The following is a 72089-nucleotide window of genomic DNA, read 5'->3' on the forward strand; positions in this document are numbered from 1 at the left end:
ATGTACACATGTACCCAAAGGGACACTGCCCAGTCCAATGTTCAAAGGGCCCACATGGCCACAGGGCACAGTCTAAGGCCCAACTCAAATCCTGACATCATCCGGATAGAACTCTGCAGGGGCATTAGTTTGCAAGTGGGCAGGCACCTCGGGGGGCACCTCAGTTGGATTCAGGAACAAGCCCACTGGTTCTGGAGGGGGCTTCATGCCTATTGCTCTGTCCTGGGGAGTGCAAGGCCACAGTCTCTCAGGTCGGTGACTTTCCCACTGGTTCTCGAGGGGGCAACATGCCCATTGCCCTGTCCTGGGGAGTGCAAGGCCACAGTCTCTCGGGTGGGTGACTTTTCCACGGGTTCTGGAGGGGGCCCCTCGCACAGCAGCCCCTGGAGGATGGCCTACATGGCGTCCGCTGGTGGAGATGACTGCACGTTGGTGGCAGATGGAGGTGTCTCCTGGGCAGCCTCTGCAGTTGGTGATTGCTGCAGTGTAGTTGCAGATGGAGGTGCCTTCTGGGCAGCCTCTGCAGTTGGTGATTGCTGCAGTGTGGTGGAAGATGGAGGTGCCCCCTGGGCAGCCTCTGAAAGTGGTGATGGCTGCACTTCCTCAGCTGGTGGTGGGGGCCCGTGACTGCTGATGGTGGTGGAGGTGTCACCCTGACAGCCTCCGCTGGAGTAGAGGTCTTCGTCCCCTCGATGACATGGTGCGTGGATTCCTTACCCTTCCTGGCAAGAGTGGATGGCTTTTTCCCTGTCTTGGATGGAGGTGCAGGCTCCTTCCACTTCTTGCCTGGAGGTGCAGGCTCCTTCCTCTTCTTGCCTGGAGGTGCAGGCTTCTTCTTTTTCTAGCCTGGAGGTGCAGGCTTCTTCCCCTTCTTGCCAGGAGGTCTGGTATCCTGCACTTATGGGCAGGACTAGTGGGTGGGAGGTGGAGGGAAGAGGTCAAGTTGGGCAAGGAAAAGGTTTTTAGGTACGGTGGGGCAGGAGGAGAGAGGAGTGATGGGAGTGGAGGTAGAGGGAGTGGTTGTAGGAGGTGTATGTCTGTTGGATTTGGGTGCAGGTGCATGGGCTGGATGTTGGGTGTATGAATGCTTGAGTTTGTGTCCTTTAGGAGGGGGGTACAGACAGGGTGGGAGAGGACACAGAGGACGCATGAATGGATGTTGTGGAGGTGTCTGCTAGTAAGGTGTTTGTGCTGCTTGGTGTGGTGATGCTGGTGGTGGATGTTGATGTAGTGTATGCAGGTGTGAGTGTGGACATGACTGGGAGGGAGGTGGAAGAGAAGGGGAGACAGTGGAAGCAGTGGATGTTGTCATGTCTGCAACTGTATGGTGTTTGCATGGGTGCTTGTGTGATTAAGTGGTGCTTGTGTTTGCCTGAGCCACTCTTGGGTGTTGTCTTGTGTGCATGCTCATCTGTATGTGTGCCTGGGATGGGTTGGGGTTGATGAGAATGGGACTGGGAAGTGGTAGTTGGAGGGGGGACGGTACAAACAGGGACAATGGCTGCCATCAGAGGGGAGGCCAGAGCCTGAATCGATCTCTGTTGGGCCGTCAATCCACCGTGAATGCCCTCCAGGAATGCATTGCATTGCTGCATCTGGGATGCCAGCCCCTGGATGGCATTCACAATGGTTGATTGCCCTACAGAGTTGGATCTCAGGAGATCAAGAGCATCCTCACTCAGAGCAGCAGGGCTCACTGGGACAGGGTCTGAGGTGCCTGGGGCGAAGGAGATGCCCACCCTCCTGAGTGAGCGGGCACGAGCAACTCGCTGAGGGGCTGCTGGGAGGGCGGTGCTGGTACGAGGGTGGCGGCTGCACCTGCAGCTGGGGTGGTCACAGAGGTGTCCGCCACCACCAGGAAGCTTCCATCGGAGGAGGTATCTGAGTCTGTGTTGTTACCGCCTGTCTCCACTATGGTGCTCCCCTCGCCCTCTGTCCCACTGGTTCCCTCGGCGTCGGTTGACTCTGCCTCCGGGGTCCTGTGGGATGCAGCTCCCTCTGTCGCTGGTGCCCATGCTCCTCCCCCAGATTATGCTAATGCACACAAGGACAGGATGACAACACAAAAAAGGAGGTAGAGAGACAAAGGATACACTGGGTCAATGACTGCACCAACACCACAATTGGCATACACAGCACCGTCACACACAAGGAACAGGCTTAAGCACTATGCATTGAACTACCAGTGATATGGTTAGTTGCTAAGGCAAGATGAGGGCCACACACCGCCAACTGCAGCACTCCTGGGACCCATGATGCCCTGTCTGAAATGGTCTGCCAACAAGCTAAGTTACCTGTATTTGCCATACACCCATTACCCTAGAGATGACCCACGCTGCAATGTCTGGCCTGGCATTAGGGGCCCCCACTACACACATCCACCACCCGGATCCCACCCCACCTGCCAAAATTTGGAATGATACCCACTGTACTCACCCCCTTGTGGCTGCTGTGATTCCCTCAAGCGCCCATCCAGCTCAGGGTAGGCCATCGCTAGCATGTGGGCCATCAGTGGGGTCAGGGTCCGACAGCCACCCCTTCCTCATTGGGAGGCCATCCCCAGCTGAGCCTCCGCTGTTTTCCGTGCCCAGAGTCTCAAGAGCTCTTACTGTTTCCGACAGTGGGTGCTACACCTGCCATAGTCCCTGAGGGTCCATATGTCCTTTTCAATAGCACGCCATATTCCCTTCTTTTGATGGGTGCTGTCCTGCAGAGGCAATACAGACAGGAGAACACCATTAAACAAACAGTCTAGCCTGTCACACAAATGGCCCACCATACCCGTTTCCATCACCATTGGCAGACACATCGCCCAACGCACACCATGTACACCGCCACAAGACATCCCCCCACACGATGCTTGCACACACATCTCCATGCATCCTTCCCACATGCATCGTGCCAAAGTGTACTCAACTGTGGGTCTGGAGGCCCATAAAGCAGTCCGTACTGGGGTAGAACCCCATCCACCAGCTGCTCCAACTCCTCTGAAGTGAAGCAGGGGCCCTTTCCCCGGTCACACGAGCCATGGTAGGTTCCAGACACAGGTCACAGCAGAACACGCAATACAGGTGTTCTCCTGTTGAAGGTCAGGAAACAAGGGAGGAATCAGATGGAAAATGGCAGTCACATCCGCGGCGGTATACACCGTCACCGCCAGTGCAGATCCCCATTGGCCATGTACTCCATAGAGCCCCATATTATCCAATGAGGAATTGCACTGCAGTACAAGACCGCCTTCTGCCACGACGCCCAACCTAGGCGGAATTACCTCACCTCCACCTGTCCCTGCATACAGGACAGGCGGTTGCCATTTCAGGGGTGAAACAATCATATTGACATTAACTGCGTCACAGATTAGATTGGCACATACCTCCCCATTAACACTGTCCCATTACATAAGTGTGCCATTTAGACTGCAGTTGGGGTTCCAATTGTGACAGCCTACTCACTCTTGTGTCCCTTAGATACCTACCACTGTGGATAAATAGGAGGTGGAGACATACCCCTGTGTACAGACCCCTGGTGGACTTAGCTACACTGGAGAACAGGCACATTATCCTCACCTATAGACTGGACAGGGCCACAATCACAGAGCTGTGTGCCCAATTGGAGCCAGACCTGATCTCATCTATCCATCATCCAACTGGGATTCCCCCCTCTTGTGCAAGTCCTATCAGTGCTCCATTTCTTGGCAACTGGTTCCTTCCAAGTGACAGTGTGCTTGGCAGCAGGAATGTCACAGCCAGTGTTCTCAATCGTGCTGGCAAGAGTGTTGTCTGCCCTGGTAAAACACATGTGCAGCTACATTTCTTTACCCCAGGTGGAAGAATCGGCCACTGTGAAGGCCGGATTCTATGCAATGGGACATATCCCCAATATTATTGGGGTGATTGACGGTACACGGTTATATCTCGAAACCACGAGTGCTTTAAGCACCCATGGCTCAACAACGTGGTCGGAACAACAAACTCGTTGGTATCACTAATGCCTTTACCACGAATGCCTTTACAACGATTTTTCGTTGTAAAGGCATTCCTGGTAAAGGCATTAGTGATCAGCATGCACGGTTCCAGCGTGCCTCCCCACGAGCCCCCCACCCCAAAAATTACTGCAACTCCCCCACCCCCACAACCACCCCAACCCCCACCCCCAAAATTACCCCAACCCCCTCCCCTAAAACCTAAAGCACCCCAACCCCCAACCTACCCCTAAAACCTAAACCTTGAACCCCCCTCCCCCCAAACCCTTATCACCCCAAGCCCCCCACCCCCAAAAACTAAAATACCACCCCGCCCGTAAAACCTAAAGCACCCCAACCCCCCAAGCCACCCCTAAAACGTAAACCCTGACTCCCCCTCATCCCCTAAACTCTAATCACCCCAAGCCCCCCACCCCGCCCCACCCCCCTAAAAAACAGCCCCAGTCCCAGCCCAACTTACCTCCTCCTTCACCGCAGCGACTCTCTTCTTCTGTGCCTTAACCAGGCATGTACGTGGTTCTCACATGCGTGGTTTAGGCATGAAAACCAGGAAGTTGTGGAAAACGAAACCGTTGTTTCACTTTCGTTTTCCACGACTTCGTTGTTCCGGGTGTTTCCCACGGTACACATATTGTGTTTGTCCCCCCCCGCCAGAATGAACAGGTGTTCAGGAATCGTAAAAGTTTCCACTCACTGAATGTGCAGATGGTATGCCTGGTGGACCAGTGCATCTCCCACGTCAATGCTAAGTATCCTGGGTCGGTGCATGATGCCTTTGTTCCGAGGAATAGCAGCATCCCAAATGTGATGGCCCAACTACAGAGGCACAGGGTGTGGCTAATAGGTGAGCCATGGTCCCCACCCACTGAATGTTAGTGTATACCTTCTGGTGTTACCCCCATAGGTTTGTTTGAGGCTGAGGGCTCCCTCAATACTTGCAGGTGACTCTGGCTATCCAAACCTATTGTGGCTGATAACCCCTGTGAGGAGTGCCAGGACAGGGGCTGAGGAACGTAATAATGAGGCACATGGGCGAACCAGACGGATTATCGAGAGGACCTTCGGCCTCCTGAAGGCCAGATTCAGGTGCCTCCATCTGACAGGTGGATCCATGTGCTACTCACCCGAGAAGGTCTGCCAGATAGTAGTGGCATTCTGCATGTTGCACAACCTGGCCCTCAGATGCCATGTACCTTTTATGCTGGAGGAGAAGACTCTAGATGCCCCTGTGGCAGCAGTAGACCCTGAGGACAGTGAGGATGAAGAGGCTGAGGATGAGGATGAGGACAACAGAACATCAGTTATCCGTCAGTACTTCCAATGACACACAGGTGAGACAATGCAACTTCACATTTCTATGACTATTGGTGTATTCTGTATGGCTGTAGCATGATGGCATTAACTTCCTTTTTATCTCAACTTAGTGTCACCTATGGTTTGTCATCTTACAGATGTTGGTAATATAACAACTGTGTACTGATGTGCTGACTACACACAGGTACAGGTCATTATTTCTGTGCTCTCACAGTGTACAGTGGATGTGACTGTTTCCATAAATACACATTTTAAATACATAAAATACTAGTAGTCAAGATGTGTTCAAGGGTGTTTATTTTAGTACTAAGAAATTGAGGGTAAAGTGCAATGGAATGGGATGATGTTGGAGGAAAGTCCAGGGTATTGTTCCAGCCTGTTTGTATGACATTCATGCATTGGTCATAACAGTTCTTCCACGCAGACATATAGGAAGCACCCACTGTAATGGAAACATTATCGAAAAGGCTCCTGCTGTATTTCCTGTTAATGAAGAGAACTTCTTTTATGTTGGGAGACTTTGAATGGCTGTACGTAGATCAGTGGTTGCACCTGGCCGGAAAAGACCATTAGCGGCAGAACATCTAGTAGTGTGACCTCTTGTTAAATTTAGTTAGAAGCATGAATAATTAAAAATTGAAAGAGAGGACAGGAAGGAAGCCATAAACATGCCCATCATTAGAGTATACTTGAAAGAGCAGTCTCCTTTACCAGGCAAGACTGGGCTGCTATGCAGTTGAACCTTCTATAAATGGACGCTAACGAGACTGATAACATCTTTCGATGATTCTAAATCTGACCACAACACCTCATTGATTAAACAATCACCACTTTCCATGCACAATCAAATCTTCCTTGAGATAGAAGCATCAAACTGCATGAAAAACTAACAGGTGATCCACAGGTAGATGCGGGAGCCACAGTCATCAGTGGGGAGTTCGAGTGGGAGCTCCGCCCCCCCTCTGCGTCGTCTCGACCTCGTGCGGTGTCCCTTGGTGATTGTTCGTTTTGGCCGGTGGTTGGGTTTGCTTCCATTCAGTGACCATTCAGTTTGTTCACCCACCTGTCTGAGCGGCAGTTCTTCTGTTAGCCATGTCCATGCCGCGGTTGGTTGTTCGAAGAAGTGGGTTTTGTTTCCATGGACTACCCTTAGCTTCGCAGGGAACAGTAATCGGTATTAGATGTTCATTGCTCTTAGTTTTTGCTTGACTTCTAGGAAAGAGCGCCTCATTTGTTGTACGTCCCGTGTGTAGTCATGGAAGAGGAGGACTTTATCTCCATTGCAGGGGAGGTCTCCCCTGGCGCGGGCTTCTTGCAGAATCATGTCTCTGTCCTTGAAATTGAAGAGGCAGAGGATGACTGGTCTCGGCGTGGATCCCGGCAGAGGTCTCATCTGAAGGGATCTGTGAGCTTGTTCAATGGCAAACCACGGGGTGAGGCGGCCCTTCGGAATCCAGGAGCGAAACCATTCCTCCAGGAATGTGGTAAGGGACGTTGTGGCTGTGTCTTCCGGGAGCCCAACTATTCTAAGGTTATTGCGTCTTGACCTGTTTTCGGCGTCTTCGGCTCTTCGGTACAACTCTGACGTTCGAGATGTGAGTATGGACACTTGTGTTCTGAGGGCCTTTACTTCGTCCTCCACCGTGGATATTCTGGCCTCCGCCTCTGTGATTCGGGCTGTGGCATTGCGTAGGTCTTGGCGCACCAGTGTCACCTCCTCCCTGACCTCCCCGACTCTGGCCTCCACCGCGGCCTGGGACATGTGGATGGCTTGAAGAATTGTTTCTAAGTCTCTGGAGGTTGGCGCTTGGTTTTCTCTTCGCCCGGGGTGTGGGCCTCTGGTCGGGGCCCGCTGCGTTTGTGGCATATTGTTCTATCCTTGTCTGGGCTGCCGATTGTCTTGACGCTTTATCTTTGCCCATGGTTTTATTACGTTTTTAGGGCCGGGATCAGAAATAGCCCTTGTTTAGGTTCTTGTTGTCACGCGTGGCCCCGGTCTCAGACGCCCAATGTCTCTCTCTGTATGGCAGATTATGGCGGGTTTCCATCCCGATCTCCCGCTGCCTCTGGCAGTTCGTTGTCTGGGCTCAGGATGGGTCCGCTCTCGCCAGGCCTCACGCCAGCACCGTCCTAAGGGCCTCTGGCCCCCCACCTTCAGCCCCTCGCGCAGTGTGTCCAAGCGATCTTTGTTGTGGGGATTGGTGGTTGGATCCGTGCAACCTCCCCATCGTGGCCCCTGTTCATAAAGTGCGGGCCAAGGGTACGGGAGCCAGAGGGGCGGCCCCCGGTGTCAGCCGTTTCTCCCCCCTCTCACCGGGGGGGGGAAGATGATGAAGGGGCGATGGTGGCAAAATCGGTGGGGGGCAGAGGAGGGGGGCCTCTTCATCAGGGTGCCTGTGTTCTTCCCTCTGCCCCTTTCCAATCACGGTGGGGGGGCCCCCAGCCCCAATACCTCTGCCTGTGGTTATTCCGGTGGTAGATCACTCCCCTCCGATCCTCTGGCCTCTCTTCCCTGCGGCCGCGATCCGGGCCGATCTCTGTACTGCCGCGCGCCTCAGCCCTGGGTCCAGCCTCTCCCGACGTGGATTCTGGGCCACTTCCCCGTCCGTTGGGAAGGGGGGAAGCAGGGGAGAAGGTAGGAGGCAGAGGGCCGGAGATCGCCTCCGTCCCTCTCCCCGGTTCTGTTTCAGTGGGCTCCGCCCTCGTCCGGGGCCTCCGCGCCCCGGGCGCTCTCGGTCCTTCCTCGCAGCCGGCCGTAGGCCGCGAATTCCCCAGGTACGTCCGAGACCTCGAATCGGGCCCGGGCCCAGTTTTCACCTCTCGTCCCGGGGCAGAAGGTCTTAACGTCCTCTCGACGGGAGGAAGCCACTCACGGGGAGGAGGATTCCGGGTGGATTCAAGGCGGATGACGGAGGGGTCCGGAGCACTATGAAATTGCGTCCGCCATCTTGACGCCTTGGCCACGCCCGAACAATAGCTTTCTTGCCTCTATTTTCAATGTCTTCTATCTCTTCCTTCTTTTTCTTTTCTTTTTGTTTATTCATCCTCTCTTCCTCACTCGTCAAGGCAGGATATAATCTAGTTCCCTCAATCAGTCCTCCAAGTCTTTTTTTTGTCATTTAACTTTATTTCGGTGAGTAAAAACAAACCATTAAAGTACAATACACAACAAAGAAAGAAAGGACTTCTAAAAACACGAAGGTAATAAGAACATAGGTAAAAGTACAGTTAAAAAAGGGGCAAGACAGGTTGTTAAGAAACAAACAAGAAATAAGCAGTCAGATAAACATCACTTAATATAGTAAAAGGCAATACTCAAAAATGAAAATAGTTCCATGGATCAACACTAGTTAAAAATATAATACACCAATATCTGTATACTGTGGAGCAATCACACATCCAATTTGATAAATATAAATAGATAAGTCTAAAAATTTAAAAATTAGTTCCCCACTCTTGCTCCTTGAAATTGCTGAACTCGGATATCATAATAATATAAGAATTTTCCCCTTTCCCTGATTTTCATTTAAAAATTCTCATAAAATAAGGGAACAGTTCCATAGGTCTATAAATAATCCATAAGGAATCAAGCCAAAATCCATGTCCTGTACAGAGAAAAGCTACAATCATACATCCAAATTGGAAAACTATACATAAATAGGACTAAACAGTAACTACACCATTTTATCCCTTAAACTTGCTAATCTCAACCTCCAGATAGACTCGAGAAAACTTGCCACTGGTAGAGCTATCTTGACGGACGAGTCGCTTTTTAAAATTCTCTCAGCATGGAGACAGGATCTAGCTCCTAATTGTTTAAGAAGCGGGATAAGCCAAAGTGCTCTTTGTTTGTGATATGCTTGACAGTGGAAAAAAACGTGTGAAACAGTTTCTGCATCTTTACAACCCATCGGGCAACCTTTAGATCTATTAGTTGAACTGGACCATTTGTATGTAAGGCGAGACAGGGGGAGGGACCCAATCCTAAACCTAATAAAGAGGGCACGAGCAAATGGAGATAACTTTGCATCCAAAAAGGGCTCAAATTTGTAATGGCATTTGACAAGTAAAAAATTGTCGGACATGGACAATGGGATCGAACCAGCAAATTGCCCAACCTGAACATTATGCCAATAAGCATCCTTTAACAGCTGTGCAGCATTTTTAGGAATAGAAATAGGATCATGCCAATAGGAACCTAACCCCAGACGGGAAAAAGATTGTTCAACGAATACACACCATTTAGGTTTGATACTAAAATCACGGCCCACCACATTTAAGAGGCCACACCGAAAAGGGGTTAGGGCATCAGTTGTCCACAGCCGAATCCAAAACAGCAGGGGCCTTAGAGCAGCAATCTGTGAAATTGAGAAAAGATTTAGGTCCAAGTGAATGGGCAAGGATGGGGTACTCGATGGAACTTTTAGCATCATTTTTAAAAACTGGTTTTCCGCGCTAGCCAGATTCGCCAAATTACAATGGCCCCAAAGTTCGGCTCCATATAGGGCGGCCCCCCTAGCTTGAACTTTGTATATTTCCAGTGCAGGAGATATTGCAAATTTCGGGGAACTAGAGGCAAATCTGACAATTCCACCTGCCCTCTGCTTCAGGCATAATAAGGATTTATGGCGCTGGGCATGCCAAAGATGTGAATCTTCCACTTTGATACCAAGATAATCAAAGGTGCCCACCCTTTCCAAAGGGACATCATCTAAATATACAGGCCTCTTTATTTTTTTTCTACTATCTCCAAAAACCATGTATTTTGTTTTTGCTGAATTAATTGATAACCCATGATCAGTGCAAAACTCCAGAAATCTGGAGAGCAGCCTAGAAAGGCCCATGGCAGTACGTGATAGCAAGAGGGTATCATCTGCAAACAGAAGACAGGGGATCTTCTGCCCGCCCAGGCTAGGGGCGTCACTTTGACAGTCTAAGAGATATGGCAAACAGGCATTAATAAACAAAAGAAATAAGGTGGGCGCCAAAACACAGCCTTGCCTCACGCCCCGTGTAGTTGGGAAAGCAGGGGTTAAATCGCCAATGGTACCCCAGCGGACTTTAGCACAATTATCAGAATAAAGATCCTTAATAATATTAATCATGGAACCCGGAACACCGGTAGTACTAAGGACCTCCCAAAGCTTGGCACGCGGGACCAGGTCAAACGCAGACTTCAAGTCAACAAAGGCCACAAATAAGTGGCCTTTGTCTGCGTCTACCGTCTTCCACTTGATGGTGGTAAATCGGAAGATCTGATCGATAATGCTGATCTTGTCCCTAAATCCTGCCTGGAGATGGCTTAAGACCTGGTTTTTCATTATCCATTGTTTTAATCTAGTTAGCAACTGGTACGAGAAGATTTTCTGCAAGTTGTCTAATAGACTAATAGGCCTATAATTCCCAGGGGAGCTCTTGTCTCCTTTTTTATGAACAGGGACAATAATCGCCATCTTCCACGAGAGTGGATAGGATCGAGATGTCATGGCGATGTTTGATACCCTGTTTATATAAGGGGTCCACACAGATAGGTCTGATTTGTACAGATCAGAGGGAATACCATCTTGGCCAGGGGCCCTACCAGATCTTTGAGCGCAAATTGCCATCTCTGTTTCTTTTAGGGTGAAGGGCGGCATTTCGGGCTGGCACAGTGCATAATCTATGGGAGTATCATAGGGCTCTGTTTGAGAGCCATACAGTTCACGAAAGTAAGAAAGCCAAATTCCTGGGTCGATATGACATTCAGTAGTGGGTGACAGGCCTGGATCGCTACGGGCAACCAAAGTCCAAAAGAGCTTGGCGTCGCGAGAGCTAGCAGCCTCCGCCAAACACTCCCATAAATGCTCCTCATATTTGAGTTTTGATAGAGTGAGAGTAGACCCATAGTTCTTTCTCGCATGTGTAATGTCGTCCCGATTCTTTGCCTTTAAGGCTTCAGATAAAAGATGCTTGGCCACCCGACACTCTTTGTCAAACCATTTGCACCTAGGAACAGAAGATTTTGTTTGGGATTTGGCAGGTTTAGTGAAAAGCTCCTTAAGTTCCGCAAAAAAACCCACATGGGCGGACAAAATTTCTGAAGGAGATAATGCAATGGAGACCTCAAAAAGTTGGTGACGGGACATCATAATGTCAAGCTTATGGTTCAGTAAGTCGGATTTCAAAAAAGAGGGCCACTTTATCGCAAGCTCATTAGTGGAAAGTTTTGACAGAACACTTCGGCCAGGCAAACCAGTGGGTAGGTCAAACAGGGCTACGTTATATGCAATTTGCAGGGGGGCGTGGTCACTTGTACGAGGAAGACCCACCTCTACATTAGTTATAAAGTGCCAAACTCGTAAGTCCAAGATGACATAATCCAAGCAGCTACTATAATTACCTCTAAAAAAAGTGGGCCTAGCAGGGTTATAATTTGGAAATCGGCCATTTCCAAAACGGAGGCCGTAAGTAAGTGCAAGGTCTATTATCTGAGACACCCTAGGGGAAGGAGAAAGTGGCGTAGGATGAAGTTGGAGGGGGGGAATGTTCCACACTACGTCCTCATCCTGGGTGGACTCAGCAAAAGCTGAGCCAAACTCAATTTGGGCGTTAAGATCACCAGCAATGATGACTCGGTATTTAGAATGGAATTCTGACAAAACATTATGCAAGCGATAAATGGTATCAGACTGCTGGTTAATGGCGCCTGGACGGTTATAGATGTTAATACACAGCACAGGGGTACTAGACCTAGGCTGTATTACTATGGCTAAAATATCACAAGAATCAACAGGAATTTCCTTGACCCTGACCCTCTCAGACATCTTGACCCAGATACATAGACCCCCAACCGCCCTTCCCCTGGGGGATTGAATTGCCTTTTTTATAAAAGAACGATAACCTTGCCTATACATACCACCCATTGCCCAAGTTTCCTGGAACATACAGATAGAGTAAGATTCCACAAAAGCCCCCACTCCGGATCAGGCAGTTTGCTCTTAATACCCGCCACATTCCAGGACAGCAAATACCCTTCAGAAGTTGGAGTATTACAAGTGAGCGTACCAAAATCAGAATCCATAATTAGTTTAGAATTAACTATAGGAGTACAGAAAGAAGCACTTGGGTTAGGACCACCTGGGCTGATTAAAGGTCTTTGAGACAGTACAAGTGGAACACAAGTTATGCAGTGATTAGGGAAGAGTAGTCAATCAATATCGGATGTTTCCCCTATATTGGCGGGGTCTTGAGTACCACTATGTTTAGGATTATGAGCCAAAGCAGCCCCATCAACCGGGAAAGGCAACAAGCCAGACTTAGGGGCAGGAACTGGAACACTGCTGGGGCTTCCCTTGGGCCTAAGAGGATGTACAGGCAAGATCTCGTGGCCAATACCAGGCAGGCGTTCGCGGAAATGTATATCAAAATCAGTTTTTAGCGTATTGCGAGCTTCCATCTGCAAAAGTCCCCTAACTAATTCGGGGTTATTGAGGTTAATTTTGATGGTATCACGGCCACCGGGACAACCACGTACTCGAGTAGCAAAAACAATATCAGAATGAATGATAGAAGCACAGCCCCTGGTATGACGAATCCAATATACCACCTTGTTGACAAGGGAGGAGGTATCTTCTCTGATATGGGATGTAAGAGGAGGAACATTGCACAAATAAATACAATTAGAGTTAGCCACGTGAATAGAAGGGGCCACAACTTGACCAAAGTCAAAAGAGGAGGGAACTGAACGTACTGCCAAGGTGGCCGGGTGGATCCTATGGCCTGGCTTATTAGTGGGGCCCTTGTTGTGGACCTCACTTGTTGAAGAAATAACAGGCAGTGCAACCGGGCCCAAAGGACAAGAAGATTGTACCGGCACAGGAATCGAAGTACGTTGAGGAGGTGAATCAAATTTTTTTAGGAGATTGAGGACCTCAAACAATATACCCTTTAGCTCCCTGACTTCACGTTTTAAGGTAGAGACTATTGTTAGTACGTCTTCTCCTAAAGAATCACAGGGATTGGCACCCACCGAGTCAGCCTGGTCTAAAATAGAAAAGCGATTAGCGCAAGGGATGCCACTGAGAATGAGATCATAAGAAGTGGGTTCTAAGTTGTCCAATAGACCTAGGGGAGTCAAAGGTTTAGGCAAACCCAACTGACTAGGTGATACAGAGACTTGCACAGGGGAATTCAAGGGCTGGGGATCAGTAGAAAGGTTTGGGCCTACTGTTAGGAACGGGAGTAAAGTCCCAGATTTCAGTCTCTTGCAGGCCTTGCTCTCCTTTTCCTTAAGAATAGATTCCACCTCCTCAATTAAATTGTCAATTTCTCTTGAGACGCAGTTTGAGTGGAATTGCGCTACTCGATTAAGTTTTAGATTTTTGGATTTAGCACCTGCAGCATCAGGACTGGTGCGCGCCTTACGCTTCCCCATGCTTGGCAAAGGAAGTAAGATAGGTAGGGCAGAAAGAAAAGGAAAAAAAACGCACTCACTACACTCTTATGAGATGCGTAAACAAAGAATTAGGAAGGGAAAACCAAGGGGGGTGGCCCAGCCCAGCCTCTTCCGGGCACTGACGGGCAAAGGACGGGCCCGCCCTTGGCCCGGGCTTTGCCCGGGCGTGTCCCGCGCGCATCCCGCGAAGCGGGCGCGTTTAGTTCAAAATAAAGGGCTCACTGCCCCGCCCCCAGGCTCCAGGGAATCCTCGGCTGCCTTCCTCTGCTCGCGAGTCCCGCAAAGCGGGTGCGTTTAGTTCAAAATAAAGGGCTCACTGCCCCGCCCCCAGGCTCCAGGGAATCCTCTGCTGCCTTCCTCTGCTCGCGCGTCCCGCAAAGCGGGTGCGTTTAGTTCAAAATAAAGGGCTCACTGCCCCGCCCCCAGGCTCCAGGGAATCCTCGGCTGCGTTCCTCTGCTCGCGCGTCCCGCAAAGCGGGCGCGTTTAGTTCAAAATAAAGGGCTCACTGCCCCGCCCCCAGGCTCCAGGGAATCCTCGGCTGCCTTCCTCTGCTCGCGCGTCCCCAAGTCTTTTGTTGTTCATCCCATATAGCATCTGCTCAAGTGTGTATTGCTTTTTTTTTTACTTTTCCCTCATATCACCATATAATGACCTGGTGTACCTTCAGGAGGTGCCTCTTCTCCCACTCTAACAGGTACAGTCACATCTCCCTTTATAAAACTTCGCTATGTCTTAAAAAAAATCATTTTTTCAATCAAAGTTGCAGTTTTCACAATGGCTTTTGTTCACAACCATGAAATGATTCTTCACCCATAATTCTCTGTTTGGCATTCACAACCAATACCAGCACATCTCTCTAAAATGTAGTCCACCATTACCAGTGCAGCTTTACACCAACTAGCCAATACCAGCATAGCACTCTGTGACTTCAACCTCACTCCTTACAGCGGCTCGCCCTCCGACACAATTTTTCTGGAGTAACTTTTTCCAACCTACTCTCACACACACTCGAATGAAACCTCGACCGTCTGGGTCTCACTCAGATTGATACAGTTCCTCCCTGTGCACTGGGATTCACTATACCAACCTTCCCTCACAATCACTCAAAGAAAAGTCCCTATCCGATAGTACTGCTGATGACATCTGACGACTAGTACGACAACACAGCTGACAAGAACAACACAGTGTATTCTGCACTTTTTTCATATTTCCTTGGATTGTAGGCCACGACGGACCTGATAACCACTTCAACTTCTCTTCATTAAGTGCCACATTCACACAACAACTTAAAATGTCTGCGTAAAACACAATCACCACAAAACAGTGTAAGATAAGCATAATCAATTGCAACACACAACCCTATTATTATTCACAGTTCCACAGTTACAACTTGTTCTCCGAAACGCTGGAACTCGACCAATCCTCTGAACAAATAATGGGCTTGGAAATTTGGGCTGGGTTTGAGCAATTCCTTAATGAGACACACTAACTCTCTCACTTCCTTGACAGAAACCAACTGATTCCAGATTGATGTAACGTTGGGTCGTCTTCATAAATTCTTATGCAATGGGTCTTTTTTTGTAGAAAGGAAAGATGTAAGGAGTTAGCTCTCAGCCAAATCAACATTAATTTACAAAGTACCCAATTCAGTCACATAATAAAAACCCAAATCGGAAATAAAGTTAAGGATTTTATTACAAGTTAACAGGCAAGTAAATATAAACACACCTCAAAGACATGCTCTAGAGATACAGAATAACAACAGGATAACCAAACCTATTGAAGAAGTTTAGGCAGGTCAACATAAGGCACACCAGAAGTTTAGTTACAACAATACAGAATATTAGCAATTAAATGTGATGCTTTCCCTCCTATACATGGGTACAATCTAAGGTCTTGTACCTAAATTAACTTATAACTTGATGGGGAAAAATCTCTAAAAGTCAGGATGCCATGCCACAAAGAACACAATATATGCACAAGCCTATAGGAAAGAAGGTGTCAGCAATTCAGAAGCTCAGTAACAAGTCTTCTAAGGAAAGTTAAATGTTAGTCTATGCTACACTTAACAAAGCATAGGGACAAGGAATGAGTCAGAGGTCTGTACTTCTCAAAGTCCAAAGGGATAGTGTCAGAAATGAATCTGTGTGAACATTAGTTAATACCACAGAAATCATTTAGATAACACCCATAATCGTGCCATAAGGAGCTCCACTGTCATCTCCAGTCTCACGTTGTAAGCTGTAACATTCATGGATTCTCCCAGACAGATCCTGAGAATGATTTTGTCCTTGGTTTTATTAGACATTGCTGGTAACATATTTGAAAAGGAGACTGTCAGCTCACAGTCGGTTTCTCCATATTCCTTAATTAAGATCTTTTTCCCAAGCTCTCTATTAGTAAAACAATACTACATTTATTTCCAAGCTAGCATTTCATTTGAACGCACCTGCAAAGAAAAGACACACAAGCAGAAATGGAAAATGGTTTCTCACACTGAGAGAAACACAGGCCTACTTATGTCAATTTAGAGAATAATTCACTAATGCACATTTAATTTGTGCTAATTGGGTCCACATTTAACTTCAAATAAAGTAAATGTCAGTTACATGATCTCAAATAGATTTCATGTTACAGTTAGAACAAATCCAATACGTCTTTGAAGGCAAACAAATGTAACAGAACTACATGCCTGCATTGATCTGTAAAACATTAGTACGCACTTCTATAGAAATTCCTCTTGTTTCTAAAGTAAATACACTTCATTAAGTCAAGGATGATTTATAACTCATTTTAACTGACTACATTTCTCATAATAACGTTAAGGCACACAATGTATATGATTCCCTAACTCTACAGTGAATGCACTTCATTACCAAATTTGAGTGCAACACTTTACATTAGTAACGTTAGAACACACATTATATGAAATGCTATGTAGAAATATAGATTGAAGTTGTGATGTCAGGGGTGGAACCAAATCTTTTGCTGTATCAATGGCAACTATCAGGCACTGTTGTCATGTAATCTAATATTGTATCATAATCTACTCGACCTATAGCACCTATTAAACCCATGTAAATTAGACAGTACATTCTTATCTTCTGTTCACCATACATTCTCATGAATCAATTTCTTACGGATTTAGATTATTCTACTCCCAGACACTTCCTATTGTGACATACTAGAGGGTGGCATCACAGACCCCTCAGTAATGCAATTAGGATTGGACTTCAAACCTGCCACCGCCCCCTTATGGCACATGAAAGATAATAAATGCTAGGCCCTCCACCTTTAAAAGAATACTCTAAGAAGACATATTTGAAATATTAGAGAATACAGAGAACTAAGCAAAGGTACTTTCAGACAGCAGACAAAGGCCCTCATTCCAACATTGACGGGCGGCGGAGGCCGCCCGTCAATGTTGCGCGTCAGGAATACCGCTCCGCGGTCCAGAGACCGCGGAGGGTATTCCAAGTTTTCCCCTGGGCTGGCGGGCGGCCGCCGAAAGGCCGCCTGCCAGCCCAGGGGAAAACGACCTTCCCACCATGAAGCCGGCTCGTAATCGAGCCGGCGGAGTGGGAAGGTGCGACGGGTGCTACTGCACCCGTCGCGTATTTCACTGTCTGCTATGCAGACAGTGAAATACAAGCGGGGCCCTCTTACGGGGGCCCCTGCAGTGCCCATACCATTGGCATGGGCACTGCAGGGGCCCCCAGGGGCCCCGCGACACCCCCTACCGCCATCCTGTTCCTGGCGGGCGAACCGCCAGGAACAGGATGGCGGTAGGGGGTGTCAGAATCCCCAAGGCGGCGCAGCATGCTGCGCCGCCTTGGAGGATTCATTTGGGCAGCGGGAAACTGGCGGGAGCCCGCCAGTTGTCCCGGTCCGACCGCGGCGTTACCGCCGCGGTCGGAATGGCCAAGGGAGCACCGCCGGCCTGTCGGCAGTGCTCCCGCCCCTGTTGGCCCTGGCGGTTCTGTACCGCCAGGGTCATAATGAGGCCCAAAGTGACATGGAGAGGTAAGCTGATGAGTGATTCAACCACATGTAGGCACATTTCCAACCTAAAATGAACTAAACCGAAGTCGACTTCGGTTCTTCTAGTGAAAGACATCAGGCAAAATATATCTTAATTCTTTTTAGACTCAGAAAGCGACAGAGAGAAGAAGGTGGACACAGGTGCAAGAAAGGGAGGCCCACTCCACACAGCTTCTGTACATGATCTTGTAGGTTGTGTGGTCACACATTCGTTAGACTTTTTAAAGTTTTTCCCTCCTCCTTGAAATGTATGTGGTAAAATTGGTATGTAAAGCAGAACAATGTGCTGGATGAAGCACGGAATGGTTTTAAGCCCGATAAAGGGATGAAAACATGTCGTTCACCCTTTTGAACGATTTCAGAGTAAACGAGAAGATGTATAAAAGGGCTTCTGGTAGGTATTATTCTTCTAAGTATTTCTGCTTCCTTTGATATGGTCTATCATAACATATTGATTGATGGTCTGGCTAATGTAGTCCTCAGAGGGACTGCATTGGTCTGGTTCTTCTCTTTTCTTCTGAACTGCAACCAAGGCCTCTCTATGCACCACTTTAGCTTTAAATTCAGAAAGAAGACTTGTGGGGTCTTGTAGGGCTCACTACTGTCTCTAATTTTGTTTATTGTCTACATAAGGCCCCTCTTATGTATGACTTGGTCATTTGAATTGGAGTGTGCTCATTCACCAACAACACCTGTCTCTTTTCTTCTTTAATCACTAGCTGGAGAAGATTCAGGCCCTCATTACTTCCCTGGCGGTGAGTGATAAAGTGGCGGTAATACTGCCAACAGGCTGGCGGTAACTACCGCCAAATTATGACCATGGCGGTGCCAACTCCCATTGATAGCCAATGTACCACACCAACTGCCAGGGCGGAAACAACACTCACCAAGGCAGTAGCCACCAACAGCCAGGCGGGAGACAAAGTACTGCCCACCATATTATGACACTGCAATCCGCCACCTTTTCCAGGGTGGTACCAACGCCATCAAAAGCCTGGCGGAAACACATCACTGAAGAGAACTGACTCACCATCGGAGACACAGGGAAGCAGAACGCCGCCATGGAACCTGAACTGCAAGTTTTCCCAATGATCTTCTACATTATGCTCCACCTGGAACACCAACGTAAACGAAGACGACTATGGTGAGTACAGCCACCTAGCACACAAGGGAGGGAAGTAGGAAAACAGGAGTGACACACACACACACACAACACACACCGACACACACACACACCATGCACACAACCAGCTGCACATGAAAAACAATTTGCACCGATACACGGCAGAATAATGCAAGGACAACAAGAATGCACCAAAGTGAATGTATTCATATCAGCAGCTAATAAATATTGATTTGTCAATGAAACAGATATGTACATATGTCCCCAAAGGGACACTGCCCAGTCCAATGTTCAAAGGGCCCACATGGCCACAGGGCACAGTCCAAGGCCCAACTCAAATCCTGACATCATCCGGATAGAACTCTGCAGGGGCATTAGTTTGCAAGTGGGCAGGCACCTCCAGGGGCACCTCAGTTGGATTCAGGAACAAGCCCACTGGTTCTGGAGGGGGCTCCATGCCTATTGCTCTGTCCTGGGGAGTGCAAGGCCACAGTCTCTCAGGTCGGTGACTTTCCCACTGGTTCTCGAGGGGGCAACATGCCCATTGCTCTGTCCTGGGGAGTGCAAGGCCACAGTCTCTCGGTGGGTGACTTTTCCACTGGTTCTGGAGGGGGCCCCTCGCACAGCAGCCCCTAGAGGATGGCCTACATGGCATCCACTGGTGGAGATGGCTGCACGTTGGTGGCAGATGGAGGTGTCTCTTGGGCAGCCTCTGCAGTTGGTGATTGCTGCAGTGTAGTTGCAGATGGAGGTGCCTTCTGGGCAGCCTCTGCAGTTGGTGATTGCTGCAGTGTGGTGGAAGATGGAGGTGCCCCCTGGGCAGCCTCTGCAAGTGGTGATGGCTGCACTTCCTCAGCTGGTGGTGGGGGCCCGTGACTGCTGATGGTGGTGGAGGTGTCACCCTGACAGCCTCCGCTGGAGTAGAGGTCTTCGTCCCCTCGATGACATGGTGCGTGGATTCCTTACCCTTCCTGGCAGGGGTGGATGGCTTTTTCCCTGTCTTGGATGGAGGTGCAGGCTCCTTCCACTTCTTGCCTGGAGGTGCAGGCTCCTTCCTCTTCTTGCCTGGAGGTGCAGGCTTCTTCTCTTTCTTGCCTGGAGGTGCAGGCTCCTTCCCCTTCTTGCCACGAGGTCTGGTATCCTGCACTTATGGGCAGGACTAGGGGGTGGGAGGTGGAGGGAAGAGGTCAAGTTGGGCAAGGAAAAGTTTTTTAGGTACGGTGGGGCAGGAGGAGAGAGGAGTGATGGGAGTGGAGGTAGAGGGAGTGGTTGTAGGAGGTGTATGTCTGCTGGATTTGGGTGCAGGTGCATGGGCAGGATGTTGGTTGTGTGAGTGCTTGAGTTTGTGTCCTTTAGGAGGGGGGTACAGACAGGGTGGGAGAGGACACAGAGGACGCATGCATGGATGTTGTGGAGGTGTCTGCTAGTAAGGTGTTTGTGCTGCTTGGTGTGGTGATGCTGGTGGTGGATGTTGATGTAGTGTATGCAGGTGTGAGTGTGGACATGACTGGGAGGGAGGTGGAAGAGAAGGGGAGACAGTGGAAGCAGTGGATGTTGTCATGTCTGCAACTGTATGGTGTTTGCATGGGTGCTTGTGTGATGAAGTGGTGCTTGTGTTTGCCTGAGCCACTCTTGGGTGTTGTCTTGTGTGCATGCTCATCTGTATGTGTGCCTGGGATGGGTTGGGGTTGATGAGAATGGGACTGGGAAGTGGTTGTTGGAGGGGGGACGGTACAAACAGGGACAATGGCTGCCATCAGAGGGGAGGCCAGAGCCTGAATCGATCTCTGTTGGGCCGTCAATCCACTGTGAATGCCCTCCAGGAATGCATTGCATTGCTGCATCTGGGATGCCAGCCCCTGGATGGCATTCACAATGGTTGATTGCCCTACAGAGATGGATCTCAGGAGATCAATAGCATCCTCACTCAGAGCAGCAGGGCTCACTGGGGCAGGGTCTGAGGTGCCTGGGGCGAAGGAGATGCCCACCCTCCGGAGTGAGCGGGCACAGGCTACTAGCTGAGGGGCTGCTGGGAGGGCGGTGCTGGTACGAGGGTAGCGGCTGCACCTGCAGCTGGGGTGGTCACAGAGGTGTCCGTCACCACCAGGAAGCTTCCATCAGAGGAGGTATCTGAGTCTGTATTGTCACCTCCTGTCTCCACTGTGGTGCTCCCCTCGCCCTCTGTCCCACTGGTTCCCTCGGCGTCGGTTGACTCTGCCTCCGGGGTCCTGTGGGATGCAGCTCCCTCTGTCGCTGGTGCCCATGCTCCTCCGCCAGATGATGCTAATGAACACTAGGACAGGGTGACAACACAAAAAAGGGGGGAGAGAGACAAAGGATACACTGGGTCAATGACTGCACCAACACCACAATTGGTATACACAGCACCGTCACACAAAAGGAACAGGCTTAAGCACTATGCATTGAACTATCAGTGATATGGTTAGTTGCTAAGGCAAGATGAGGGCCACACACCGCCAACTGCAGCACTCCTGGGACCCATGATGCCCTGCTGAAATGGTCTGCCAACAAGCTAAGTTACCTGTATTTGCCATACACCCATTACCCTTGAGATGACCCACGCTGCAATGTCTGGCCTGGCATTAGGGGCACCCACTACACACATCCACCACCCGGATCCCACCCCACCTGCCAAAATTTGGAATGATACCCACTGTACTCACCCCCTTGTGGCTGCTGTGATTCCCTCAAGCGCCCATCCAGCTCAGGGTAGGCCATTGCTAGCATGTGGGCCATCAGTGGGGTCAGGGTCCGACGGCCACCCCTTCCTCATTGGGAGGCCATCCCCAGCTGAGCCTACGCTGTTTTCCGTGCCCAGAGTCTCAAGTGCTCTCACTGTTTCCGACAGTGGGTGCTACACCTGCCATAGTCCCCGAGGGTCCATATGTCCTTGGCGATGGCACGCCATATTCCCTTCTTTTGATGGGTGCTCTCCTGCAGAGGCAATACAGACAGGAGAACACCATTAAACAAACAGTCTAGCCTGTCACACAAATGGCCCACCATACCCGTTTCCATCACCATTGGCAGACACATCGCCCAATGCACACCATGTGCACCGCCACAAGACATCCCCCCACACGATGCTTGCACACACATCTCCATGCATCCTTCCCACATGCATCGTTCCCAAAGTGTACTCAACTGTGGGTCTGGAGGCCCATAAAGCAGTCCATACTGGGGTAGAACCCTATCCACCAGCTGCTCCAATTCCTCTGAAGTGAAGGCAGGGGCCCTCTTCCCGGTCACACGAGCCATGGTAGGTTCCAGACACAGGTCACAGCAGCACACGCAATACAGGTGTTCTCCTGTTGAAGGTCAGGAAACAAGGGAGGAATCAGATGGAAAATGGAAGTCACATCCGCGGCGGTATACACCGTCACCGCCAGTGCAGATCCCCATTGGCCATGTACTCCATAGAGCCCCATATTATCCAAGGAGGAATTGCACGGCAGTGCAAGACCGCCTTCTGCCACGACGCCCAACCTAGGCGGAATTACCTCACCTCCACCTGTCCCTGCATACAGGACAGGCGGTTGCCATTTCAGGGGTGAAACAATCATATTGACATTAACTGCGTCACAGATTAGATTGGCACATACCTCCCCATTAACACTGTACCATTACATAAGTGTGCCATGTAGACTGCAGTTGTGGTTCCAATTGTGACAGCCTACTCACTCTTGTGTCCCTTAGATACCTACCACTGCGGATAAATAGGAGGTGGAGACATACCCCTGTGTACAGACCCCTGGTGGACTTAGCTACACTGCAGGACAGGCACATTATCCTCACCTATAGACTGGACAGGGCCACAATCACAGAGCTGTATGCCCAATTGGAGCCAGACCTGATCTCATCTATCCATCATCCAACTGGGATCCCCCCTCTTGTGCAAGTCCTATCAGTGCTCCATTTCTTGGCAACTGGTTCCTTCCAAGTGACAGTGGGCTTGGCAGCAGGAATGTCACAGCCAGTGTTCTCAATCGTGCTGGCAAGATTGTTGTCTGCCCTGGTAAAACACATGTGCAGCTACATTTCTTTCCCCCAGGTGGAAGAATCGGCCACTGTGAAGGCCGGATTCTATGCAATGGGACATATCCCCAATATTGTTGGGGTGATTGACGGTACACGGTTATATCTCGAAACCACGGGTGCTTTAAGCACCCATGGCTCAACAACGTGGTCGGAACAACAAACTTGTTGGTATCACTAATGCCTTTACCACGAATGCCTTTACAACGATTTTTCGTTGTAAAGGCATTCCTGGTAAAGGCATTTGTGATCAGCATGCACGGTTCCAGCATGCTTCCCCACGAGCCCCCCACCCCTAAAAATTACTGCAACCCCCCCACCCCCACAACCACCCCAACCCCCACCCCCAAAATTACCACGACCCCAACCCCCTCCCCTAAAACCTAAAGCACCCCAACCCCCCAACCTACCCCTAAAACCTAAACCTTGAACCCCTCTCCCCCCAAACCCTTATCACCCCAAACCACCCACCCCACCCCCAAAAACTAAAATACCACCCCGCCCGTAAAACCTAAAGCACCCCAACCCCCCAAGCCACCCCTAAAACGTAAACCCTGACTCCCCCTCACCCCCTAAACTCTAATCACCCCAAGCCCCCCACCCCACCCCACCCCCTAAAAAACAGCCCCAGTCGCAGCCCAACTTACCTCCTCCTTCACCGCATCGACTCCCTTCTTCTGTGCCTTAACCAGGCATGTACATGGTTCACACATGCGTGGTTAAGGCATGAAAACCAGGAAGCTGTGGAAAACGAAACCGTTGTTTCACTTTCGTTTTCCACGACTTCGTTGTTCCGGGTGTTTCCCACGGTACACATATTGTGTTTGTCCCCCCCCCGCCAGAATGAACAGGTGTTCAGGAATCGTAAAAGTTTCCACTCACTGAATGTGCAGATGGTGTGCCTGGTGGACCAGTGCATCTCCCACGTCAATGCTAAGTATCCTGGGTCGGTGCATGATGCCTTTGTTCCGAGGAATAGAAGCATCCCAAATGTGATGGCCCAACTACAGAGGCACAGGGTGTGGCTAATAGGTGAGCCATGGTCCCCACCCACTGTATGTTAGTGTATACCTTCTGGTGTTACCCCCATAGGTTTGTTTGAGGCTGAGTGCTCCCTCAATACTTGCAGGTGACTCTGGCTACCCAAACCTATTGTGGCTGATAACCCCTGTGAGGAATGCCAGGACAGGGGCTGAGGAACGTAATAATGAGGCACATGGGCGAACCAGACGGATCATCGAGAGGACCTTCGGCCTCCTGAAGGCCCGATTCAGGTGCCTCCATCTGACAGGTGGATCCATGTGCTACTCACCCGAGAAGGTCTGCCAGATAGTAGTGGCATGCTGCATGTTGCACAACCTGGCCCTCAGATGCCATGTACCTTTTATGCCGGAGGAGAAGACTCTAGATGCCCCTGTGGCAGCAGTAGACCCTGAGGACAGTGAGGATGAAGAGGTTGAGGATGAGGACAACAGAACATCAGTTATCCGTCAGTACTTCCAATGACACACAGGTGAGACAATGCAACTGCACATTTCTATGACTATTGGTGTATTCTGTATGGCTGTAGCATGATGGCATTAACTTCCTTTTTATCTCAACTTAGTGTCACCTATGGTTTGTCATCTTACAGATGTTGGTGATATAATAACTGTGTACTGATGTGCTGACTACAGACAGGTACAGGTCATTATTTCTGTGCTCTCACAGTGTACAGTGGATGTGACTGTTTCCATAAATACAATACATAAAATACTAGTAGTCAAGATGTGTTCAAGGGTGTTTATTGTAGTACTAAGAAATTGAGGGGGAAGTGCAATGGAATGGGATGATGTTGGAGGAAAGTCCAGGGTATTGTTCCAGCCTGTTTGTAGCACAGGTGCAGTATCCAAGGGGCCATTGGAAGGGGAGCAACAGCAGTTCAAAGTGGACAAGGTGACTGAGTGGGACACAAGGGGGACAATCAGGAGAGTCTAATTTCCTGGCTGGGGTCTTGGCACATGTCTCTGGCTTCTGTCTGAGTCGCAGGGAATGTTTGCAGGGTGGTTCACCTTCTGCAGGGGGAGAGGTGCTGGTGGCCTGTGGGTCCTGTGACGGGGTCTCCTGCCCACTAGCTGCAGAGGAAGTGGAGGGCTGGTCAATGGACTGGCTAGTAGTAGGGGCCCGCTGGTGTGCTGTTGCCTCCCTCATGATGTTGCCCATGTCTGCCAGCACCCCTACTATGGAGATCAGGTTGGTGTTAATGGCCTGCACGTCCTCCCTGATCCCCTGATACTGTCCCTACTGCAGTCACCTGTTCTCCTGCACGTTGTCAAGTATCTGGCCCATCGTGTCCTGGGAATGCTGGTAGGCTCCCAGGATCTCAAAGAGTGCCTCCTGGAGAGTCGGTTCCCTGGTCCTGTCCTCCCCCTCCTCCTCCCAGTGTCCCTGTTGACCTGTGCCTCTGTCCCCTGAATGGTGTGCCCACTGCCACTGACCCCAGATCCCTGATTGTCTTGGGGGCGAGGTGTGGCCTGGTGTCCCTGTACAGGTGGGCACACTGCAGATTGACTTGTCCTGGGGACAGAGGTGTGGGTACGCTGTGTGGTGCTGGGGTGTTGGATACTGAAGGTGGAGGCTCTGTAGTGGTCTGTGAGTGGGCTTGGGTGACCGCCTGTCCAGTGATCCCTGATGGGCCAGGTAGGTCATCCAGATCCAGAAATCCAGAGTTACTGTCATCACTGGGGGCATCATCTGTTGGGGGACTAGATAGTCGTGGCACCTCCTCTCCGCTGACATTAGCTGGTGTACCTGTGGGGATGTAAGTGATGTATTGTGCTTCGTGTGTGACATATTGTACATGCCTGGCTTCCCCTCTATCATTGGTGTTGTTCTGCCACCTTTTGCTGGTGTATGGTGATGTATTGTGGGATTGTTAGTTTCCCTATGCTGTGCATGCTTTGGTGATGGGTGTAGCATGCAGGGCTTGGCATTGTAGTTAGTCATATGTGTAGGTGCAGTGTGTGGGATGGGGTGGAGTGATGGGAGTGAGGGTGAGGATGTGAGATGGCATGCAGCTATGGGAGGTGATAAGTGGTAAATATTGACTTACCAGTGTCCAGTCCTCCGGCTACTCCAGTGAGTCCCTCAGGATGCAGTATTGCCAAGACTTGCTCCTCCCATGCTGTGAGCTGTGGGAAAGGAGGCGGGGGTCCACTGCCAGTCCTCTGTATGGCGAGCTGGTGCCTTGCTGCTATGGAACATACCTTCTCCTTTAGGTTGTTCCACCTCTTCCTGTTGTCGTCCCTCGTTCTTGGGTGCCATCCCATGGCGTTCACCCTGTCCACGATTCTCCGCCATAGCTCCATCTTCCTTGCAATGGATATCTGCTGTACCTGTGCTCCAAAGAGCTGTGGCTCTACCATGACAATTTCCTCCTCCATGACCCTTAACTCCTCATCAGTGAAACGGGGGAGCCTTTGTGTGAACATGGGTATTGTGTGGGGTGTGTTGGTTGAGAGTGTGTTGAGTAATGTGGTGGGGTGTGTGATGTGGGGTATGTGAGGGATGTATGGGTGTAAGTGGTGTGTGTCTAGTTGTCACAGTGGTCTTGGTGTCAGTCTGGTGGCAATGATTTGTATTCGTAAAGGGTTGTGGGTAATGTGGTGTGTGTTTTATAGTGGTGTGGGAGTGTGGGTGTGTTTATGAGTTCAAGTGTGTGTTTTTTGTATTGGCCAATGTAGTGTTGTTTTGTATGTGGGTCTCCATTCTGAGTGCGGCGCTATGTACTGCCAATGGTTTACCTCCATTGAATGTCCGCTGTGGTGATTTGTGGGTCATAATGTGATGGGCGTTGTTTTGTTGCTGTAACGTTATGGTGTTGGTACCGCCACTTTAGCACTGACCCTTGGGCTGGCGGATTTGTGTATGTGGCTGTATTCTAGCGGATTGGTGTGTGTGTTTCAGAATATGGTGAACAAATATTTGCCACCGCTGTGGTATGTTGGTGGCCGTCACCGTGGCGGTAAGCGGCATTTACCGCCAATGTCATAATGAGGGCCTCAGTCTTTTCATAGTTCATGCATGTCAGCCATTCATCAGTAGATGAGGAAATATTTAGTAGATCCCACTCTGTCGGGATTGTAGTAAAACATGTTGGTTTTAAAGTAAAGAGCTCTCTCTTGAGACACAGGTACATTCAGAGCTATCCTACTGATCGATCCAGCTGAAACTTTTGAGGAAGAGTCCTAGGATGATCCCACAAGAATTTCAAACAGTGGTGGGAGCAGCAACCATCCTGAATGCCTGTTGTCATGGACATTCCCAAAAATGTTTTTCAGGGATGCAAATGATTCAAAATCCCACGGTCAGTCAGTTGGTCTGAAACCGTTTGACCATATTACTGAGGGTAGGTGTAAGTTGCACTGGTTGCCGGTGCATGAAAGAGTTATTTTTAAATCCTTTTATCTGATTCACCAAGCCTTATATATGATGGGTGCTCCTTCTGTTAATGCTTGCAGTACCAATTACCATCCCACGCATATTCTTCTCATCTCCCCCTTTTTTCTGTGAATATGTCTGGAGGAATAACATTTGTTGTCTAACATTAAGGGCTTGTACTCAGCTGCCTGCTGGGCTGGGATCCGTAGCTGAGCACAGCATTCTCGGAAGAAACTAAAAACATATCTTTTCATGTAATTTTGCCTTGTCAATACGGTTTGATTCTAATTTTGTGGCCTCACTTTTGAAGTGCTAAGATGCCTCCCCAGTGACGTCGTGCTAATAAATACTTTGGCCCATACTTATACTTTTTGACGCAAACCAGCTCCGCCCTAAAAAATTTACCGACGGCTAACGCCATTCGTATGCGCCATGTGGGCGCCTTATTTAAGGAATGACGTTAGCCGGCTCTGCGGACTGGTCTGAGTAAAAACAAATGACTCAAACCAGGCAGCGCCGGCGTAGGGGAAAATGGGGGTTGTGCGTCAAAAAAGGGTGCAAGTCAGGTTTGAGGCAAAAATCATGCCTCAAACCGGACTTGCGCCATTTTATGACGCAAAACCCCCATTGAAATGACTCCTGTCTTAGCAAAGACAGGAGTCATGCCCCCTTGCCCAATGGTCATTGGACACAGTGGCTTGTAGGGGAGCCCAAATTAGGCACCCCTATGCCACTTTAAAGATTTTTTACAAAATACTTACCTCAACCCCTCTTCTGTGCATCAAAATGACGCAGGAGTATAAATAACGGGATCTACTAAATATTTCCTGCATCCAAAAAATCACACAGAGGAATTTTGACGTCCGCCGGCATCAAAGTTTAAATATGGTGCACGGTTTGCGCCGAATGTGCTTCAAAATTTTTGGCACACATTCAGCGCAAACAGAGTATAAATATGCCCCTTTATTTATTCATTTCTACATACCCTCTCACTGTTTTTTTACTCCTGATTTTCCTCCCTCCTTTCTACTAAATATGAAACTTTGTGATTCCACTCTCCCAATTTAATGTTCTGATGTTGTGTGACTGTTCCTAATAAGATGGTTCCTTGGTCATGGGAAGCAATCAGTCGCTGGTACGCGCACTGCAATGTGCAATGTGTGGTCATGTGTGCGACTATCTATCTTATTTCCTTTAAATTGTGAATACTTTGTGCCTCATCTTAGCGTAAAAAAAATCTTTACCAGAAAAAAGAACTGTAAACATGAAATAAAAATGATTAGAAAATATAACTTTAGATAGTATTTGGGGGAAGGCATCAGAACCTTCTCTGTGACTCAAGACCATGCCTGCTACATAACAAAATTAGGGGGGGCGGGTGTGATATAGTTCATCATAGGTAATGCATTGGCCATAACAGTTCTTCCACGCAGACATATAGGAAGCACCCACTGTAATGGAAACATTATCGAAAAGGCTCCTGCTGTATTTCCTCTTAATGAAGAGAACTTCTTTTATGTTGGGAGACTTTGAATGGCTGTACGTAGATCAGTGGTTGCACCTGGCCGGAAAAGACCAGTAGCGGCAGAACATCTAGTGGTGTGACCTCTTGTTAAATTTAGTTAGAAGCATGAATAACTAAAAATTGAAAGAGAGGACAGGAAGGAAGCCATAAACATTCCCATCATTAGAGTATACTTGAAAGAGCAGTCTCCTTTACCAGGGAAGACTGGGCTGCTATGCAGTTGAACCTTCTATAAATGGACGCTAACGAGACTGATAACATCTTTCGATGATTCTAAATCTGATCACAAGACCTCATTGATTAAACAATCACCACTCTCCATGCACAATCAAATCTTCCTTGAGATAGAAGCATCAAACTGCATGAAGAACTAACAGGTGATCCACTTTTTGCTGCTGCCTCTGCTTCAAGCGAACTGAAAATCTGCCTGACTCTCAGTTCGAGGCCTACCTCCACTGCAGGCTACCTGCCTGTGCCTCATCCCTAGTGGTCTAGTGGCCATCTGCATGTAAGTATCATCTGTCTCTCTTTACTGCTGCTTTTATTTCTGCCTTTACTTCTGTTTTTTTACTTCTGTATATTTTTCTGTCTTCTTATTACATTTGATTCTCTTTCCTTTTTGTCTCTTTCTCTCTCCCTTCACTCTCCTCGTATTTTCCCTGTGCCACTCCTGTAGCCCACCTCCTCCCTCCCTGCAAAGTGCTTTTCCCGCCACCCTGCCTCCCAGCTGACCAGTCTCCCCACCCCCCTCCCCTTCTTAATGGTGGCCGCTGCGCACTGATAAAGTGACTCCTCTGACCTCCTGGTCAGCATCTGTTGCCCTCCTCTGTGAAGCTCCACCTGTTTCTGCTGCTGCTGCCTCTGCCTTGAGGCAACAGAGAGACTGCCTGACTCTCAGTTCCAAGACCCACCTCCACCTGCAGGCTGCTGTGTGTGCCTCTTCCCTGGTGGTCTTGTGGCCATGTGCATGTAAGTATCTCCTGTCTCTCTTTACTCCTGCTTCAACTTCTATCTTTGCTTCTGTTATTTACTTCTTTGTATTTTTCTGTCTTTTTATTCCATTTGATTCTCTTTCCTTCTTGTCTCTTTCTCTCTCCCTGTGTTTCCCCCACACTGCTGCTGCCCCTCCGGCCCTCCCCCCTCCTCCCTGCGTAGTGCTTTTCCCGCCCTCCCTCCTCCCAGCTGGCTGGACTGCCCCACCTCCCTACCCTTCTTAATGGCGGCTGTTGAGGTGCCAAAGGCAAGCCCGTCTGCGCCTGTCTGTGCCTGCAACGCGCCCAGTGCCATGGACCCTTGTCCTTGCTCCATTTGCTGGTTCAACTTCAACACACTACGCACCCTCAACCCAAGAAGGTCCTCAGCCTGCCACCTAGCCACCCTGAGGAACACCCATGGACCTTTTTCGTGGCGTGCATGCTCCCGTACCCTCCAAGGACCACCACATGATCCGTTCCAGGCACTGGTGACCACCTCAGGTGCATACTCCTCAACATACGCTCCCTCATGAAGCATGCAGTGGAAGTCTGGGACCTGCTTCACTCACCCGCAATGACGTCGCCTTCTTCATCGAGACGTGGCTTACCCACACCTCGGCCCCAGACATCACCACAGCCATCCTAGACAACTACAAAATCATCCGTAAGGACAGAGCCAAGCGGCCTTGAGGAGGCATTGCCATAGTCTACAAGAACACCCTCCACCTGACAACCACCACTGAGTCCCAGTCACAGCCAAGCCATGAACACCTACACTTCCAGATTCAGACCAATCACAACTCCTCTCTCCATGGCACACTCATCTCCAGGTCGTGCAAGCCATGAACACCTACACTTCCAGATTCAGCTCAATCACAACTCCTCTCTCCATGGCACACTCATCTACAGGTCGCCCGGACCTGACCTCAATTCTGCAAAGACATCACCAACCTCCTCGTCCCACAAGCGCTCACCTCCTCCCACTACATCCTACTCGGTGATCTCAACTTCCACCTTGATATCCACGATGACCACAACACCACAAAGCTCTTGGACAACCTCTCAACACTCTGCCTTAAACAACGTGCCAACGTACCCATCCAGAGATGGACACATCCTCGGCCCGTCTTCTCAGCAGGGAACAACATCACCATCTCTCACACCACTGGACTGACCACAAATGCGTCCACTTTACCTTCACAAAGAAAACTGCACACCAATATGCGCCCTGGCCAGCCGGCAGATGCTGGGGAAAACTTACAGAAGCGCAATTCACCAACACCGGACACAGCAGACACTAATGAAGCTGCATGCAATCTACACTGCTGGCTATTGGAATGCACCAACAGCGTAGCCCCCCTCAGGAAACCAGCTGGAAACCAACATAGCAAAACACCTAAATGGTTCATGAAAGACCTACAAGAGTCCAACCCGATCCTGCAGATGACTGGAACGGAAATGGAGGAACAGCAAATCAGCCGAACACCACATAACCTACAAGAACGCAGTCACCATGCACCACCGGAACATCAGAGCCACCAAAAAAGCAGCCATTCAAGAACGCCTCAGTACAAGCGCTCACAACAGTAAAAATCTCTTCACAATCATCAAAGAATTCATGAACCCCAGGACAGACATCTCATCCATCCCTCCCACCCAAGACCTCTGCGATTACTTTGCAACCTTTTTCCACTGAAAAATGCAGGACATTTAGGAAGGCTTAAGAACCAAAACCCTCCCACACCGCTCACAAATACCACCACGGACCCAGCACCACACCAGATCATGAACTCCTGGACCCCCATCACCAAAGAGGTCACCCAAAGACTCATGAGCTCCATCCACTCGGGAGCACCCTCAGATCCATGCCATCCTCACATCTTCAACCTGGCCAGTGTCAGCAGAGCACCTGAGCTCTGCAGAATGACCAACCAATCCTTCGAGACTGCCACCTTCCCATCAGATTGGAAGCATGCCAAGATCAAACCGCTACTCAAGAAACCCACCATCGACCCAAGGGAGCTGAAGAACTCCAGACCCACCAAATTCTAGACCCTTCCCAATCCAGATTCAGGAGCAACCACAGCACCGAAACAGCACTTCTAGAAGCCACCAAGCACCATACTAGACCACAGAGGCACGGCTGCATTGATCCTCTTTGACCTCTTCTCTGCATTCAACACCGGTTCCCACCCCACCCTCTATGCCAGACTCCATGACACTGGCATCCAAGATAAGGCACTAGAAAGGATCAGGTCCTTCCTCACCGGAAGAACACAGAGTGTTAGACTACCGCTGTTCACATCAGAACCCAAAGATACATGGTGGGTAGTACCCCAAGGATCAGCACTCAGCCCAACACTTTTCAACATCTACATGGCCCGCAAGCCAAGATCACCAAATAACATGGGCTAAACATTGTCTTCTACGCTGAGGATACCCAACTGATCCTCTCCCTTTCCGACGACCCTGTAAAGGCCAAGAGAAGTTTCCACAATGGGATGAGAGCAGTCGCCGCCCGTATAGAAGTCATCGGCCTCAAACTCAACTCGGACAAGATGGAGATCCTCGTAAACGGCTCCACCCCTTCCCCCGGAATGACTCCTGGTGGCCCACCACACTGGGAAACACCTCCGCCCCCAAAGACCACGCATGCAATCTAGGCATCATCCTGGACTCCTCACTATCCATGAACCACCAAGTCAGCGCCGTCTCTTGTTCATGCTTCCACATCCTTCAAATCCTTTGAAAGATCTTCAAGTAGATCCCCTCCAACACAAGGATGACAGTCACCCACACACTTGTCACTAGCAAACTGGAAAACAGCAACGCACTCTATGCCTGCATCACCAAGAAACTGCAATCAAGGCTCCAAAGAATCCAGAATGCAGTAGCCGGACTCATCATGGACATCCCCGACACAGCCACATCTCCTCCCACCTCACAGAGCTCCACTCGTTCCCAGTCAACTAGTGTATCACATGCAAACTCCTGATCCACACCTACAAGGCATTACACAACAGGGGACCGGCATACCTCACCCACTGCCTTGCCTCCTACACACCCAACAGATAAATCCGTTCATCCCAGCTCACCCTCGCAGCCGTTGCCAAGATCCAGAAAAGCACAGCAGGAAGAAAATCCTTTTCCTACCTCGTAGCTCGGACATGGAACACGCTACTTCTTAAGCTCAGGCAGAGAGCATCACTCAAGCAGTTCAGGAAGGACCTCAAGACTTGGTTCTTTGATTGAGCAGCAAGCCCACAAACAGCACCTTGAGACTCTACGGGTGATTAGCCGCACTTTACAAATGATTGATTGATTGATTGAGGTGATTCGCAAAGCCAGTTTTCCAAGTCAATCAATCAGTCAATCAATCAATGCTTGTAAAGCGCAACTACTGACCCGTTAGGGTCTCAAGGCACTGGTGTAAGGGGGAAAGTGTAGCGTTCAATGGTGAGGTGTTTCTTTAAAAAGCCATGTCTTCAGTTCCTTTGTGAAGCTGAGGAGGGAGGTGGTTTGTCTGATGTAGGGAGGAAGGGCGTTCCAGGTGGTGGTTGGAAGGTAAGAAAGGTAGCGTCCTCCTGTTCTGGTTTTCCTGATGTGGAGTACTTCTGCGAGAGAGAGCTGGGCTGAGCATAGGGTCCTGTGGAGGTTGAGTCGCTGGTTCAGGTAGGCTGGTCTGGTGTTGTGGAGGGCTTTGTGTGCGTGGGTGAGGATCTTGAAGGTGATTCTTTTCTCTGTGGGAAGCCAGTGCAGTGTACACAGGTGTTGTGAGATGTGACAGTGTCGAGGTAGGTGAGGGCCAGTCTGGCGGGGGCGTTCTGGATGTTTTGTAGTTTGCAAATGAATTTCTTGTTGATTCCGGCATAGAGTGCATTGCCATCGTCCAGTCTGTAGGTGATGAGGGTGTGTGTGATGGTCTTTCTATGTTCGAGGGGGGATCCATTTGAAGGACTTGCATAGGAGGTGGAGGAGGCGGAGGGTGCAGAAGCAGGTGGAGGTGACTGAGTTGATTTGATGGTTCATGCTGAGATTGGAGTCCAGGATGATCCCGAGGTTGCAGGCTTGGCTGGTAGGGCAGGGCGGGTTTCCAAGGGTAGATGGCCACCAGGAGTCATTCCACGCATTGGGTTGAGGGCTCATGATGAGTACTTCTGTCTTGTTTGCGTTGAGTTGAAGGCAACTGTTTTTCATCCAGTTCGCGACTGTTTCCATGCCTTTGTGGAAGTTGTATCTGGCTTTGTTGGGTTCGTTGGAGAGGAAGAGGATGAGTTGGGTGTCTTTGGCGTAGGAGATGATGTTGATTCCGTAGCTTCTGACAATGGTGGCTAGCGGGGCCATGCAGACGTTAAACAGCGTGGGGCTGAGGGAGGATTCCTGAGGAACTCCACAGGTGGTGGATCTGCGAGGAAGGGGGCAAGTCTCACTCATTCAGTTCTGCCGGAGAGGAAGGATTGGATCCAGTCCAGGGCCTTGTCTCTGATGCCGGCTTCGTGGAGTCTTCGTATCAGGGTGTGATGGGACACTGTGTCGAAGGCCGCCGAGAGGTCTAGCAGGATGAGTGCTGCCGTCTCTCCCTTGTCCAGCAGGGAGAGGATGTCATCTGTTGCGGCCAGGAGGGCTGTTTCCGTGCTATGGTTTTTCCTGAATCCGGATTGGGAGATGTTAAGGATGTTGTAGTCTTCTAAAAACGTGGGGAGGTGGCTGTTGACTGCTTTTTTTATGATTTTCACAGGAAAAGGGAGTAGGGAGATGGGCCTGAAGTTTTTTAGGTCGGTGGGGTCTGTCGAGGGTTTCTTGAGGAGGGGGTTGATCTCGGTATGTTTCCAGTCATCGGGGAAAGTGGTGGCAGCTAGTGAGCAGTTGATGGTGAGGTGGAGCTTGGGGGCGATGGTGTCTGCGGCTCTGTTGAAAATGAGAATAGTTACCGAGAGAGATTGGGTGAATGGAAAGAGAAGACATCAATCAATAATGAAGAATATTATTTCTTAAAATGTGATTTTCCGAAAATACCTGTATTGTATTTATTACCTAAATTACATAAAGACTCCAAGAATCCTCCAGGGAGACCGATTGTGTCTTCAAGAGACAATGCCCTTGAGAATACCTCTAGATATGTGGATTACTTCCTTTGACCTTTTGTGCAGTCATTATCATCCTACATTAGAGATACTAGCGTTTTTTTAACTAGAATTGAAGGCATAACATGGGAGAAACAATATTTATTAGTAAGTTTAGATGTTGAAAGTTTGTATACCTCCATTCCACATAAGCTAGGAGTTCAAGCTAGTCAATATTTCTTGAGAGCTAGATCATTATCATATTTACAACACACAGAAATGTTATTGAACATGATGGATGTTTGTTTAACGAATAATTTTTTCATCTTTGATAACCAGATTTATAGACAAACCCAAGGAACAGCAATGGGAACCTGTTTCGCTCCCAGCTACGCAGGTTTATACCTGGGCTGGTGGGAGGAACAGGTGGTGTATAATAGTCATCAGTTTGACGAACATGTGGTCCTGTGGGTACGTTTCATTGACAATATATTCTGTATTTGGAATGGAAGCAAAGTGCAGGCCATGGCATTTATAAAAGAGTTGAATCCAAATCATTTGAATTTACGGTTTACAGCACATATTCATGCCACTCAGATAGAGTTTTTAGATCTTAAATTAGAGGTACGAGGCTCAAAGTTGGTGAGTTTGCTGTTTCGTAAGAAAACAGCTGGTAACAGCTTACTGCATGCTAGAAGTTGTCATCCAAAAAAGCTCCTAGAGAGCATACCATATGGAGAGTTATTAAGAGCAAGAAGAAACTGTAGTGAACAGGAAGACTTTTTGGAGGAAATCAAGATTATGAGAAGTAGATTTTTAGAAAGGGGTTATTCCAACAAAACCATTGATAGTGCATGTGATAAGGTTTTGTCAACCAATCGAGAGGAAGCACTAATTCCACATTCCAAGAAAAGTTTTGATACAGAACAATCAGTTAGATTTATTACAGATTTCCATAATCAATCATGGGAATTAAGAAGAATTTTAAATAAATATTGGAATATATTACGGGCAGATGAAGCAGTTAGAAATTTCGTGGATGAAAAAGCTCAAATGACTTTTAGAAGAAGCCCCTCATTGAAAGATCAGTTGTGTAGAAATTTAGTTAAATCTCGAAAGGAGTGTCAGAGCTCAATACAGGGTTTTTACACCTGTGGAACTTGCAAAGCTTGCAGACATAGCACGAATTGCAGAGATATAATACTGAATAAAGAAATGAAACCATTTGTAATAAGGAAACACTTAACCTGTAACACGGAATATTCAATGTATGCGTTGTGTTGCCCGTGTGATTTAGTTTACATAGGCAGTACAATCCATAGAGCGAAGAAACGGAAACTGGAACATTTGTGGGCGGTTAAGAATGAAGACAAACAATATCCAGTGGTGAGACATTTTGCTAGGTACCATGATAAGAATATAAATTTCTTGAAATTCTGTGTATTGGACAGTATTCCTGTTAACATTAGAGGTGGTAATAGAGAACAAGAACTACGCAGACTAGAATCAAAACTTATTATCAAGTACAGGACACTCCAACCGAAAGGATTGAACATGGGCGAAGAATTGGCAGTCCATTTAGGATAAGGTAGTATTAGGAAGCAACAGTAGTATCATGGAACATGTAGGATTTATAGTTTAATTTCAATAAACTCATAGTTTAATGGAAGGATTATCGGTTTATATAGGACATGAGCTAGAGTACAGTATGTATGAAATACTAAAAATTATTTTAAAATTATTTTAAAATTATTTTAAAATTATTTAAAATGTATTTTATTTACAGAGTCATTTGGGACGGTAGCCTTGGATGATGGAAGCAGGAGAGCTATTATATCTTGTTTCTTATCCTGTACCTGATAAAGTTACAAGAAATACGATGTGAAGTATAAGTATAACATAGTTTTTATATACATATATATTTTTCATAGAAAGTCTCCGAATCTATTGGATGTAAATACCTCTATTTCAAGGGTGTGGTCAATTTGTAATTTTCAATTTTTCAAATTTTACAAAATATTGCTTTCAGTACTTTAATTTTATTTTTGTAATGCAGTTTAGTTTATCTTTCACGTGCAGTGCATATACTTTTGCTTTTTCTTGTAGAACACAGGATTTCAAGAGAGTTGACAAACAATTGCAAATTTAATTGGATTGAGTAGTAGTATAACAATGGTAAGATTATGAGGAATGATGTTTTAAACATATCATTTCAAAATGGCCGAAAGAGTTCATGTGGGAATACATTTTGTTTGAAAGCGTAGTCCTTTTACTATTGTTATGTATTGGTTTGTTAGGGAAGTATTAGAAAAAGGACTATTGCAACAGGTTGATATTCTAAACTCGTGAACAAGGAGCAGGAGCTCCGAAAAGCGTTGAGTTGTTCTGCCATTGCAACAATAAAAGAACACTTGCCAAATGATGACAGTTTCGGGACATTGTCTACTTCTCCATTATTGAGGGAGAGCAGGCACTGTGTTTTGGATGGAAATATATATATATATATATATATGAGAAGAAAAAACCACGGCACATCCCAGGATCAAGGTGAGAACACTTTATTCCTTAGTGTTACATCAGGGTGAAAATCCTCTGATATCATGAAATGCACTGGATACGTAGTATGGAAGCACTGTACAAATTTTGTATGTTTGTGAAAAAACAGCCTCTCTTGTGTACGTGGCCTGTGTATTTCTGTTGTGTCTCTGGCCTCTGCGGAACCTTTCCATCTCTAATAAAAAAGTAGATTTACTGTGGGAAAAACTACCCTGTTCCTGTCTGGAGCTGCTCGCTTCCTCACTTGTAATGCTGGAGCAGCTAGATAACTCAGTATCACTAGATGTGATGCTGGAAACGGTTTGTACTGGCGGTAGTGACGTTCTATTGGGCCGATTGTCATTGATAATGTTATCAAATTTGTGGGCAAAGGTAAAAACCCTGCCCGTGGCGTAATCATTAGCATCACGTCTTAGCTTACGCATTTTTTTGTCTTTTATGTATGTTTGATGTTGTTGGAGTACATTATTTAGGATATCATAATTCTTATTTATGCCTTCCTTGAGGTTTGTATCCCGGATTTCTTTCTCCAGTAGCTCAATGTCTATGAGTAAACGATCCCTCTTTTCTTTGGCATCCCTGATGAGTATGTCCATGATACCAAAAGAGGAACTAATCAGTAGTTGTTCCCACTCTTGCAATAGCAGAGGATTGAGATCCCCAAAAGATGGAAAGAGTACAACTCTAAGTCCCCTGGGTATTTGTTTAATTTGTATGTAGCGTTCAAGAATAGTGAGGTCCCACCATCTTGAGAGCTCTTGTTTCTTAAGTCGCTCTAGCCTCACAAATTTCATTTTTAAACCCTCTTTTTTACTGTTGCCAATCGTATCGGAAATTACTGTGCCTTTGCCAGTGAACAGTTCTTCTAATAGGGCCTCTCTGTTATCATTAAATGTAGCCATTGTGTGAGATTTTTTCTGAAAAAAAGCAGAGCAATATGAGTCTACAATCAAAAAACCCAATGGTAGAAAATGATTATGGTAATGTCATAAGTAAATACATAGCACAATAGGAGTGCATCCCCGTACACATAATGTATGAACAACAAAGATATCAAAAGAATTTGTGGCTGGGTATAGACGGTGCGCACTTCCAAGGTTTCTATTGTCCTGAATATTAAAAGTTCATGATGGTGTGTCTAATTAGACAGACGGGAGTGCTGAAATGGTAGTACACCCAGCCACAGGGTGCGGTATGCTGTCACCTCAAAGATCACAGTCCATGTATGAGAAGAAAAAACCACGGCACATCCCAGGATCAAGGTGAGAACACTTTATTCCTTAGTGTTACAACAGGGTGAAAATCCTCTGATATCATGAAATGCACTGGATACATAGTATGGAAGCACTGTACAAATTTCTTATGTTTGTGAAAAAACAGCCTCTCTTGTGTACGTGGCCTGTGTATTTCTGTTGTGTCTCTGGCCTCTGCGGAACCTTTCCATCTCTAATAAAAAAGTAGATTTACTGTGGGAAAAACTACGCTGTTCCTGTCTGGAGCTGCTCGCTTCCTCACTTGTAATGCTGGAGCAGCTAGATAACTCAGTATCACTAGATGTGATGCTGGAAACGGTTTGTACTGGCGGTAGTGACGTTCTATTGGGCCGATTGTCATTGATAATGTTATCAAATTTGTGGGCAAAGGTAAAAACCCTGCCCGTGGGGTAATCATTAGCATCACGTCTTAGCTTACGCATTTTTTTGTCTTTTATGTATGTTTGATGTTGTTGGAGTACATTATTTAGGATATCATAATTCTTATTTATGCCTTCCTTGAGGTTTGTATCCCGGATTTCTTTCTCCAGTAGCTCAATGTCTACGAGTAAACGATCCCTCTTTTCTTTGGCATCCCTGATGAGTATGTCCATGATACCAAAAGAGGAACTAATCAGTAGTTGTTCCCACTCTTGCAATAGCAGAGGATTGAGATCCCCAAAAGATGGAAAGAGTACAACTCTAAGTCCTCTGGGTATTTGTTTAATTTGTATGTAGCGTTCAAGAATAGTGAGGTCCCACCATCTTGAGAGCTCTTGTTTCTTAAGTCGCTCTAGCCTCACAAATTTCATTTTTAAACCCTCTTTTTTACTGTTGCCAATCGTATCGGAAATGACTGTGTCTTTGCCAGTGAACAGTTCTTCTAATAGGGCCTTTCTGTTATCATTAAATGTAGCCATTGTGTGAGATTTTTTCTGAAAAAAAGCAGAGCAATATGAGTCTACAATCAAAAAACCCAGTGGTAGAAAATGATTATGGTAATGTCATAAGTAAATACATAGCACAATAGGAGTGTTTCCCCGTACACATAATGTATGAACAACAAAGATATCAAAAGAATTTGTGGCTGTGTATAGACGGTGCGCACTTCCAAGGTTTCTATTGTCCTGAATATTAAAAGTTCATGATGGTGTGTCTAATTAGACAGACGGGAGTGCTCAAATGGTAGTACACCCAGCCACAGGGTGCGGTATGCTGTCACCTCAAAGATCACAGTCCATGTATGAGAAGAAAAAACCACTGCACATCCCAGGATCAAGGTGAGAACACTTTATTCCTTAGTGTTACCTCAGGGTGAAAATCCTCTGATATCATGAAATGCACTGGATACGTAGTATGGAAGCACTGTACAAATTTTTTATGTTTGTGAAAAAACAGCCTCTCTTGTGTACCTGGCCTGTGTATTTCTGTTGTGTCTCTGGCCTCTGCGGAACCTTTCCATCTCTAATAAAAAAGTAGATTTACTGTGGGAAAAACTACCCTGTTCCTGTCTGGAGCTGCTCGCTTCCTCGCTTGTAATGCTGGAGCAGCTAGATAACTCAGTATCACTAGATGTGATGCTGGAAACGGTTTGTACTGGCGGTAGTGACGTTCTATTGGGCCGATTGTCATTGATAATGTTATCAAATTTGTGGGCAAAGGTAAAAACCCTGCCCGTGGCGTACTCATTAGCATCACGTCTTAGCTTACGCATTTTTTTGTCTTTTATGTATGTTTGATGTTGTTGGAGTACATTATTTAGGATATCATAATTCTTATTTATGCCTTCCTTGAGGTTTGTATCCCGGATTTCTTTCTCCAGTAGCTCAATGTCTACGAGTAAACGATCCCTCTTTTCTTTGGCATCCCTGATGAGTATGTCCATGATACCAAAAGAGGAACTAATCAGTAGTTGTTCCCACTCTTGCAATAGCAGAGGATTGAGATCCCCAAAAGATGGAAAGAGTACAACTCTAAGTCCCCTGGGTATTTGTTTAATTTGTATGTAGCGTTCAAGAATAGTGAGGTCCCACCATCTTGAGAGCTCTTCGTTTCTTAAGTCGCTCTAGCCTCACAAATTTCATTTTTAAACCCTCTTTTTTACTGTTGCCAATCGTATCGGAAATGACTGTGTCTTTGCCAGTGAACAGTTCTTCTAATAGGGCCTCTCTGTTATCATTAAATGTAGCCATTGTGTGAGATTTTTTCTGAAAAAAAGCAGAGCAATATGAGTCTACAATCAAAAAACCCAATGGTAGAAAATGATTATGGTAATGTCATAAGTAAATACATAGCACAATAGAAGTGCGTCCCCGTACACATAATGTATGAACAACAAAGATATCAAAAGAATTTGTGGTTGTGTATAGACGGTGCGCACTTCCAAGGTTTCTATTGTCCTGAATATTAAAACCGAGATACAAACCTCAAGGAAGGCATAAATAAGAATTATGATATCCTAAATAATGTACTCCAACAACATCAAACATACATAAAAGACAAAAAAATGCGTAAGCTAAGACGTGATGATAATGATTACGCCACGGGCAGGGTTTTTACCTTTGCCCACAAATTTGATAACATTATCAATGACAATCGGCCCAATAGAACGTCACTACCGCCAGTACAAACCGTTTCCAGCATCACATCTAGTGATACTGAGTTATCTAGCTGCTCCAGCATTACAAGTGAGGAAGCGAGCAGCTCCAGACAGGAACAGGGTAGTTTTTCCCACAGTAAATCTACTTTTTTATTAGAGATGGAAAGGTTCCGCAGAGGCCAGAGACACAACAGAAATACACAGGCCACGTACACAAGAGAGGCTGTTTTTTCACAAACATAAAAAATTTGTACAGTGCTTCCATACTACGTATCCAGTGCATTTCATGATATCAGAGGATTTTCACCCTGATGTAACACTAAGGAATAAAGGGGGTGATTCCTAGTTTGGCGGGCGGCGGTTGCCGCCTGCCAAGCGGGAACCGCCAGAAGACCGTACCGCGGTCAAAAGACCGCGGCGGTCATTCTGGCTTTCCCGCTGGGCGGGCGGGCGACCGCCAAAAGGCCGCCCGCCCGCCCAGCGGGAAACCCACAGCAACGATGAAGCCGGCTCTGAATGGAGCCGGCGGAGTTGCTTTTGTGCGACGGGTGCAGTTGCACCCGTCGCGATTTCCAGTGTCTGCTATGCAGACACTGGAAATCAATGTGGGGCCCTGTTAGGGGGCCCCTGAAGTGCCCATGCCATTGGCATGGGCACTACAGGGGCCCCCAGGGGCCCCACGACACCCGTTCCCGGCAGCCTGGTTCTGGCGGTCAAAACCGCCAGAACCAGGCTGGCGGGAAGGGGGTCAGAATCCCCATGGCGGCGCTGCCTGCAGCGCCGCCATTGGGGATTCTGCAGGCCAGGGGAAAACCGGCGGGAAACCGCAGGTTTCCCTTTTCTGACCGCGGCTTTACCGCCGCGGTCAGAATGGGCCTGGATGCACCGCCAGCCTGTTGGCGGTGCATCCGCGGTCCCCTACCCTGGCGGTCTCGGACCGCCAGGGTAGGAATGACCCCCAAAGTGTTCTCACCTTGACCCTGGGATGTGCCGTGGTTTTTTCTTCTCATACATGGACTGTGATCTTTGAGGTGACAGCATACCGCACCCTGTGGCTGGGTGTACTACCATTTGAGCACTCCCGTCTGTCTAATTAGACACACCATCATGAACTTTTAATATTCAGGACAATAGAAACCTTGGAAGTGCGCACCGTCTATACCCAGCCACTAATTCTTTTGATATCTTTGTTGTTCATACATTATGTGTACGGGGACGCACTCCTATTGTGCTATGTATTTACTTATGACATTACCATAATCATTTTCTACCATTGGGTTTTTTGATTGTAGACTCATATTGCTCTGCTTTTTTTCAGAAAAAATCTCACACAATGGCTACATTTAATGATAACAGAAAGGCCCTATTAGAAGAACTGTTCACTGGCAAAGACACAGTCATTTCCGATACGATTGGCAACAGTAAAAAAGAGGGTTTAAAAATGAAATTTGTGAGGCTAGAGCGACTTAAGAAACAAGAGCTCTCAAGATGGTGGGACCTCACTATTCTTGAACGCTACATACAAATTAAACAAATACCCAGGGGACTTAGAGTTGTACTCTTTCCTTCTTTTGGGGATCTCAATCCTCTGCTATTGCAAGAGTGGGAACAACTACTGATTAGTTCCTCTTTTGGTATCATGGACATACTCATCAGGGATGCCAAAGAAAAGAGAGATCGTTTACTCGTAGACATTGAGCTACTGGAGAAAGAAATCCGGGATACAAACCTCAAGGAAGGCATAAATAAGAATTATGATATCCTAAAAAATGTACTCCAACAACATCAAACATACATAAAAGACAAAAAAATGCGTAAGCTAAGACGTGATGCTAATGATTACGCCACGGGCAGGGTTTTTACCTTTGCCCACAAATTTGATAACATTATCAATGACAATCGGCCCAATAGAACGTCACTACCGCCAGTACAAACCGTTTCCAGCATCACATCTAGTGATACTGAGTTATCTAGCTGCTCCAGCATTACAAGTGAGGAAGCGAGCAGCTCCAGACAGGAACAGGGTAGTTTTTCCCACAGTAAATCTACTTTTTTATTAGAGATGGAAAGGTTCCGCAGAGGCCAGAGACACAACAGAAATACACAGGCCACGTACACAAGAGAGGCTGTTTTTTCACAAACATAAAAAATTTGTACAGTGCTTCCATACTACGTATCCAGTGCATTTCATGATATCAGAGGATTTTCACCCTGATGTAACACTAAGGAATAAAGTGTTCTCACATTGATCCTGGGATGTGACGTGGTTTTTTCTTCTCATACATGGACTGTGATATTTGAGGTGACAGCATACCGCACCCTGTGGCTGGGTGTACTACCATTTGAGCACTCCCGTCTGTCTAATTAGACACACCATCATGAACTTTTAATATTCAGGACAATAGAAACCTTGGAAGTGCGCACCGTCTATACACAGCCACAAATTCTTTTGATATCTTTGTTGTTCATATATATATATATATAATTATATACTTACCTAAACGGGCTTTCAGTTATTTCTCTTCCTCCATTGGCTTGTTTTTTGTGTCATTCACATTTTTCTTCTACACACTAGCATACAACATGGGGCTATGGTTCACACTGCTACAGCAACTGGTTAAATTCATTTTGAGTGACCGCATTCTGCTCTTTCACAATGAGCACGTCTGCACACAAGGTAGTTCCCTTCAATGTCAGTGTTTTGTTTTTACTTTATACCTATTTAGTCTTTCCTTTGTGTTTAGAGCCTGATATGAAAGCAGGACCTTCCTACCCGGTGAGAGAACAGGCCCCGTTCCACCCTTTATCAGATTCTGTCTCCTGACAATGCAGTTGTAAATTATTTTTGAAGTGTCGTTTGGCCATCTGCCTACTGGTATTTTACAGCTGAACAGATTCTGTCCATTTTAAACTGTTCTGTAATAAATTAGTCTCTTTTTACTGTGCATCTCAGTAATTGAATGCAAATGTGTTGCTCCAGTACTCCTCTCCCTGCATGCTGGTCAAATCACAAATTGAATGGCATGATAATTTGAAAAGGAAGAAACAAATGCTTTATTTCTCACAGATATAGAAGCGCCCATGAACCGCACTTGCAGCTAAATTGTGTGCTTTCATATTGTCATATGTAAATCTGAGCTGTCCCACAAACTTAATGTAGGTCTTCTCTGGGTATGATTCCTTTGTTCTGTTGCAGAATGGCATTACATCTTAATATAAGGGAAATTTGGAGGTCCCCTAAAATCCACTGTGGTGTAGTGACTGCTGTGTTCGAAATGCATCAGGAAAATGTCCTCATATTTTGCAAACAGCATGTGATATTGTGCAGGACTGCAGTACACAAACCGAAAGCTTCAATGATATACATGAGAATTCATAAGTAGGAGATTCTTCAGAAGATGTTTATTCTGGACTCAATTTCACCAATGGTTCGTTATTAAATGTTTCCCAGGAAGAAAATGTTTATTTCTAGTGTTTAATTTCCAGCATTTGTTATACTTTTTCCCATGTATTTTTCTTCTTCTTTCTTTGTTTCTTTACTCCTTCTTTCTTGCTTGCTTTTTTCTGTCCTGCTTTCTTTTTTGCTCTCCTTTGTTTTTCCTTCTTCCCACCTGCTTTTCTTTTCTTTTCCTTTCTATGTTCTTTCTTTCCTCTTTCTTTCCATCCTTACTCCTTTCCTTTCATCATCCTTTCCATCTTTTCTTCCTTATTTCTTTCCATCTTACCATCTTTCTTTCTTTCATTTTTCACTCTTTCTTTCCTCCATTCCTTGTTACATTCTTTCTTCTTTCATTCTTTCTTTCCTTCCCTCCCTCCATGTTTCTTTCTCTTTCTCATTCTTTTTGACTTAACTTATTCTATTCTCTCTTGTTTTCGTTCCTTCTCTCTTTTCTTCTTTCCTCCTTTCTTTCCTCCTTTCTTTCTTTCTCTCCTCTTCCTTTTTCTCTTTCGTTCTTTCATTCTTGCTTACCTTCTAATGTACTTTCATTCTGACTTGCTTTCTTTCCTTTTTTCTAGCTTTATTTGCGTCTTGCTGTTTTTCATCCTTTCTTGCTTTCCTTTTTCGTTCCTTCTTCCTCAAGGGTAAGAAGCTGGCTGTGAATAGAAGAACAATTGTTTTTGTTAGGTCCATGCAACCCAAGACATCTTGATTTTACTCAAATTATCTGTAGTACATAGTTACTGATAGGGGTTTTTAGCCACACTTCATACATTTGTCTGTGGTTGTGTCATTCACATGTTTCTCCAACCCACTCACCCATGCATCAAGGGGCAAAGCATCAGCCATTGTCTGACTTTACTATGAGTTACAGCATGCTTCCCTTTCACAATGAGCACATCCACACACAAAGTAGTTTGCTTCAGTGCCAGGAAGTACTATGGTAATGTGGGCTTTTTGGAGACCAAAAAACCGTTTTGCTTTTAACCAATATTTGTTCTTAGACCTATGAACACCTGGCTGCTTCCCAAAAAATAAAGTCTTGCAAAAACCATGAAAAAACAAGACTTACCTAAAGGATGGACGGCAACGACAGGCCTATTGGCTTTGCCATTGCTTGTTAGGTCTGCTGTTAGCTGAGACCCTTTGATTTTACTAAAATTATCTGCATAATGTGCATAATTGTAGGCGCTTTCAGCTATTCATTTTCGTCAATTTGTTTGTTATTGAGTCATCCCTATCTTATTTCCATCCAGTACAGCAGGCAGCATCGGGCAGTGTGCTCAGCCCACTTCAGCAATTGGCTAGCTTTTTGTGAGTGAGGCATTTCGCCCTTCTACAAGGGGCACACGCACACACAAACTAGTTCCCTTCAGAGTCAGAGACTACTGAGGCAATAGGTGTTTTTAAAACCAAAAATATTTCTGCGTTGGCCTACGTGTTTACAGATTGAGGAGTGATTGACAGCTTCCTAAACAATACGTTTTACAAAAATAGTAAAACGTAGCTACATAGTCAAAAAACTGGCTGCTAATACCAGACCGGTTGGCTTTGTCAGTAAATGTTTTACATGAATTAATAAAGTTTGACTTTACTTGACAAGGGTTGTGGGGCAATGGATTTTTTTTTCAGATTTCTCAAATTCCCTGACCCTTCGTAGATGGATTAATTTTTCTGCATCGAGGGGTTTGGAAACAAGGACAGTTAAGAATAAGAAAATATGGGGGTATGCTAGAAATATTGGCAAACACCACATATTTCGATGTGAATTTGAGAGGAAAAGATATTCAAATCCTTGGGAGATTTCTGAACAGAAGAACAGTTTCAAATCTCCCCAGTCCTGGGCCTGTGCCTCGTGCCCTTTTGCTTGACGTCACAATGAGGAATTCAGCTGGCACATGCAGCTCTCGGCGCTCGAGCTTAAAGGGATATTCCCTGGGCAAATCACTGAGTGCGATATTCACTCCATAAGGAAGATTAATCATTCACACTGTCGCGCTCCTGTTATGATCCTTTAAGAGGAGCTTGATTGCAGCTGATATCACTTGATGACAATATGCGCACAGCCCAACCGCGGATCTGATCGACAGACCTTTTCCCGCAATAATGCCATGTATTACCGCAGCTCCGCGCATCAGGAAGATTGCCTGCCTGCTAAGAAGTAATAAAACACTGTCATTTGATGAAGCGGCCGATGGTGCCCGAACCAAGCTTGCTTCAAAGGATCAGTTTTAAAAACATTCTAAACGAACATTTTGACACATTCTGGTACATGCGATGTCGGTACCTTTTGTTAGCAATTTGAGGTAAAAAGTTAAATTGTACTACATGTTAGACTGATTGGTAGTTACAAGAAACGCATAACTGGGCCAAATCTGAAAGCCAATGACACGTCCACTGTATAATATGGGGAATGTATTTCGCAAAATGGTGGATTTATTTACAGCAACCCTTATGTTTGCAAAGAGCAGCATTGTCCTAATTTCAAAGTGCCTGCCAAAATTCAATATGCCATGAACAATAACTAATGGCGTTTGGTTTACAGCAGGTGACATTTTCATCTGTTCTACGAGCCCGCTGCTTTGATTAGGCCCAGTTATGGTGCACACATGAGATGAGATGAGATGGCCTGACCTGCCCTGACAAGATGCTATCCATTTTACCCCAAACTGTGATCAATTGGAACGCTGGAAGGGCGAAAACTGATTTACATGTTATCTCTATTTCACATTTTGTCTTCTATGTATTTTTGAGGATTTGGAAGCGCATATTACCCAATGATCAACCAGTCCCTCACAACTTGCCATCTGTGGTCCAGGCATTCTACCCCAAAAAAGAGTGTGCAAGCAGAAACTGTAGCTAAGGACCAGTTCGAGCAACATCCATCTTCTAGCAGTGATTCCTAGTGGGAGTTCAGAATAATGTTGTTTTCTAAAAGTAGTATCGTTTTGAATGTGGCTTTATCAGGCATTGAAGGCATCTCTTGAAGACGTTGAATATACAACGATGCATGACCTGCGTGGTTGTCAACTACATCAGCGCAGTTGTGTGGTGTTTACATGGCAACATGGGTTCTTCTTGTATGTTAGAGTGAATGCTTCTCTCTCATTATACGCATTTCTTATTTGCCATAATCCATTTATTGCAATTTTAACACAACACAGACAAGTAAAGTAATAAAGGATACATGGGTCCATATTTATACTTTTATACCGCGCGTTTGCGCCACTTTTTGCCTCAAAAACGGCGCAAACTTACAAAATACGATGGTATTTTGCAAGTTTGCACCGCTTTTGCGTCAAAAAATGACGCAAACGCGGCGCTAAAAAAGTATAAATATGGGTCACACCAAAAATAAGGCACAGGTGTCTGGGTCACATGACTCTATGGGCAGAGTATAACATGAGAGCTTCGAGGGACCAGTCGTTGAGAGATGGTAAAATTCCGAGTCCATACCGTTCATGCATTCTGTTGAGGCGGGGTCTAGTAAGGTAAGAAATAGGCAATAGTGCAGGGACATTACTGGACCTAATAAAAGACAATGAGAATATATACTAGCGTGGCCCTTGAGAAATACAGGTGGGCGTTGAGTCATTTACAATACAAAATGTTTAATGGACAGTCTCATGTTAGATGGAGTTGGCATAGGTGACCTTACCCATTTGAGATCCAGAACGATGATCTGGGCAATACCGTCTCAAGTGAACGAAATGTAATAGAACCTCAACAAAAACAACGGGGAAAGGGAAAAACATAACCAGGAGGGGTTGCCAGAGTCGTAAGAGTTTTTTTTTTATCTGTGAAGGAGAGTTTGTGTGACAGATGTTCTAGTGCAGGGGTCTCCAAGCTTTTCTATAATAAGAGCTACTTATGTTAATTGAAAATCATCCTAAACTACTAATATCAGGGCAAGATTATAATTGTGGCTACCATATGTAAGATCACGAGCAGCGATCACCTCCGTGTAACAGGAAGGGTTGCTAGCAGTAATGCAAAAAAGACTTAATCAATGTGGAATGCCTTTACATAGGTAATGCATAACAACCTCAGTTCCAATTCCCGTGGCACAAAGGTAATACTATTAGTAATACGTCTGCATAATGCTGAATTATTGATCTGTCAAATATCAACTTTAAACATTTATTGGAAATGTAAAGTTTTTTCCATGATCAACAGCCATTTTTGCCTCAAATATTCTCTTCAGTTTTGGTGTACATATATTGACTCAACCCAGAAAAGCTTCTGTTTTAATATACTGGGCTGTATATGCGAGAGCTACTTATAAATAGGTGGATACCTACCAGTAGCTCACAAGCTACTCAGTGGAGAATCCTGTTCTAGTGCCAATGTGTGCCAAAGGCTGGTGAACCATGAGGCTATCAGAGGTGGAGTAGGGGATTTCCAAGCCAGGGCGATCAATTGTTTGGCTGTCCCATCATGTGACTGATTAAATACCAATCAGAATGAGTCAGGGCTTCAAGCAGGGTTGGGCGTATACCAAGAATGATTGTATAATAGCAAAACCCAAATTGCGATTCAATAACAAGTTACTGAATTGCAGTTTGGGATTTACACATCCCAAAAAGTATTTTTCTAGTCACAAATGAGACGATTCGCGGCAGACTAGAAAAATGCTTTGTACATGTGGCCCTAAGCCCTTAGAGTCCTCAAAGTGCCGGACCAAATGTTCAAAAAGAGTAAAAAGGCGTGTTGCACCTTCCGGATTAGGTGAGTGAAGTGCCCAATGGCAGAGTTGGAAATATTGGTGGCTGAGTTTGTGAGGGATTTCGAATTCAGATTTACATTGCTCAAATGTTTTAATATGTGGGCCCTGGAATAAGTCCTGCAATGTCTTGCAGTCCGCATCCTCCCAGGTCTGGAAGAAGCCCTGGGGCAGCCACGGTGTAAAATCCGGGTTATGTAAGAGGGGAGTATTTGGGGAGGGAAACAAAGTGAGGCTATGGGTGATCATAATCTTATCCCAAATCTCTGATACAAACCTGGTTGGGATTGAAAGCTAGGCACCACAAGGGCAATGGGGTTTTGGCAGCCACGCCAAGTCCAACAGTGTTGTGCATGCCACTGCTTGGTAGATGCAAAGTCGGTGCTTTTCTCTCTCCCCAACCACCCACTCGGAAAGGAATCGCAGGTGTGCTGCTCAATAGTAATCAAGGAAGTTGGGACAGACGAGGCCTCCCCTATTTCTAGGTAGCATGAGTACAGTATTAGAAATACGGGGGTGTTTCTCATTCCATATAAAGGTACGGATGCTGTTCTGCAATCAGCAGATATCTTCAGCTGGAATAGAAGTCAGTAGAGCCTGAAAGAAATAGAGGATATGTGGTAATATATTAATTTTGACCACGTTCTTCCGGCCCAATCACAAGATATGTAGTGGTCTCCATCTGCGTAAGTCCTCTAGGACGGCCTTATGGTATTGGGGCCAATTGGGGAACGTCCAGGTCTGTAGGGAATTGGTGATGTTAAGCCCTAAGTAGAGTATTGATTTTGTGGTCCACTGAAAGGGGACCAAGGTCTGCAGATATGGATGGACGTGGTGCAATGGTAAGGTTTAGTGCCTGTGACTTGGACGTGTTTATTTTATAGCTGGATGCATGCTCGAATTCTTGCAGTTTCTGCACTACGGCATGAAGGGTCGATCTGGGGTTAGTCAAGGTCAATAACAGGTCATCTGCATATAGCATCACTTTGTGGTCTCGGTCAGCGATACTTGGGGTCTGACAGAGACAAATCGCCAGAGGTTCCACGATCAGAGTAAACAGAAGTGGCTATGGGGGGCAGCCCTGTCGGGTACCCCATTGTATTGGAATGGGTGTGGCAGAGCATCCATTAACCCTAATAATGGCCGTTGGAGTGGTATAGGAGACCATAATTTTGCTAATTATAAATGGACCCAGCCCAACCTTCTCGAAGACATTGTGTAGGAAATCCCAGCTAACCCTGTCAAACACTTTTTCTGCATGTAATGATAGACGGAGGGCAGGGATGTTATGCATGTGAGCTTTTTCAATCAAGTGGGCTAGGCACTTGTGGTTGTCAGGCCCTTGACGGTGTTGAATGAGGTCCACCTGGTCAGGGTCTATCAGGCCAGTTAGAAGGGATTCCACGCGGTTGGCCAGTAACTTAGTATAAAGGATGGCATCAGTATTGGAGAGATCTATTGGCCTATAAGAGGCACATTCAGTGGGGTCTTTATCTGGCTTGAGAATAAGCGATATTTCAGTCACTGACATTGTGGGAGTGAGACCAGTAGTGTGTGTGAAAGTGTTGAATAGCACAAGTAGATGTTCTTTCAGGTAGGAAAAGAAGATCTTATAAAAGGAGACAGGGAGGCCATCCAGGCCCAGTGCCTTACTGCTGACAAATCCCCAAGGGCTTTTGTCAGTTCGGGTATTGTAAAATGTGTTTCCCAGTGATGAGCTTATTGAGGGTCCAGAGGTGGCCAGAACAGTCCAGTAAGTAGGTCTGGATCATCGCCACATCCTCGCACCCACCGGCATAGAGGTCGCAATAGAAATTGCTGAAGGCATCCTGTTTATCGGATTCTCGTACTGCATAGCAGGAGTGGGCTGTGGGAATTTTGGCAATGTGGAAGTGAGCGTATTGGTGTCTAATCTGACAGGCCTTATCTCCCCTGTTATACTTTCGTTGTTTAAGAGTCAAAAGCGAGAGTTCTGCTTTATTGATCCTATGTGCTTGTAGTTAGCCACAAAGTCGTGAGGGTGCTTGTTTGTCTATGTCCTCTAATGACTTAGGCGGTCATTCTGACCGCGGCAGGCGGCGGTCGCCGCCCGCCATGCGGTTACCGCCGAATGACCGCCCCGCGGTCAAAAGACCGCGGCGGCCATTCCAACTTTCCCGCTGGGCCGGCAGGCGACCGCCAAAAGGCCGCCCGCCGGCCCAGCGGGAAAGCCCCTGCAACGAGGAAGCCGGCTCCGAATGGAGCCGGCGGAGTTGCAGGGGTGCGACGGGTGCAGTGGCACCCGTCGCGATTTTCACTGTCTGCAAAGCAGACAGTGAAAATCTGTATGGGGCCCTGTTAGGTGGCCCCTGCACTGCCCATGCCAGTGGCATGGGCAGTGCAGGGGCCCCCAGGGGCCCCACGACACCCGTTCCCGCCATCCTGGTTCTGGCGGTGAAAACCGCCAGAAACAGGCTGGCGGGAAGGGGGTCGGAATCCCCATGGCGATGGAGGATTCCCTGGGCCAGGGGAAAACCGGCGGGAAACCGCCGGTTCCCCTTTTCTGACCGCGGCTTTACCGCCGCGGTCAGAATAGCCCAGGAAGCACCGCCAGCCTGTTGGCGGTGCTTCCGCTGCCCTCCGCCCTGGCGGTCTCTGGAATGAGGGCATTAATGTCATTCGTCAGTTTGGATTCAAAGAGGCGGGTCTCTTGGGTGTGTGCTGTCGCTATGGAGGTAATAAGTCCCCGAATAGTTGCTTTAAAACCATCCCACAGCATGTGAGGAGGGGTAGTAGGAAGATTGGTAAGTGCAAAGTATTTCTTGATTGCATCAGGAATGGTAGTCCTCGCAAGATGTGTGGTGAAAATCTTCATTTCTGAGGGGCGTCTGCAGATTCCGACTGGTGGGGCCAAGTTAAGGCAATATGAACGTGATCGGAGATTGAAATGTCAGGTAGCTGGGCAGTTTCTAAGTGGCGTAATAGGGAATGAGTAATGAATATGTAGTGAAGGCGTGAATATGATTGATGCATGTGAGAGAAAAAGGAGTAATCCTGCATGCCAGGGTGTAAATAGCACCATGCATCAACCAACCCAAAGTCAGTAATCTCCATCTTGAGTTGGGCAGACATGACCCCCATGCCCTAAAAGTTAATAGAGCTTCTGTCAAGTGTTGGGTCCCATACCAAATTAAAGTCACCTCCCACTATAATCTCCCTCTGAGCTAGGCTAAATTGGTCCCTGAGAGTCTTACAAAAAAAGGAGTCTTGGGACTGGTTTGGTGCGTTTAATTTGAGAAAGGTCAAGGTAATGTGACCCTTTTCTATTATCAGGGATCTCTAGAATACTGCGTGGGTCAAAAAACAGGGATAAACATATGGGCCAACTGGGCCCAATATAATAGGGGTCTTCTTTCCCAGATTTAGGAGATTATTTTGGAGGTCCGTAGAGGTGTCGCCTTGAAAGGAGAAACACCCCAAAATGAGGGGAGGGACCAGGCAAAGGTAAGAAGCAAAGCTCATCTCTAAGAACACAGCCATTAAGGGCTAGAAGTCCCATCCGAGACCACAGACTCGCTAAGTAGGAGAGAAAAAGTTAGAACAAATTAACAACATGATACAAGTTTAGGTCAACTGAGAGGGCAGTCAAGCACCTGGTGGAAAGATTCTCGTTTCATATGTTACAGGTGGGAGATGATATCTTCCTTGGCTTCACGTAAGGATTGCGCCTTGGCCAGTCGATTACCACCTCCCTTGCTCACCTTGTTCCATGACAGGTGCCATTGAGTTCCATCCTCTGAAGTTGAGACCTGAGGCCCCAGTTCTGAGGAGTCGTCCCTGAGACTCAGCAAATTTTTGGAGCTTGAAAGAGGAGGCCAAAGGGGCGAGTTCATTGGTATTTAGTATTCATTTCCCAGAGTTTCTCTGAGACCGGTTTGAAGTCTCTCCGTTGTTTAGGGTTGTTGGGGAGAGGTCTCGAAAAATCTGTAGGGTACGATCTCTGAAGACTAAATCAGCTTTGCCTCGGCTCGCTTTCAGGATTTCCTCTTTGTCTTGGAAGTAGTGTAGTCTGGTCAAGATGCCCGGTGTGGTATTGGGTCTGCCCCCTGAGGGAGAGATGCAGTCGACACGGTCCAGGATCAGTGATCGATCCCCCTCCCTCCCTCGGATAGCATTGAGCAGGTCTCAGGTGACATTGTCCCCCTCCCCACCCACGGGAACACCCTGAATGCAAATATTATTTCTGCGACTGTGGTTTTACAAATCCTCTTGCTTGGCGTCAAGATGCGCTTGTTGGTCCTCTAAGGTGAGGACCCATTGCATGAGCATTTCCTGTTCTTCTGTTCGAGGGCCCACTGCTCATTCCAGGTCATCAAAGCATGAGCCTACCTCCACAACATCCCTACAAAGATCTTAGAGGCATGTTTTGAAGTCCACCATCATGGAGCCAATTTCTTGTTTAATGTAATTGAGGAATTGTGCCATGTAATCCTGGGTGATCAGGATGGTTGCAGGGATGTCAGAGTCCCATGTGTAAGAGTCCCCTTTGGTATCCATATTTGATGTAGAAGGTTTGGACCACTAGGAGGCCACAGAGCGATCTCTGGAGTATTTACCTTTTGGCATAGTATTGTGCAAGTAGATGGTCGTCAATCAAGCCCAGAGAACTGGGGAAGGCAGGATCAGGCAGATGATCACTGCCCTGGCAGGCAGCAAAGGGCACCAGGATGAATGACCCCAATATCGGAGGGTGTCCCAGAAGGCGATCCATGTAGATGTGGAGCCCCGGGAGAGACTGCTATAAAGGTCCAGAGAGAAAGATCAGCAGGCCGTGCAACAAAGTGGTGTGGTAAAGTCCATGGCAATCCAGGATGTCGTAGGGGGAGGGGAGGGGACAACACCAAGAAGGCTGTGTAGGGGAGCGGACACATGGGGCCCCACTATGCACTGTTGCAAGGTGTAGTGGCATGTGGAGGTGGCGCACAGGCTCTCAAAACTATAGTGATTTCCACAGGGGAATCAGTGGGGGTATCACCACACCAGGCAATTAACTGCCAGCTCATGGGGTGCGTAAAGGATGCCACCCAGGTATGTTACAGAGTAGCACACTACAGGGCCCCACCAGCACAGTACACTACTGCACCCTGTCTATGCCCACCGATGGTCCCTTGTCTCAGGGGAGTGGCAGTATATGCGCCACACAGACAAGCAGGGAGAAAAGAAGGAGGGGTCAAGTCATCAGAGGCCATGGCGGTGGCCCAGGTTCCCACCGTCAGTCGAGCTGGGAAAAAGGAAGTAGACTCACTTGAACATAAGCTGGCGACGGAGTCCTGGATCAAGCAATTTAGGTTGTCCCCACTCAGTCAGTTCCAGAGGGCACCAAGGCTGCTCAATGAGGGCTCAGCCTTGGATATGACAAGGCACAGGCCGCTGAAGGGCTCGGGCCTGGAGGCAAAATGGTGGTACAGAAGGCACCTATGCCAGGCAGCGGCCACGTCGGGATGGGGCAATATCCTCACTTCCCCAATCGCCATGGCCTGTCCTGTGGGACCTCAGCCTCGGTCAGGATGAAAACTCGGATTAGGAGCGCGCCTCCAGGAGCACCGCACACTGGTTTGTGTGCTGCGCTGTAAAATGCAGCAAGATGGCGGGTGCTCCCTGGCTGCAGAGGTGAAACCAGACCTCACCCGAGTCTCCGTAAGAGCGTCACCCGGAGCAGCAGCAGGCGTATCTTGGGCCCAGTGGTCTCCGGAGGTCAGGCCAGCCACAGGGATGTGAACTCAGAGCCGCAATAGTAGCTGAAGACTGCTTAAGGGCCCGCAGCAGTTCGGAACAGGGAATGTCTATGTCCTACTCCATGCTCTGCCAAGCCATTCCCCCATATACATTTCTTTAACATCAAAAAATGTGTTGCCTCTCTTTGATGTCTGTGTGAAGCTGCAAACATTTTCCTCCACTATCTTTGTGTAGTTTTCCTCAAAAGTGTGCACGTTTCTATAAGACCAACAATGTGGTCCTTTCATAAGAAAATATCACTCGATCCCATATTTGAAGAATCTGTAAAGACCAGGAGCAGCTCCTCCATAAGGGCGGAGGAGCTTCGTGCCCCCTCCAGCAGCGACAGCTGCTAAACCTTTACAAGAAAACAATAATAAACTAGACATGCGGCATGCATGCAGGTAAGTGTTTTTTTAAATTAATTTATTGTTTATTGCTTATTCGCCCCTCTGTCCCCTCCCCCACCTTACCGCCGCACCGCCCCTTCCACGCGCTGCGACTGGTAAAGACCGTGTACTTAGCTTGGAATTTTGCCATTTGAACCTAGTCTTGCAGATTTGTGAATAAAATATGGGAGACCTTTACTGCTCTTTTTATGATTCAGCACTTTCCTAAAGAGGGGTACCAAGAGGACTCTAGGGTTTTTTGTTTGAATAGGAATTAAGGGCTTTAGAAGGTGAGTCGATTTTTGGTAGCAACTGCAAGAAAACCCTGGGCAAAACTCAGCTTTTCTTTAAGTATATTTTTGAACAGCTGAAAGTGTAATCTAGTGACTTCTATAAAGTATACGACAGATGGAAGAGAGAACAGAGGGTCTGTTCTTGCATGGCAGTTATTAACACAAGAGCCATCACATATGGTCAGGGCTTTTGCCAGGGAAGAAGTAAATGGTAAATGCTAAAGAACAGGATCCCGCAGGCATAATAAATTCTTTCAGAATGTTTGCACTAAGGATTTAAACCACAAAGGTGTTGCATTGTGATGTTGTCTTTATTAACCCATGCTTACTGCACCACTGGATTCAAGCTAGCCAGGCTGATGAGGGGTGATACTCTAAAACCGGCACCCAGATGCTTGATTCTGTTTCACAGGAATTAGTTATTCCAATTAGGGTGTCGCGTAGGCTCTCATTATTCTAATGAGACTACTGGATTTTGAGCAGCAAATGGCTACACAACAAGGGAGTAGACCATTGATGTGACCTTCATAGAGACATTGAAGTAGCAGGTGATAGTTGATAGGGACAACCGTTGCTAAAAGATGTAACAAAGTCAGAGCACTGACACTGCTACCACGTTTTATTGTACTTAGAGCAATAAACACTATCACACATACAAACACCATTCAGCACTATCAGACGTGAAGATTGGCAATGATATTTGATATGCAGAAGGCAAGCATCACCAACAGAAACCCAAAACCAATTGATATTCACAGACACCCAGAGACCAACAAATAATAACATAGATGTCCAAAGACCATTCAATACCCTCAGTGGTACAGAGACCAACACATACTATCAGACAGCCAAAGGCCATTCAGTTCAACCAGAAGCCATTAGACACTACTAGAGACCCAAGGGCCAGATGGTATTACCAGACACCCAAAGACCATACTTACTGTCAAATATGCCAAGACCAACTGGCACTACTAGACACACATAAATCAAAAGACAGTATCAGAAACTGAGAGTTTATCAGTCACCTTTGAACACATAGGCCCTCATTATGACATTGGCGGTAAGTCCCACTTGCCGCCATGCTGACCGCCGCCAACATACCAGCTCCGCAGCGGATTACTCTTACCCATATTATGACACACACATACCAATCCGTCACTATATAGACACACACAAGTCCGCCAGCTCAAAGGTCAGTGATAAATTGGTGTTACCAAAACCCACACCGTTACGCCAACAGAACTACGCCCACAGCATTATGACCCACGAATCACCGCAGTGGACATTCAACTGCGGTAAACCATTCGCAGTACAAACTGCTGCACTCAAAATACACACAACCTAACAAAACAACACCACATTGGACAATTCAAACTACACACACCTGACACATATAAACACACCACACCCACACACCCACAACAATATAAAACACACATCACACTACAGACAACCCCTTACGACGAAAACATATTGCCAACTGAGAGAGACAGACCAAGAGCACCCACAGAGCCAGAGCCACAAACCACCATCACCCATACACCATCCACGCACCTTACAGCACACACCCCAAAACATCACCCCATACACCCTCACACACACCACACACACTACATCCATGGCACCACAAAGACACACCAGGTTCTCAAAGGAGGAGCTAAGGGTCATGGTGGAGGAAATCATCCAGGTAGAGCCACAGCTATTTGGATCACAGGTGCAGCAGGCATCCATTGCAAGGAAGATGGAGCTCTGGCGGAGGATGGTGGACAGGGTCAACGCCGTGGGACAGCACCCAAGAAAAAGGGATGACATCAGGAAGAGGTGGAAGGACCTATGGGGGAAGGTGCGTTCTGTGGCAGCAAGACACCAGATAGCAGTACAGAGGACTGAGGGTGAACCCCCCACCTCCTCCCCACAACTAACAACATGGGAGGAGCAAGTCTTGGCAATCATGCGACCTGAGGGCCTGGCAGGAGTAGCAGGAGGACTGGACTCTGGTAAGTCAAATCTCTATTACTATCACCCCTCTAACTGCATGCCATCACATACCTCCACCCCTGCCCTCACCTCCATCACCCCACCACCTCACATACACCCCACCATCACAACCCACTCATCCCAGTGCCAAGCCCTGCACGTAACACCAATGCACGGACCCTCATCACAGACCTGCATGGACACACATCACTAAAGCATGCACATTAGAGACAATCACCTAGCCCACCAAATCACTACTCACACAAGGCTAAGCTGCCAGGGCAATAACAACCATAGAGGGCAACACACCCATGCACAAGAAGGCACACACAGAAACAATAACACTGCATTTACATCCCCACAGGTCCCCCATCCAACTTCACCAGAGATGAAGTGCCAGCAACATCCAGTCCCCCCCCGAAGAGGCCCACAGTGATGACAGCAGCTCTGGACGCCTGGATCTGGATGATCAACCTGGCCCATCAGGGACCTCCGTACAGTTGGTAACCCAGACACAGTCCCATACCACCACAGAGCCTCCCCCCTCAGGAAACACCACCACAGCACCCACCCAGCGGGCCCATTCCACTGTCCCCAGGACACGTCAATCAGCAGTGTGTCCACCACTAAAGGGACCCCAGGCCATCCCGCAAACACAGGACGATCAGGGACCTGGAGTCAGTAGCAGTCGGCACATGGTTCAGAGGACAGAGGCACAGGACAACAGGGAAGCTGGGAGGACTGCTGTGCGACGGGGAGGACAGGCTCAGGGAACCGACTCTCGAGGAGGCACTCACCAACATCCTGGGAGCCAACCCACCATTCCCAGGAGACGTTGGGCCAGATACTGGACATGTTGCAGGAGACCCAGCAGCTGCAGGAGGGACAGTACCTGGGGATCAGGGAGAACTTGAAATGCATAAACACCACCCTGGTCATCATTGCAGGGGTGCTGGCAGACATGGCCAACACCATGAGGGAGGCAGTGGCACACCAATAGGCCCCTGACACTACACAAAACGATGGACAGCTGTAGGAAGTTGTCTCTGTATATACTATCTCAAAGTAAGAGATAGTGTGCACAGAGACCAAGGGTTCCCCTTAGAGGTAAGATAGTGGCAAAATTAGATAATTCTAATCCTCTATTTTGTGGTAATGTGGTCAAGCAGTAGGCTTATCAGAGTGTAGTGTTAAGCATTTGTTGTAAACACTCAGGCAATAAATGAGGAACACGCACTCAAAGACTTAACTCCAGGCCAATAGTTTTTATTTAGAAAAATATATTTTCTTAATTTATTTTTAGAACCACAAGTTCAAGATTTAAAGTAAATACATAAAATGCAAATTAATCCACATAGGTAAGTTAGGAACTTTGAATTAGAGCAATAGCATGCACAGTTTTAGTAAAAATGGCAATAAGCTATTTTTAAAGTGGACACAGAGCAAAAATCAACAGTTGCTGGGGGAGGTAAGTAATGGTTAGTTTGTCAGGTAAGTAAAGCACTTACAAGTCTAAGTTCCTGGGCATAGGCAGCCCATCGTTGGGGGTTCAAGGCAACCCCAAAGTTACCACCAGCAGCTCAGGGCCGGTCAGGTACAGAGGTCAAAGAGGAGCCCAAAACACAAAGGCGCCTATGTAGAACAGGGGTGCTCAGGTTCCAGTCTGCCAGAAGGTAAGTACCCGCATCTTCGGAGGGCAGACCAAGGGGATTTTGTAGAGCACTGGTGGGGACACAAGTAGGCACACAAAACACACTCTCAGCGGCACAGGGGCAGCCTGTGCAGTGTGCAAAGCAGGCATCGGGTTTTGTATAGGATTCAATGGAGGGACCCGGGGGTCACTCTAGCGGTGCAGGCAGGGCAAAGTGGGGCTTCTCGGGCCAGCCACCAACTGGGCTAGGCAGAGGGCCGCCTGGGGGTCACTCCTGCACTGAGGTTCGGTTCCTTCTGGTCCCGGGGGCTGCGGGTGCAGTGCTTGGTCCAGGCGTCGGGTTCCTTGTTAACAGGCAGTCGCGGTCAATGGGAGACTCTGGATTCTCTCTGCATGCGTCGCTGTGGGCTACTCATGAGGTCGAAGTCACCTGGGAGTCCTCCCTGTGGTGTTGGTTTTCTGGAGCTCAAGCCAGGGGCATCGGGTGCAGAGGGTGAAGTCTAACGCTTCCGGCTGGAAGAGTGAAGTCCTTTAAAAGTTGCAAGAAAGTTGCAAAGTTGTTGCTGCTGTTGAGCAGAGCCGCTGCTCACTGGAGTTTCTTGGTCCTTTGGTTCAGGGCAGTCCTCTGAGGCTTCAGAGGTCTCTGGTCCCTGTTGGATGCGTCGCTGTTGCAGGTTTTTGAGTCAGGAGACAGGCCAGTAGGGCTGAGACCAAAGCAGTTGTCGTCTCCGTAGTCTCTGCAGGGCTTTCAGGTCAGCAGTCCTTCTTCTTGGTTCAGGTTGCAGGAATCTGATTTTCTGGGTTCTTGGGTGCCCCTAAATACTACATTTAGGGGGGTGTTTAGGTCTGGGGGGCAGTAGCCAATGGCTACTGTCCTGGAGGGTGGCTACACCCTCTTTGTGCCTCCTCCCTGAGGGGAGGGGGGCACATTCCTAATCCTATTGGGGGAATCCTCCCAAGTTAAGATGGAGGATTTCTAAAGGCAGGGGTCACCTCAGCTCAGGGCACATTAGGGGCTGTCCTGACTGGTGGGTGATTCCTCCTTGGTTTTTTAATTATCTCCCTCAGCCTTGCCGCCAAAAGTGGGGGCAGTTGCCGGAGGGGCGGGCATCTCCAGTAGCTAGGATGCCCTGTGGCGCTGTAACAAAAGGGGTGAGCCTTTGAGGCTCACCACCAGGTGTCACTGTTGCTGCAGGGGGAGGTGAGAAGCACCTCCACCCAGTACAGGCTTTGTTCCTGGCCACCGAGTGACAAAGGCACTCTCCCCATGTGGCCAGCAACTCGTCTGGTTGTGGCAGGCTGGCAGAAACTGGTCAGCCCAACACTAGAAATCGGATTGGTATTCAGGGGGCATCTCTAAGATGCCCTCTGGGTGCTTTGTACAATAAAGTCCACATTGGCATCAGTTTGTGTTTGAAAAACTCCCAGACCACATACTCTCATGGCTACCCTGCACTTACAATGTCTAAGGTTTTACTTAGACACTGTAGGGACATAGTGCTCATGCACATATGTCCTCACCTGTGGTATAGTGCACCCTGCCTTAGGGCTGTAAGGCCTGCTAGAGGGGTGACTGACCTATGCCACAGGCAGTGTGAGGTTGGCATGTCACTCTGAGGGGAGTGCCTTGTCGACTTAGTCATTTTCTCCCCACCAGCCCAAACGAGCTGTGAGGCAGTGTGCATGTGCTGAGCAAGGGGTCTCCAGGGTGGCATAAGACATGCTGCAGCCCTTAAAGATCTTCCCTGGCATCAGGTCCCTTGGTTCCAGGGGTACCAGTTACAAGGGACTGATCTGAGTACCAGGGCTGTGCCAATTGTGGAAGCAAAGGTACAGTTTAGGGAAAGAACACTGGTGCTGGGGCCTGGTTAGCAGGGTCCCAGCACACTTTCAATCATAACTGGCATCAGTAAAAGGCAAAAAGTCAGGGGGTAACCATGCCCAGGAGGCATTTCCTTACACAACCCCTCCCCCCCCCCAAACGAAAGAGGATGAGACTAACTTTCCCAAGAGATTCTTCATTTTCCAAGTGGAAGAACCTGGAAAGGCCATCAGCATTGGCATGGGCAGTCCCAGAAATGTTTTCTACAACAAAGTCCATTCCCTGTAGGGATATGGACCACCTCAACAGTTTAGGGTTTTCTCCTTTAATTTGCATTAGCCATCTGAGAGGTCTGTGGTCAGTTTGAACTATGAAGTGAGTACCAAAAAGGTATGGTCTCAACCCCTTCAGGTACCAGACCACAGCAAAGGCCTACCTCTCAATGGCACTCCAACGCTGCTCCCTGGGGAGTAGCCTCCTGCTAATAAAAGCAACAGACTGGTCAATGCCATCATCATTTGTTTGGGACAGGACTGCTCCTATCACATGCTCAGAGGCATCTGTCTGCACAATGAACTGCTTAGAGTAATCTGGAGCTTTCAAGACTGGTGCTGTACACATAGCTTGCTTCAGGGTGTCAAAGATCTTTTGACAGTCCACGATCCAGTTCGCTTTCTTGGGCATTTTCTTGGAGGTCAGTTCTGTGAGGGGTATCACTATTGATCCATAACCCTTCACAAACCTCCTATAGTACCCAGTCAAGCCAAGGAATTCCCTGACTTGAGTCTGGGTTTTTGGAGCTACCCAGTTCAGAATAGTCTGGATCTTGGGTTGGTGTGGCTGAACTTGGCCTCCACCTACAAGGTGTCCCAAGTAAACCACAGTACCCTGCCCTATCTGACATTTAGATGCCTTGATAGAGAGGCCATCTGCTTGCAGGGCCTGCAAAACCTTCTTCAGGTGGACCAGGTGATCCTGCCAGTTGGAGCTAAAGACAGCAATATCATCAAGATAAGCTGCACTAAAGGACTCCAAGCCAGCAAGGACTTGATTCACCAACCTTTGGAAGGTGGCAGGAACATTCTTTAAGCCAAAGGGCATCACAGTAAACTGGTAGTGCCCATCAGGTGTAGAGAATGCTGTTTTCTCTTTTGCTCCAGGTGCCATTCTTATTTGCCAGTACTCTGCTGTTAATTCAAAGGTACTTAAGTATTTGGCCGCACCTAATTTGTCTATGAGCTCATCTGCCCTTGGAATGGGGCGAGCATCTGTCTTGGTGACAGAGTTAAGCCCTCTGTAGTCCACAAAACCTCATCTCTCTCTTGCCATCTTCTGTGTGAGATTTGGGGACCAAGACCACTGGGCTAGCCCAGGGACTGACAGAGTGCTCAATCACTCTCAACTCCAGCATCATGTGGGCTTCCACCTTGATGCTTTCTTTAACTTGGTCAGACTGTCTAAATATGTTGGCCCATATTCATACTTTTTGACTCAAACTAGCGCCGGCACTGGTGTTCGTCAAAAAATTTACCGCCGGCTAACGCCATTCCTACGCACCATGCAAGCACCTTATTTAAGGATTGATGTTAGCCGGCAAAGGGGAAAATGGGGGTTGTGCGTCAAAAAATGGTGCAAGTCAGGTTTGAGTCAAAAATCATGGCTCAAACCGGACTTGCGCCATTTTTTGATGCACAACCCCCATTGAAATGACTCCTGTCTTAACAAAGACAGGAGTCATGCCCCCTTGCCCAATGGCCATGCCCAGGGAAATCCTGTACACTGGGCATGGCCATTGGGCACAGTGGCATGTAGGGGGGCCCAAATTAGGCCCCCCTATGCCACTTTAAAAAATAAAAAATAAAATACTTACCTCAACTTACCTGTACTTACCTGGGATGGGTCCCCCCATCCATGGGTGTCCTCCTGGGGTGGGTGAGGGTGGCAGGGGGTGTCCCTGGGGGCCGGGAAGGGCACCTCTGGACTGCTTCCATGGTCTGAGACCATGGAAGTGAGCCCACAGGTCCCTTAACGCCTGCCCTCACCCAGGCGTTAAAAAATGACGCACATCAGGCTGAGCGCCGTTTTTTAAGGCCCACCCCCTCCTGTGCGTCAAAATGACACAGGAGTATAAATAAGACACACAGGCCTTAAAGTCATTTTTTGGACGGGAACGACTACCTTGCATGTCATTAACGCAAGGTGGTTTCCCGCATCCAAAAAATGACGCACACTGAGGTTTTTTGACGTCTGCGATGTCGGGTATCATAGTTAAAATATGGGTCAAGGTTTGCGCTGAATGTGCGTCAAATTTTTTAACGCACATTCGGTGCAAACAGAGTATAAATATGTCCCTTTGCTTTTGACAGGCATACTGTCTCCTGTGTCCACATCATGGGTACATAGGTGTGTCTGACCAGGGATTAGAGAAAAGAGCTCAGCAAACTGCTGGAGGACTTGCCTGCAGTCAGCCTGCTGTTGGCCAGAGAGGGTGTCTGAATAGATCACTCCATCTACTGAGCCATCTTTAGGGTCAGTGAAGAGGAGATCAGGGAGAGGTTTACTCTCAGCTTCCTAGTCCTCATCTGTAACCATTAACATGTTTACATCTGCCCTATCATAAAAGAGTTTGAGGCGGTTCACATGGATCATCCTCTTGGGGGTCCAGCTAGTGCCTAGGTCCACCAGGTAGGTGACCTGCCTCTTTCTCTCAAGAACTGGGTAAGGGCCATGCCATCTGTCCTGAAGTGCCCTTGGAGCCACAGGCTCTAGAACCCAGACTTTCTGCCCTAGCAGAAACTCAACCATAGCAGCCTTTTGGTCATACCACATCTTCTGGAGCTGTTGGCTGGCCTCAAGGTTTTTGCTTGCCTTTTCCATGTACTCTGTCATCCTTGAACGTAGGCCTAGTACATAGTCCACCACATCTTGTTTAGGCTCATGGAGAGGTCTCTCCCAGTCTTCTTTTACAAGAGCTAGTGGTCCCCTAACAGGATGGCCAAACAGACGTTCAAAGGGGAAAAACCCTACTCCTTTCTGAGGCACCTCTCTGTAGGCGAAAAGCAGGCATGGCAAGAGGACATCCCATCTCCTTTTGTGTTTTTCAGGGAGCCCCATGATCATGCCCTTCAATGTCTTGTTGAACCTCTCAACAAGGCCATTGGTTTGTGGATGGTATGGTGTGGTGAATTTGTAAGTCACCCCACACTCATTCCACATATGTTTCAGGTAAGCTGACATGAAGTTGGTACCTCTGTCAGAAACCACCTCCTCAGGAAATCCCACTCTAGTAAAAATACCTATGAGTTATTTGGCTACTGCAGGGGTAGTAGTGGACCTAAGAGGAATTGCCTCAGGGTACCTAGTAGCATGATCCATTACTACTAGGATATACTGGTTCCCTGGTGCTGTGGGATGTTCAAGTGGACCCTCTATACCCACTCCCACTCTTTCAAAGTTGACCCCCACCACTGGAAGTAGAATGAGGGGGGCATTTGGATGGCCACCTGTCTTACCACTGGCTTGACAGGTGACACAGGAGGTGCAAAACACCTTTACCTTCTGGGACATATTGGGTCAGTAGTAATGGTTGACTAATCTCTCCCATGTCTTGGTTTGTCCCAAATGCCCAGCAAGGGGAATGTCATGGGCTAAGGTCAGAATGAACTCCCTAAACTCCCGAGGCACTACCACTCTCCTAGTGGCACCAGGTTTGGGATCTCTTGCCTCGGTGTAAAGAAGTCCACATTCCCAATAGACCCTGTGTGCTCCACTGACATTTCCTTTTTCTTGCTCAGCTGCTTGCTGTCCTAGGCCTTCAAGAGAGGGACAAGTTTCTTGCCCCTTACACAGCGGTTCCCTTGAGGGTCCCCCTGGGCCCAAGAGCTCAGCCTGGTAAGGTCCCAGTTCCATGGACTCAGTTCCCTCAGGGGACAGAACATCTTCCTGTGAAGAGAGGTTCTGTTTCTTGTGCTGTGTTGAAGCTGGTTCCCCAGTCTTCTTTCCCTTTCTCTTAGAAGATTGGGCCATTATTCCAGACTCCAACACTTCTTTTTCACCCTGAGACCTGCACTGTGCCTTTGTCTTGACACACACCAGTTCAGGGATACCCAGCATGGCTGCATGGGTTTTGAGTTCTACCTCAACCCATGCTGAGGACTCCAGATCATTTCCAAGCAGTTATTCTACTGGGATTGCGGAAGAGACTACCTCCTGTTTCAGGCCAGTGACACCTCCCCATTCTAAGGTTACAATTGCCATGGGATGGACTTTAGTCTGATTGTCTGACTGGATATGTCTGTCCAGCCAGGTACTGTCCTGGGGAAACCAGTTTGTCTGTCACCACAGTGACACTGGCACCTGTATCCCTCAGGGCTTTTACTCTAGTCCTATTGATTAAGAGCTGATGCCTGTATTTTTGCATGTTAGGTGGCCAGGCAGCAAGTGTGGCTAGGTCCACCCACCCTCAGAGACTAATGTAGCTTCAGTGTGAACCTTGATTTGCTCTGGGCACACTGTTGATCCCACCTGGAGACTGGCTATTCCAGTGCTAACTGGAGTAGTATTTGTGGGACCTTTCTTGGGACAGGCCTTGTCTCCAGGCCTTTTTGGGATCAAAGCTTTTACCTTTGTACCCAATTGAGGACCCACCCTCCTAAGCAGGTTTTTGGGACCCTGTAGAAGACTCTACATTTTTCCTTGGCTGTCTCAACACTCTTCCCCTGGGGAGGCTTTGCGACCCCTTTCTTTTGGTCACCCCTTGTGGAAGTCTTGACCACCCTAGTCTTGACCCAATGGTCTGCCTTCTTTCCCAAATCTTGGGGAGAAATTGGACCTAGGTCTACCAGATGCTGATGCAGTTTGTCACTGAAACAATTACTTAACAGATGTTCTTTCATAAACAAGTTATACAGCCCATCATAATCATTCACACAACTACCATTTATCCAACCACCTAGTGTTTTGACTGAGAAGTCAACAAAATCAACCCAGGTCTGGATCGAGGATTTTTGAGCCCCCCTGAACCTAATCCTGTACTCCTTAGTTGAGAATCCAAAGCCCTCAACCAGGGTAGCCTTCATGATGTCATAGGATTCTGCATCTTTACCAGAGAGTGTGAGGAGTCTATCCCTACACTTTCCAGTGAACATTTCCCAAAGCAGAGCACCCCAGTGAGATTTGTTTACTTTTCTGGTTGCACATGCCCTCTCAAAAGCTGTGAACCACTTGGTGATGTCATCATCATCTTCATATTTTGTTACAATCCCTTTGGGGGTTTTTAGGATGTCAGTATCTTCTCTGAGCCTAGTTATGTTGCTACCACCATTGATGGGAGTTAAACCCATCTCTCGTCTTTCCCTCTCTATGGCTAGGAGCTGTCTCCCCAAAGCCAATCTTTTGGCCATCCTGGCTAACAGGAGGACATCTTCATTGAGGCTGCCCTCAATGCTTCCAGAGTTACTGGTCTCCTCTGTGGAAGAACCAGTTTCTCTCACTATTACTGGTGGAGACAGGGTTTGTGGGACACTGGTCTCCCTAATTAGGTAAGGAGGGAGGGAGTCATCCTCCTGGTCACTAATTTCTCCCTCTGTAGGATTATCCTCAGAGGGGTGGTCCTTTACAAACTCTGCCAAAAGCTCCTGGAGCTTAACTTTGGTAGAGTTGGACCCAGTTTTTATCTTTTTTAGCTTACAGAGAGTCCTTAACTCTGACATCCCTTGATGCAGTTAAGTGGTGAGGTTGAGTTCCACCACATCTCATCTGTGCTAGACATTATTTCTCTAAAAGTTAGGATAACTTTTTAAGAATCCAAAAACTACTTCTAGAACTTAAATCCAAACTTTTACAAACGTTTAAACTCTAAAAGAAATGCGAACAGGGACTTACACAAGGCCCTAGCTGGACTTTACATTTTTTTTAAAAATAGATCAAATTGCAAAAATCAGTTTCTAATGACAATGTTTGGAATTTAGTCGTGTGATCAGGTATTGTCTTAGTAGTCCAGCAAATGCAAAGTCTTAGATCCTACCGCTGATCCACCAATGTAGGAAGTTGGCTCTGTATATACTATCTCAAAGTGGGGTTCCCCTTAGTGGTAAGATAGTGGCAAAATTTGAGAATTCTAATGCTCTATTTTGTGGTAGTGTGGTGGAGCAGTAGGCTTATCAGAGGGTAGTGTTAAGCATTTGTTGTACACACACACAGGCAATAAATGATGAACACACGCTCAAAGACTTAACTCCAGGCCAATAGTTTTTATATAGAAAAATATATTTTCCTAATTTATTTTTAGAACCACAAGTTCAAGATTTGAAGTAAATACATAAAATGCAAGGTACTCCACATAGGTAAGTTAGAAACTTTGAATTAGAGCAATAGCATACACAGTTTTAGTAAAAATGGCAATGAGCTATTTTAAAAGTGGACACTGCAAAAATCAACAGTTCCTGGGGGAGGTAAGTGATGGTTAGTTTGTCAGGTAAGTAAAGCACTTACAAGTCTAAGTTCCTGGGCATAGGCAGTCCACCTTTGGGGGTTCAAGGAAACCCCAAAGTTACCACACCAGCAGCTCAGGGCCGGTCAGGTACAGAGGTCAAAGAGGAGCCCAAAACACATAGGCTCCTATGTAGAACAGGGGTACTCCGGTTCCAGTGTGCCAGTAGGTAAGTACCCAAGTCTTCGGAGGGAAGGCCAGGGTTTTTTTGTAGAGCACTGGGGGTGACACAAGTAGGCACACAGAACACACCCTCAGCGGCACAGGGGCGGCCGGGTGCAGTGGGCAAAGCAGGTGTCGGGTTTTGTATGGGATTCAATGGAGGGACCAGGGGGTCACTCTAGCTGTGCAGGCAGGGCACAGGGGGGTTCTCGGGCCAGCTACCAACTGGGCTAGACAGAGGGTTACCTGGGGGTCACTCCTGCACTGAGGTTCGGTTCCTTCTGGTCCTGGGGGCTGCGGGTGCAGTGCTTGGTCCAGGCGTTGGGTTCCTTGTTACAGGCAGTCGCGGTCAGGGGGAGCCTCTGGATTCTCTTTGCATGCGTCCCTGTGCGGGTCCAGGGGGGTCATCTCGGGCTACTCACGAGGTCGCAGTCGCCTGGGAGTCCACTCCTGTGGTATTGGTTCTCTGGAGCTCGAGCCGGAGGCGTCGGGTGTAGAAGGTGAAGTCTCACGCTTCCGACGGGAAGAGTGAAGTCCTTTAAAAGTTGCAAGAAAGTTGCAAAGTTGTTGCTGGTGTTGAGCAGAGCCGCTGCTCACTAGAGTTTCTTGGTCCTTTGGTTCAGGGCAGTCTTCTGAGGCTTCAAAGGTCTCTAGTCCCTGTTGGATGCGTTGCTGTTGCAGGTTTTCAAGTCTGTAGACAGGCCAGTAGGACTGGGGCCAAGGCAGTTGTCGTCTCCGTCGTCTCTTCAGGGCTTTCAGGTCAGCAGTCCTTCTTCTTGGTTCAGATTGCAGGAATCTGCTTTTCTGGGTTCTTGGGTGCCCCTAAATACTAAATTTAGGGGTGTGTTTAGGTCTGGGGGCAGTACCCAATGGCTACTGTCTTGGAGGGTGGCTACACCCTCTTTGTGCCTCCTCCCTAAGGGGAAGGGAGCACATCCCTAATCCTATTGGGGGAATCCTCCAAAACTAAGATGGAGGATTTCTAAAGGCAGGGGTCACCTCAGCTTAGGGCACCTTAGGGGCTGTCCTGACTGGTGGGTGACTCCTCCTTGTTTTTTTAATTATCTCCCCCAGCCTTGCTGCCAAAAGTGGGGGCAGTGGCCGGAGGGGCGGGCATCTCCACTAGCTGGGATGCCTTGTGGCGCTGTAACAAAAGGAGTGAGCCTTTGAGGCTCACCGCCAGGTGTCACAGTTCCTGCAGGGGGAGGTAAGAAGCTCCTCCACCCAGTACAGGCTGTGTTCCTGGCCACCGAATGACAAAGGCACTCTCCCCATGTGGCCAGAAACTCGTTTGGTTGTGACAGGCTGGCAGACACTGGTCAGCCCAACAATAGAAGTCGGATTGGTATTCAGGGGGCATCTCTAAGATGCCCTCTGGGTGCTTTGTACAATAAATTCCACACTGGCATCAGTGTGCATTTATTGTGCTGAGATGTTTGATACCAAGATTTCAGTGTAGCTATTATGAAACTGTGGAGTTCATGTTGGACAAACTCCCAGACCATATACTCCTATGGCTACCCCGCACTTACAATGTCTAAGGTTTTGCTTAGACACTGTAAGGACATAGTGCTCATGCACATATGTCCTCACCTGTGGTATAGTGCACCCTGCCTTAGGGCTGAAAGGCCTGCTAGTGGGGTGACTTACCTATGCCACAGGCAGTCTGAGGTTGGCATGGCACTCTGAGGGGAGTGCCATGTTGACTTAGTAATTTTCTCCCCACCAGCACACACAAGCTGTGAAGCAGTGTACATGTGCTGAGTGAGGGGTCTCCAGGGTGGCATAAGACATGCTGCAGCCCTTAGAGATCTTCCCTGGCATCAGGGCCCTTGGTACCAGGGGTACCATTTGCAAAGGTACAGTTTAGGGAAAGAACACTGGTACCAGGGCCTGGTTAGCAGGGTCCCAGTACACTTCAATCATAACTGGGATCTGCAAAAGGCAAAAAGTCAGGGGGTAACCATGCCAAGGAGGCATTTCCTTACAACAGCCTTCCACCTTCCCTGCCGCTAGTGGACAGGAGGCCCCACCATAGGAACAACAGGCCACCAGACCCCTCCCCTGCAGAAGGAGAACCATCCGGCAAGCGGTCCCTGCGATCCAGGCAGATGCCAGAGAACATTGCCAAGAGCTCCGCCGGGAAATAAGACCCTCCTGAATGTCACCCTCATGTACCACTCAGTCACCCTGTCCACCTTGAATTGCCATTGCTCCACTTCCTAAGCCCCCGTGGACAATGCACCTGTGATACCAATAGACTGTACTCTACCTTAGATTTTCCTCCGTCAGCAACTCAGCCCATTGCAATACCCCCTCCACTTTTTAGCACCTAAATAAACACCCTTAGAACAAATACAAGTATGGAGTCTGTCAATTGATTGAAATATGTATTTGTTCAACAAGCTGTAAACATTGCAATTCAACTGTACAGTAATGTATACATAGGTAGGATCTGTAGTTGGCAGCAGTCAACACACCAGGAGCCAGAGTGGGGCACAGATATCTGAAAATAGAGATGCCAAAGGGTACAGTAAGTGGCCATAGTAGTGGGAAAATCTGCCTGCCATGTACAATGTCCAACACAAAGCTGTCAATGGAAGGTGAAGTTATAGGGGGTCATTCTGACCCCGGCGGTCTAAGACCGCCGGGGCCAGGGTCGGCGGGAGCACCGCCGACAGGCCGGCGGTGCCCCGCAGGGCATTCTGACCGCGGCGGTTCGGCCGCGGTCAGAAGAGGCAAATCGGCGGTCTCCCGCCGGTTTACCGCTGCCCTTAGAATCCCCCTTGGCGGCGCAGCTTGCTGCGCCGCCATGGGGGATTCTGACACCCCCTACCGCCATCCTGTTCCTGGCGGTTCGCCCGCCAGGAACAGGATGGCGGTAGGGGGTGCCGTGGGGCCCCTGGGGGCCCCTGCCGTGCCCATGCCAAAGGCATGGGCACAGCAGGGGCCCCCGTAAGAGGGCCCCGAAAAGTATTTCAGTGTCTGCTAAGCAGACACTGAAATACGCGACGGGTGCAACTGCACCCGTCGCACCCCTGCAACTACGCCGGCTCAATTCTGAGCCGGCGTCCTCGTTGAAGGGGCATTTCCTCTGGGCCGGCGGGCGCTCTTTTGGAGAGCGCCCGCCGGCCCAGAGGAAATGTCTGAATGGCCGCCGCGGTCTTTTGACCGCGGTGCGGTCATTCAGCGGCGGTACCCTGGCGGACGGCCTCCGCCGTCTGCCAGGGTCAGAATGAGGCCCATAGTGTCTTACCTGCGTATCACTGGAAGTACTGTCGTATGATTGATGTTCAGTTGTCCTCATCCTCATCCTCTGCCTCCTCTTCGTCACTGTCCACAGGGTCCACTGTTGCCATACGCCCATCTCCAGCCTCATTCTCTTGCAGAAAAGGCACCTGGCGTCTCAAGGCAAGGTTATGGAACATACAGCATGCCACGATAATCTGGCACACCTTCTTGGGTGAGTAGCACAGTGAACCACCTGTTAGATGGAGGCAACAAAACCTGACCTTCAGGAGGCCGAATGTCCTCTTTATTATTCTTCTTGTTCACCCATGTGCCTCATTGTAACGTTCCTCTGCCCTTGTCCTGGGATTCCTCACTGGGGTCAGTAGCCAGGAGAGGTTAGGGTAACAAAAGTCACCTGAAAATATGGATACCTGTTAGCCAAACACTAACCCTTAGGGCCAACACCATGCCCATACACCAACATATTCTGGGTTGGAACCATGGGTCCACATATTAGCCACACATGGTGCCTCTGGAGTTGAGCCATCACATATGGGATGCTGCTATTCTTCAGGATAAAGGCATCATGCACAGACCCAGGATACTTAGCATTGACATGGGAGATGTACTGGTCTGCCAGGCACACTATCTGGACATTCATGGAGTGAAAGCTCTTTTGATTTCTGAACACATGTTCATTTCTCCGGGGGTGGAACAAATGCAATGGGTGTACCATCAATAGCCCCAATAATGTTGGGGATATGTCCCATTGCATAGAAATCAGCTTTCACTGTGGCCAAATCCTCCCCCTGGGGGAA

Source organism: Pleurodeles waltl, chromosome 3_1 (assembly GCF_031143425.1).
Source record: "Pleurodeles waltl isolate 20211129_DDA chromosome 3_1, aPleWal1.hap1.20221129, whole genome shotgun sequence".
NCBI classification, from domain to species: Eukaryota; Metazoa; Chordata; class Amphibia; order Caudata; family Salamandridae; genus Pleurodeles; species Pleurodeles waltl.